The sequence below is a fragment of the Juglans regia genome, chromosome 2, assembly GCF_001411555.2.
Source record: "Juglans regia cultivar Chandler chromosome 2, Walnut 2.0, whole genome shotgun sequence".
NCBI classification, from domain to species: domain Eukaryota; kingdom Viridiplantae; phylum Streptophyta; class Magnoliopsida; order Fagales; family Juglandaceae; genus Juglans; species Juglans regia.
This window is the reverse complement of record NC_049902.1, coordinates 27,348,867-27,420,011: the sequence shown is the minus strand read 5'-3', so window position 1 is coordinate 27,420,011 and position 71,145 is coordinate 27,348,867. Positions and strand designations below refer to the sequence as shown.

Genomic DNA, 71,145 nt, shown 5'->3' with positions numbered 1-71,145 from the left:
CTATTGCCGTCGCTGATTCAACCTCCCAGTGCAGTCATCGACCACCACCACCGAGCCCGTCCTCCTTCCCCAGCACGAGGCCCATAGCTCTTTTGCACGCATGCCCGTAGCCCAACCCCACGCACCCACGTCGCGGCTCACATTCTGCCACCTACAGCCTTGTGTCACCGCGCTTAAGCACGCCGAACGTCCACCCCTCAGCCATACCCTCCTTCCTTAGCCCACACCGACCGTTTCTCTCTCCCTCACATGCCCTCTCTCTCATGGGTCATCTCTCCCTCACAGCCAAATCTACACCACCGGACGACTGATTGATTGTCGCCATCTCGACAGTCGACGCCCGAGGATGGGCGAGGGGCAAGAGGCCTTGGGTGAGGCGGGGAGGCCTTGGACGACACGGGTGGTGGGGAGAGGAAGTAAAAATGAAATTTGAAATGAGAGGGAAGTGAGTTTTGTTGTGAGAGTTTTTGATCATTTACTATGATGTGTTTTGGATTATCCCAAACAATAGGATCATGCCAATACTTTTTAAAAGGGATAATACCCATTTATTTTACCCTAAATACATATTATATATCTATTTCACTTTAAGCGCAGAGGATTCTTGTTCATAGAAAAGAGAGAAGGAAGAGTAGGCATTTAAAGTAGGGGTGTAAACTCAAACCGGAAAATCGAAAAATCAGACCGGACCGAACCGGACCGGTTTTACAAGTTTTGAACAGGTCCAGTTCGGAACCGGTTTTTAAAATCTAAAAACCGGGCAGTTCCGGTCCGGTTCCTGTTCCGGGATTTTTTGGACCGGACCGGACCGGTTGATTAAAAAAAATAAAAAATAATATTTTTATATATAAGTTTTATACAAAATATTTTATATATATTAAATATTAATATATATATATATATAAGTTTTATATATAATGTATAATTATAAATTTTTATGTGAAATTTTATATATAACATATATATTCATATATGAAATAATTTCTTATTATAATTTATAAATTATTACATAAAATGTTAATACTAAATCACTAAAAATTTATAACTAATTCTAATATATAATTTATAACTATACCAATAGTCTAATATTAATACTATTATATAATCTAATATATTAATAAAAGTATAAAATAGTTTTTTTTAAATCAATTTTTTTTTATATAAACAAATTTTTAATGACAAATTGTGAAATTTACATTTAAAAAAAATCGAAAAACCGGACCGGACTGGAAACCGGTAAAACCGAAAGTACCGGTTTAGGAGGGTAACCGGTGCATAATCGGTTTTGAAAAATATAAAACCGATACATATCGGTTCGGTCCTAAATTTTATCCAAAACCAGACCGGACCGAACCGATTACACCCCTAATTTAAAGCATGTGCATGCGGTGTACAGGATGCGTGCGATCTCAATCTCCTTCAATTTTCCAACAAGACTATCCTCTATGTCTAATCAATGGAGGGTTATGGGGGAGGTGCAGGCATATTATGTTAATACGAAAGTGTTAATCAATCATATATCATCTATTTTTTTTTCTTTAATATTTAAAAGGTTGACCAGCAATGCCCAATAAGTATAATAAATAGAGAATGTAGTATGTAGTTTGAATTTATTTTTGTGAGTGATAGTATTTGGTGGAAATTGAGTAATGCTAGGTAGAGTTACCTATTTTTTTTTTAAAAAAAGTGAGATTTATTATTAAAATATATTTTTTTTATATATGTCTCGTATTTATTTTTTTTTTTCGAATAAATTGCGCGACTCTTATACACTACACGACGACTGTAAATATCATTTTTTATTTTAGAAATTTTAAATTCTTCAAAAAACTGTGGGCTTTTGGTCCATATTGGGCTGCCGGCGCATGATTTCCAGTAAAATGATTGAAGTCTGCTGGAATTCATGGTCCAGTCGAAGGTTGGGTTCGGGCCTGTGAGAGCCCAACTGCCCACTCGACTACTCGATTTTTGAAAGCGCCAGAGGACGATGTCGGGCACAGACGAGCAGGTACCGGAAGAGGTCAGTGGAGGATGTCTTACTCCTCGTCCTGTTTGTTACCCATTCCGGCTCCGGCCTCGGTTCGTTTCTGTAGGCATCATATTCAACTCAAATGTGGCCCTGGAGCATTAAATTGGAGTAAGAGTTGTCTACATGTCGGTTCATTCGTCTCTGCTGCGAGGTTGACCAAATCTAAATCCCGCAGCCGTAGTATCTTTCGCTGCAGTTCTCAACTGGCAGAGCTTGGTCCTGCTACCTCTGCTGCCTATGGATTTCTGCTTCTAGGCGGCGGTCTCTTTGCCTGTAAACTCCTCCATTTCTTACAAAACTTTTTTGCTTCCGAGTCAGAAGCTCTATTAATATCTAATCCTTTTCTGTTTTGCATACTGTGGCCACAGATGCAAAATCAGGAAGCAAGGGATCACTTTTCGGAGGCTTTACTGTGGCAGCTCTCATGGCTTCTGTAAGTTTGACATTCCGACTTCTGTTTTCTCCGGTTGAAACGTCGGTTTATTAGCTGTGCTAACTACACTGGCGTGCTATTTGATGGATCTTTTTCTTTTTATGAAAAAAAAGAGAGAGATGAATTGGACTTCCGAATTGAAGTCAAAATTGGCATTGAAAAAGCAATGAAAAATGTATGATGAACAAGAACGATTTTTCTCAACCTTGTTAAATCAACCTTATTTCATTAAGAACGACAGAGTCATGTAAGAATGGTTTTTTTTTTATTTTTTATTTTCAAGCAATGATTATTGCAAGTTGAAAACGATTTTTATAGCGGCGTGCGTACCCTCTCTCTTACAGCCAACTATCATATATATGTATGTTTCCCTGGAAAACCAAACCAATTTAAACTATGTTGTTTTCCCAGAAATTTGACAGAACATCCTAGAATCATTTGAGGGACCTAAACAATTTATTAGTAAAAGCAGGCTAATGAACAAGATTTAAAAGCAAAGAAACTCCCAAATTTAATATGTTTGGAATCTTTCTACCACACACACGCATTAGTAGTCTTGTTCATTAGAAGAATACTAGCTATGCGTTGTTAGGGCTCTGGGAAAACGGACACCCTCTACCTTTCCACACCAGTTGGAACTCTTGTATCATTGTAGCTCTTTGGTAGTTCAAATTGCTCTGATTTGTCAGGTTTCAAACTAACTTTTTCTCCCTGGAAGTTAACACAAAAGTCTACGTATTGCTCCAAAATTAAGTATTAAACTTTCATAATTATATGGACTCCCAAATAAGCCTTGGATTAGCTCTTGCGCACCTGATCTGGCTGGAAGCCTGTACCAGCTATTGTCCATATGACTGAGGAGGCCTCTGCACTGATAGCACCAGTAAAATAACACAATCTCTAAACAACTCCATTAAAGGCCCTTCAGAGTGCTAGTTCTAACTTATCTAAATACACATATGTATGTTTTCCCATCCCAATATAGTCCATTAGGTAAAGTCTAGCCATCTCCCTCAAGTCCAAGATGTTTCTCCAGCCCCAAGTACACCAAATAGGCTTCTCTGCTATCCAGTAACCCTTTACATATTCATGGATAAGTTGAGTGATCCAAATCTAAAACTGTTTGAAGAGAGGAAATTTGGCGATTTGCAAGTTTGATGTTTGGAGTGAAGCTGCTTCTGGGCCTTATATTGTTCCCATTAGTGGGTGCTGAGCCATATCAGCTTATACATGTCTGATTTGTCAGACTTAAAAATTGGATTTTTTACTATTACTTCCTAGGTGTTGCTCTTGTATATGACCTGTGAACTTGGGCTTTTGCCTATTCCTAAGATCAATAAAATCTTATTTACCTATCAAAAAAAATTATTAGTTTGCTCTGTAAATTGATATGATGAACTTTGCCTATCAGCCCTGACACGCTTCTAAAATTTCGCATGTAAATTCTGTGAAACAAGTGACAAATTTGGTGATGGACCCACAACTCTCTGTTTTGGTCCATTGGTCTTTTGTTTTTTGTGATTATCTGAACTCCATTGCTGAACCTCTATATTACTTTTTTAAAGGTTTGACTGCTGTGATTTTGCGCTGATCCTCTATTCCAGTGCTTATGCGATAATGCAGGACTGGTAGACACTTTTTTTAGGACTGCTTTTTAATGGGAACTGTTAGATCTATGAAGGGATCTTACAAAAGTAAACTTGCAAACTGATATGGCTCAATGTGAGATGTCATATCTACTTTACAATAAAAGGAGCTTCACAATCTGATGTACCGCATCAAGCCATATCAGCTTGTAAGTTTACTTTTGTAGGTTTGTAAACCAAACATTTCTCTTTCCTTTTTATAGGTAACTTTTTTTAGGGACTGTTAGACACTTGGCATGGTGGAGATTTCCATTTTGAAAAAACTGGAGTCGGGAGTACTGCTCATGCCAGCTCAACAATTGTGTTTTAAGGATATGTTTGATGTGGAAAGGCTCAGGGTTAATCAGGTTTAGTGGGGTAGAGTTTATAGGATGAAACTAGAGAATTTATGACTAAGCATGGTTGATTCCAGTTCTGTTTTCCGGCCTGCAGTGATGTAAAGAAGATAGGAGATAATGCTTTTCAAGGAAGAAAAAAAATATAATCTTTGAAGTGCTGCATTATCTGTTTTGGGGTGTGTCCAGTGAGATCATCAGGGTTAGTTTTATTCCTGAAGAATCAGAATGCAAAAACCGTCTGAGTGCTGCCAAATTAGAAATTTCCTTTATGCAAGGTCAGTATTGCCCCAACCGTCCACCAAAACTGTTTGGCTTTTAATGCAGAATATTTTTCTATCTCCTCTAGGCTTACTTTCTTATGCAAGGACCAGATACTAAAGCTATTGGTGATGCGGTCGGGTTTGGATCTGCATTCCTTTTCTCTTCTGTATTTGGTAAGCAGCTTCAATGTTGTTTAAGTTTTTCGTTGCATACATTTATTACAGCTTTCCTGTGCAGTCTAACTTGAGGCCTTCTCTCTTTTCCTTTGTCTTCTCTTTCTTTTGATCTTTTTTCGCTTTCAGCAATCCGATTGGCAGCTACCCGAAAGCTCATTCCATCGGGCCCTTTGTTAGGCCTTTCTATCGGTGCGTTGGCTGTGTTTATCTCAGCATATCTACAAGATAGTCACTGATCATTGAGTTGTGTCGAAGATGATTAAATAATGTTCAGAAGTCACCTATCTCCCATTACTTAATAAGGTGCTTTGAAGTTTTTTTGGAACTCTGACTTAGACCAGACGTTTTCACACTCAATCAAGGCTTTGCTTGCTTGTTGATAGGTATATTTTATTGTTGGTGGTGATACCGTGTATTTAATGGTGTAATTTACAAAAGGAAAGTGTTACACAATGACTAATATAAATGCCACTAAACAAGATGCCTTACACGCTGTGCATATTTTTATTGAAAAATGCTACTCGCAACCGCCCTTGGGAAATCCCCGCGGCATCGTGTCTGATGTGGCATATCAACGTCGTCGTTTCACATTTTACCCATCCCACGAAAAACTATTTTTCACACTATCTTCATATCTTTTTCTTCTACATCTACGAAGCCCCATCGTCCTCCACGAAGTCGCCGCCCCACGAAGTCGAGCCCGCTGCAGCCCAGTCTTCGTCTTCCCCACAATCAATCTTCGTGGTCTCCAACCACGAACCCACAGTTCTGCTAAGTCATTGTCTTCGTCTTCTCCGCGAAGCCACTGTCTTCGTCTTCTCCGCGAAGCCACTGAGCCATGGTTTTGCGAAGTCACAGTTTTGCGATTCCCCTCATTTCTTCCAATCATTTACGAGTTCTTCCGTTTTCCAAAACCCACAAAGCAAACAATAGCTCATACCCAAAAATTAGAGAAGAAATTAGCAAATAGAAGAAATAAAGAGGAATAAAAATCAAGAAAAACCGAGAGTAACATAGAGGGAGAGGAGGTAGGGTGCGACGACAGCAGCTAACTTGAGGGAGTGGGTGCAACGGCCGGCGTTTTCTGGGCAGGTAATGACTACGCGGAGAGAGAGAGCTGGCGCCATGGCTGGCTGCTGTGGCTCACGAAAATCCTCTGTTTTTTGGGGGCTGAAACAGGGGCTCACCGTGATGAGTTTGTGAGGGAAGTTTCAGAGGGTGGCAAACGATGGTGGCGTTGGTGGCTTCTGCCGTGTGAGGGAAGTTTCTTCACGTTGCTTGGTTGTTGTGCCGTGAGGTGGAGGCCGTATGTGTGTGTTGATGGTGCAGGAGTGACGGCGTGGAGGTGCTTGGTTCACAATTTGCTGGGTTCATGTGCAGCGGTGAGAACGCGGCCTGGAGGTGGGACTGGCTGAGCTGCCGTGCATGGGGTTCCATGGGCTTCGGCTTGAAGCTTGCCAATGGTGACGACGTGGAGGTGCAGCATGAATGCCTCGGACGTGGGCCTACAGTTTGCATGTTTTACGTGAGGCTTGGCTTCGGCAAGGTGGTGCAGGTTGTACATGTGGAGGATGTGCAGTGTGGAATTGCCGTGGTGCTTGCATGGTTGTTTACATGGTCTGGTGCAAGGTGCTGCATGAGTTGGGCAGTGGCGAGATTGCTGGTCTACGGAGGAGTGGTGGTGCTACGTTGAAACTTGTTTTCGTTGGACTTGCGGGATGCAGGGGAAAGATTTATAGACAAAGTAAAAAGAGCAGTTTTCGTGGGGATGGCAAAATGGGAAAGGAGGCCAACTGACTCCTTTTGTCTTCTAGCGAAATGCAAACGATGACGTTGATATGCCACATCGGACACGATGCCGCGAGGGTTCCTCTAGGCGGTTGTCTATAGAAGGACTGATTTTTATTTTACAAATTTGAATGTGCAAGTATAATTTCATATGTAGTTTATATAATTTTTTTTAGGTAAATACTGTTGAAATCAATAGTTCAGGTTTACAGCATGAGTAAATCAAGGGATTGATTGTTAGAAGTAAATCATAGGACTGGAAAAAACAATCAATTTCTTTATTCACTTTTCATAATATGAAAAGTGAATTACTTTCCAATCTTTTAAAAGATTATAGATGTTTCATTTGGAGAAAATCTTCATTTATTAGTAAAATCTAAAAGAAACTGTGAACTAGGTGCTAAAAACAACAAAATATAATACTTGCATGAAATTACCTGGTTAAAAGACAACATATGATATCTACATTCAATCACGTCATGACTTAGCACAAATTATATTATGACATGGGCTCAAGACCAACTTGAGTTAGTTTATCAAGTATAAAGGCTTATTAATTCCTTTATACTTCCTTGGATTTATCAATAGAAATCTTAATAGGAGCAAGTATAAAGGATTACTGAAAATTTTGAAAGATTCCCTTCTATAATCTCAAACCTTTAACTTGAAATCAAATTGTTGACATTAACCTTCTTTCTACCCCCTGACTAGTTAGAGGTCTCTATGTCACATTAATTCTTTTGACAACAAAGTTATGCCACCGTGAGTTCAGAAACAAGTTGACATAAAAAATCCCCAAAACAAGAAATCAATTCTATTTCAAACATGAGCAATGAGCAGGGAGCAATGGCGAATGACCAGTGTATGTTTGTTTAAGGATTTGTTCCCTTTGTCAAATTTGATGCTTCCAGGTCAGGAGAGGTAGGATGTTGGTACTGCATGGGAGGATCCTAACCCATTATTCTTTGCAAGAAAACATCCTGTGTGTGCGCGCGTGTGGCTATCCATATTTCTTTTCATAAATAAATGTAAGCCAACTCAGTGGATGGCCAAAACTTATAGTGACCTACTGTAGTTGTTGCTTGGTTCATCATATGATTGATTGTGGTTGGCATTGTGCATAAAGTTGATAGGGCCATGTTCACCGTCTTAAAAGAATGGTGAGAAAGAAAAATGGGCAAAAAGAGAACTGAAAAATGCATACCTTCTTTGTCGAGAATCATGTGGTGTATCTTCTACTCAACAAGCACGTCCCAAAATTTATGCCACAAACAATTCTATATATGATGTAGCCTTTCTTGTTTTTTGTTTTTTGTTTTTTGTTTTTTAAGGATGGAATGAGTGCTGTGAAGGTCAAAACACTTGTGTTTTCTCACTTGCAATGATTATGGTTCAATCTAAAGCTATTCCAAAGTTATAATGAATGGTGCACCTTTCAATTTGATTCTGATTTTGTTGTGGTGCGTGGGACATCATCGTTAGAAAGAACTTTTTTCTTTTAGTTGCTTACCAACAACTATATGAAAAACTAAAAGAGAATGTGGATTCTGCAATTAGGATTTTTCATTGTTTCTGGGGACGGGGGGATGTGATTTTTGTTTGCTTGCTTATATACATAGGTTCCCAATGAAAAGGGCTTATTCCCACCACTGGTGAACAGAAATGAAGCCAAGGGAAGCTCCCCCATCTTCAGTCTCTTAGTTTCAACTTTCATCATTGAAGGTCTCTCAAAAAGGACTTCCACTAGGTATTGTCCCTCAGTGCTCGAATAATGAAACATCCATTTCTCACTTCTTGCTGGTTACTATATATATACAGTTTTTGAGCTAGACTTTTTATTTGCCGTAGAGATTCTTTGTTACTTGTCATTGGGTTACTCGAGTTCTGCTACTTACAAACTGGTATGTAGACACGCCACTTGTTACCTAGATGCGGTTCGGATAGTGAGATGAGATGAGATAGTTTTAGATAAAAATTAAAAATTAAATAAAATATTATTTTTTAATATTATTATTATTTTAAAATTTTTTTCTCGAATTACTGGAGGCATGCTTGAAAGAGAAAAACAAATAGAAAAAAAAATGGGATTAAAATTCTTTTAAAACAACTGATTCACATTTGCCGGAGCATTCAATCCAAATACTTAAAAGTACGTGTACATATATAATTATGAAAGAAACGCATACAAATTCCTTAACATAATGCACGTACCGAAGCCTGTGGGAAATACATTAATTGTTTGAAGCAGCCGAGTACTTGACAAATACAGTAATCAAGGAAGGAGATATTGCCACTTATTGGAGAAGCTTTGGCAGTACTGAAATATTCTCTGATGATGATGATGAGGCATTAGGCATTAGATAATTAATTTAAGTACAGAATGTATAAAGAATCATGTAATTGAGTGGCAGAGGAATCTTCAAACAGCATAGAACTTAATTATGCACTTTAAAGTGGCATTAACTCCATTCAAATTATGTTAATACGTTCCTTATAATTGACCACACTCATGATTTATATTATTTTATTAACGTTGATGATTAATGCTTTTGCATCTGTCTCAAGACCATTTATTGGTAGAGGTGTCAAATCAATTGTGTTAGCAGGTCGTGTTTGTGTCGTGTCAAAACATATATATTATATTATATGGATAAATCCGAACACGATCCATTAAGTTTATCATGTCAAAATCTGAAACTCTAACACGACTCATTAACATAACGGATTGTGTCGTATCAACCCGTTTTAATTCATTAGTAAATACTATGAAATAGGTTAATACAACACGACTCGACTCGTTTGAACCCGTTTAAAAAATGTTAAAATCACAATATCTATAAAAAATATAAAACTAACTACAAGTCTAAAATTACAATCCAAACAATAAAAATATCGAAATTAAAATCCTAACAATTTTACTTTTAAGTATAAGGGTATAATTTTAACTTTAACTTTCTTAATGGGTCAAAACGAGTTAACCCGTTATCAACCAGTAAACAATCGTATCTTAACGGGTCAACTCGTTAAGACTAAATCCAAACTCGTTATTATCGTGTCGTGGGTTAACTGATCGTGTCATATATTGCCACCCCCTATTTATTGGTATTATTTATTTAATTTACAGGACTACCCCAAAATTCCCGAGAAAAAAGATTTTCAGACTCTTTTGTTTGATTATTTTTGCATTAATGAAAAAAAATCAGGGAAACAACATATGGGTACTCTATTCAACCTCCAATACTTTAAGCCTAAGTTCGTCCATGTTTGCAACATTATGTAGAAGATAATTTAATAAACTGTGGACAGATTGTATGCTAATTTATAAAGCGATGGCTAGAAATTTAATAGCTCTAGAGCTATATATTACCGCAACTGATGGGAGTCATTCATCGCCAAGTCCAGCCTCCAGGCCTTGTTTTAGTTTTTAAAAATTTGAGAGCCAACTAAGAGGTGGGGGTGGTTGGGGCCTCCTCAAAATGCTCATCAGTCTTACCATTTTTAGCTGTCCCAAAGTATTCTTAATTAGGATAAAGTAGTATTAAAGTGCTATCTTAATTGGAGTACGCATTCAGCCATGTTCTTTATATATAAACACATTCACACTGTTCTTGATCTAATTCCTTTCATGTTTTTGGGTCTTTTTTTTCAGGCCAGGTGAGATGGAAAGCCAGGCTGAATAACAACAATATATATCTAGGATTTTCATGATCCTTTAAAACTCAAACTAGATAGATGGAAGCTGCTTGATCACATGGACTACGAACTGATCATCAATGAATTAATGATCAAAGTGGTGATCTTGAGTCTTTAATTTCAAACACGCGAATGAATGATCGATCCAGCTTTGTTTTTCGTATGTTTTCTTATGAATTATCATGGGTTTTACGTGTTGAGAGCTTATACATTTATTATTCATTGAGTTGATTGGTATCAAACACCAATTGTCTCAACTTGCACCAGTTGACTATTTTCCCCGTTCTAACACCTCAAACGCAAGGAATATAACATGTACAAGTGGGGATTTATCTGATCTAGTTAATGATCTGTACTTATATAATTGCCTAGCTGCAGCAAGTCGTCTTCTTTTTTTTTTTTTTTTTCCGGGAAGAAAGTCGGTGCATATATATGGTCAACTAATTAAGCATGTGATCATCAACTCCACATCGCCAAGATGCATGCTGCAGTAGCTAGTTCAATATAAGAGATTCACACCCAAAACATGATATACACTTATCAAGCACTTGTGTTTTTACCACTTTCTCCCATAAATCTTATAAAAAGAAAGAAAGAAAGAAATGGGGCCGGTGCGGGTCGCCTAAGATCGCATGTTGAACTAATGATCATGATAGATTGTTTTAGAAAAAATGTTAGACACAATCTTAGAATATGCAAAGTTGTTAAGCCTCATGCACTCGATTTATTTGTGTTTTATAATTACAAATTATAAAGAATGTCACGCTTTTACACCATTGTAAAAAAAAACTTACATGACTTTTACACTTTTAATAATAAGTACTCATGTTAACATAAATAAAGACTAATTCATATATAATCAATAGGAGTGCAAAATATATAATCAGAAATGCTAAATGTCCCGAATATGTGTCTCGAAGATGTGTCCCGAAATTTTTTTTTTTTTGTTTTTTTTTTGACTTAGTGATTAAGGAAGTGTTTTTTAATGATGTTGTGAATTTTTTATTTTTTTTAATAAATATTTATGATGATTAAAAAAATACATCAAATAAAAAAAATAAAAAAATAAAAATTCTTTTTGCCTGTTCGGTGGACTTTCAGGCTACATTTCTCGGGAGATGTAGCACTGCTCATATATAATTTAAGAGTAGTACTATAACATGTCACTTATGATACTTTAAGATGCAATATTTAATAGTCTAAAGTGTAATTATATATCCTCAAACAAATAAATAAAGAAAAGAAAAAACATTGGGATAAAGTAAAGTAAAATAATACTAGGATTCTTTTTGAGGTGCTTTAGAACTTAGATTGGTTTACATATAAGGAGAGAAACAAAAAAAAAAAAGAATATTTCCAAAAATAAAATAAAAAAGAGATTAAAGATGTTGGAGGAGATGCTGAGTTTATTTTGTATGGTATGTTTAATTGCACATAATTGGGTGGGTGGTGGAATTATTTATCAAGTGAAATGTAAGCATCAAGAGGCTGGCATGATCAGCCACATAAGTATGATTTGGTTTGGCCGACGCAAAATCAAAGGGCAGAGTGGATGGCTGTGATCATGGCCATCGTCATGGATTCAGTGACTCTTGCCTTATCATGTGTAAAGGAGCCTTTGCTTGCTTAGGTGATGGGATGTGTATTGACTTTTTCTAAATAATATGAATTGGCCGTGAGACTCCTTGGCCTCCTTTTTTTTCTTGTATATATACGGCCATGCATTTGTGCATTAACTCTGGAACTGAACTGCCTCTTCTAATCCTCGTTTTGTGTACCTCTCTCTCTCTCTCTCTCTCTCTCTCTCTCTATCCATTGCCTTGTCTGCATTCATGTCTTCCTCTTCTTCTTCTGCTGCATGCTGAATTGATCGAGTTTCTTTCAGGTTTTCTTTTCATCTCCAGTACTAGCTGCATATATGCAGCTGTAACTTTGTTGGTGAATTTGAGTTTGAAGCTGGATCCCACAGTTTTCAGCATCCTTCCTTGAACGTACATCCATAAAAACCTTTCCAGCATGTAAAGTCTGCCTTCCCTACTCGATCCCAGAATATATTCATCCAAAAAACCAAAAAAAAAAAGGTGTTTTTTTCTGTATGTTTGAAGAATTAAAGTTATCTTTCTTTCAGTGATATATAGTAGTTCTGTATATCCTGGATCGCTTCAGTCGGCCTATTCCTTAGCAGTACATTTACAAAAGCCTCAAAAGCATGTAATTTTCTTCCCACTCATCCCAAAAAACCCAGAAAGAAAAAAAAAAATTCAATAGTGTTATCCAGTTTCATCGAGTTCATAATGCTGCCGTAGTCAAATATCTTATCTTTATTCTTTTGGGTTACCTATCCTGGCTAAGATTATAATCCTCGTGTAGCGACAATTTTATAAAAATCACCGAATCATGTAATTTACATCTATCTCGTTTTCCCAGTATCCAATCAACAAAAAACAAAAAAAAAAAGATCTTCTTGTTTCTTATTCATTAAGGTTGCAGAAATTAAGAAATGCCGGAACCAGAGACAGGTACGCCACCGGAGTCAGCTCCGGCTACGCCAGGGACGCCGGGTGGCCCGCTCTTCACATCTCTGCGAGTGGACTCGCTGTCGTATGATCGGAAGTCAATGCCGCGATGCAAGTGCTTGCCCGTGAATGCTCCAACGTGGGGTCAGCCTCACACGTGCTTCACCGACTTCCCTGCACCTGATATCTCTCTCACTCGCAAGGTAACTCCTCGGATCTCTCTCCCTCTCTCGGTTTATTGCTCAGTACCCACGTACACATCACTCATGATAAATATATATATATATATATATATAGGCAAGATTAATCTTCTTCGAGTTTAGATAGATGGGGCAATGGCTGTCCTCCATTTGTACACACAACGTTGGTGTTCTTACGATTATTTGTCTATTTCATGACTCTTAATATATAGTTACGTACGCATGTACGTACGTAGTTGGTATAGTTGGTATAGTTGGTCTATATATTTATATATATATATATATATATATATTTATATAAATCTTATTTTTTACACGCACAACACACTGCTGAGTTATACCAAAAAATATTGGTATTTTCATTTTTTTTTTTAATTATAATAGATCCCACAATAAGTTATGCATAACACACCGCATATATATAGCAAAATAAATCTCTGTATATATTTAAATTAAATATAGAATTCCTCTTAAAAAACAGTAGCTACATAAATAAATAAATGAAAAGTGGGGAATTATTAGACAAATAAAAAACAAAAAAAATAGCATGTGTATATGTTGAGTAACATAAATTATTCTCCATTTCTTAATTCAACGTACGATCAGACATAAATTATTATTAGTAATAATTATAATAATAGCAAATATAATAGCAATAATAATATTTCTTTTAGACAATTTTGCAGCAATATATTATAAGAATGAATTTATAATTTTCCAGTTTTTTTCTGTCGGTACGTTACTATCTATATATATATATATAGTAATATTATTGCTGATATCATTCCGTTGGAAGGTTTCACCTGTTCTTCATGTCCTTATCGTTATTGCCTAATTTTTCTTCATCAGTCCCCGGGGAAACCTCCATAAATTATTTTAAGATGACTTTTCTTTTTTCCTATCTTCCAAAATAGAATATCAAATATAAATTAGTCAACTTTGAGGAAGAGTGTTGATCACATACTACACATGAGCTATTTCATATATATTATATTATATTAGAGATATCTTTTTCTTTCGTATAATACTTATCCAATAATGTTTCAAGCGAACCCTATCTCATTACAAAAAAATAAAAATAAAAACAATTATTTATGATAAATTATTTATGATAAAAATAATTATTTACAATTAGAATGAATTATTTAAATAAAAAATAATTATTTTTATCTTAAATAACTCGTGGGTAGTTTTATGATTTATCATGCATTTTAATAGTGAATAATTGAGCCTTGTATACATGTATATTAATTACAAGAAAAATTATTTTTATCAATTTTTATTAAATATTTTTATATTTTATAAAATTAATTATAAATATAGAACGTGAAAATGAATAGTAATTTACGAGCACAATTCTTCTAACTACAGTAGGGCAAATTCTCCTGATTGGTTTGGGAAGTCAAGCCTCCATTTTTTTGTACGAGTTAGATGGGGTTGTTCTTTTTAGTTAATTGTCATTGGGAATTGAAGCATAGCTTTATAGCATCATATATAATAATAATATGAGCAAAATTTAAGGGAATTATACCCAAATAATTAATGAGGTTTGTTTATTTTAGCAGATCCTCCCTTAGATTAATTTATGTTTATAAGGTCGTTTTCTTGATTAATAGATGTTTTATAAATTCCTCTTGATTGATAGATCGATGTCATTAGGTCACGTCTACGCATAGAGTTCTTAAGATTGGTGACCTTTTTCCTCAAATCATTTTTAATAAAAAACAATAATGGAATTATAATTATTTTTTGAGAAATTGTTAGTAATTTGGTGGAAAAATTAATATCCTTCATCCCATATATTTTTTTAAGAAGAATTAGAAATTAATAATATCCAAAATAATGTTCTGTTTGATTATTGTTTCAACGATAATACACTAGAAGTGGTAGACGAGTTACATAAATTAAATATTTGTGTATTAATAACATTATTTTAAATACCATACCGGCCAGCTGGTAAGGTCGAAATATGTCGTATCGATTATTGGTCTGATAAAGTATTGTATATATTTCATACAGATCCAAATATTGGTCGTATCGATTTATATTTCGATCCGTACCGATTTGTATTTAAGCCCGTACTAATCGAGATTTTAATTTTTAATTTTAATTTTTATTTTTTTAAATTACAAACTTTTTTTTTTACTCTAATTTAAATTAAATTATTTATAATTTATATATATGTATTTATATATAATTTATTATTTAAAGATATAATTTATATATATAATTTATGATATCGAAACGGTATACACAATCAATAACAAAATAGTACGTTAATCGATATTGCGTCGGTATTGAAAATTTTGATTAATAGAGTATTTTATTTATTTATGTTTTTTTGTGGATTTGCAGCTTGGAGCAGAGTTCGTGGGGACTTTCATCCTGATATTTGTAGCGACGGCAGGACCCATTGTAAACCAGAAGTACAATGGAGCAGAGACACTGATCGGGAATGCAGCTTGTGCAGGGCTGGCAGTGATGGTCGTGATTCTGTCCACGGGACACATCTCCGGTGCACACCTCAACCCATCTCTAACCATTGCTTTCGCAGCACTGCGCCACTTCCCTTGGGCTCAAGTCCCAGCCTATATTGCGGCACAGGTTTCAGCCTCCATTTGTGCTTCCTTCGCTCTCAAGGGTGCTTTCCATCCGTTCTTGTCCGGTGGAGTCACGGTTCCTTCCGTAAGCACCAGCCAGGCTTTCGCCATCGAGCTCATTATCACTTTCATTCTCCTGTTCGTTGTCACCGCCGTTGCCACTGACACCCGAGCGGTACGTATGAAGAAGGAAAACCAATCCAATTCACATGTATTCAGATCATCATCTCTTGTTTTTCTCATTTTGATGTTGCTTACAGGTGGGAGAGTTGGCGGGCATTGCTGTTGGAGCTACTGTTATGCTGAACATTCTCGTGGCCGGGTGAGTATTCACATGATGCTGTTTTTGTATGGTTTGAGGTCAAAAGTTTAGAGCACGAAAAGTAAGATTGATTTATTGAGTTCAACATCAAATAATTGAAACTAAGAAAATAAGGAAAATAAATGGTAGAGAAACCAATATATCGAGAAAAGACAGGGTCACAGAGTAAGGGTCACCCACTACTATAATTGGGAGGAATGCACTTAGGTATGTTGACAACCACATCATTATAATTAAGATCATAGAAAGAGTCTGGAAGTTTTGTTCTTACCTCCAACATTGAAAAGGAAAACAAAAAGGATTCCAAAGGAGGATGTAATAATAATCTTTAGGTTTTAACGGTGCTGCAGGCCATCAACCGGAGGTTCAATGAATCCGGTACGAACTCTGGGTCCGGCAGTTGCAGCAGGAAATTACAAGGTACTGTGGTTATACCTGGTGGCGCCCACACTTGGGGCCCTTCTCGGTGCAGGTACATACACGTTAGTCAAGCTCCGAGACGACGAGATCACTGATCCGCCGCGCCAGGTCAGGAGCTTCCGCCGCTAGGCATGCAGCACTCGAACCTAGCTATATATGGTTGCCTTTCACGCCGATCCTGATGCCGCTGTTGGCAGTTGCTGCAATATCATACACTACTTTTTGGCGGTGCTTGGACTACTTTGAAGTACCATGATATGATAGCTTGAAAGTAAAATATAATAATAAGAAGAAGAAGAAGGATAAAGGTGTGGTTGGCATCTGAGGATGTGACCAAAAGTCTACTCTCTACAGTTGAGTTGAATAAAAAGGACATTATTTCCTTTTTCTGGTGCTTGTCATCTCATGGGGGACTCTCTCCTTGGATGGACGGCTGTGTTACGTTGGATTTGCCTTTGTCTTTGGTTGTCTTGTCTCTTTCGCAAGAAGACCCAACCTGTAACAATTACGTGTGTTATGTCGTGTGTGCCTTTGGTTTTGTTTCCTTTGTGAAAATACTATGCGTTTGTTGCTTGGTTTGATGCTTATTTGGTGCTGAAATATTAATGTGTATTAGTAAGAATGCATGGTTTGTTCATACAATACTTCTCCTTTGTTATTTTGTTTGTGTAATATTTTATGATCAGTAATCACTAATCAGTCAGGAAATAACTAGCTTTTTAAACCCAGTCTTTCGAAAGCCAAACCCAAAAAAGGGAGACATCAAGAAGTGATCTCTTTCTCATAATGCGGTTTATTTTCTTATTTTTCATTCTAATGCAGAGGATCCAAGTCTAATGATGCTAAATTAGTAGATTCTATATTGATAATGCTGAATTATTTTGAGAATGCATGTGAACATTAGTACGAAAATGTTGAGATTGTGTGAAATTGGACAATATTGCGGACGTGTTGGCCAAAATATTGATACGTGTGCAATATTATCTAAATTCTCTCAATCTTCATATTTTTCTGTTATATTATGTTGATCTTCTTTTTTGAGATAGTCGAGTGCTATTAATGTGGGATTTGCATGTCAACTAAGCATTATCAAACTCAGATTCTCTTGCAGCAATCTCTCCGAATTGAAAAAAACTTTCCCTTGAGTTCACATAAGCATCGACAAAACATGGACTAAGGTGTTTAGTCTCAATTCCTAGTTTCTATTAATTAACTAGCCATGGTAATAGTTATTTTTCAGTCTCCATCATATTTGTTCTCCGAAATACCTTTCTCTTCCCTTTTTTTTTTCCTCCCTTTGCCCCAGATCTCCATGTCCCTAAAGGGGATGTCAATATCCCCATTATCACGGCTCATTTTATTGGGGCTGTTGTGAAGTTGCAACCATTAATCTATACCTATGCTAGAAAAAAGGAGCGAGGATGTGGTTTTCTCCACCATGGTACGTACAATCCGATAGTTTGGCCATCTTTGGGAATGAACTTTTTTGATAGGGTGTGACCTTGAGGGACCCGCGTTCATTGCGCCAAGCTGCATTATTGGAGTATTTGGTGCCTTATATAACCCCTAATAAAAATAAACTTAAGCACATACAGACTTCAAGTACTCACACATACATGGAAACATGCATTCTCAATTTCTCCCACAAAAGGTCTTCTATTTTGTAGCATTCTCTCTCCCTTGAGGTTGCCCTTGTCTCTAAGGACAAATATGAAATACCTCATGCTTCCCTTTTGCTTATAGGAGGATTAATATAAATTGAATGTGTTCTTGTTTCCTTTCTTGTATCTAAGCAGTCACTGAAATTTTTGGTGTTCTCGTCTCAAATGATTGTTTTCGTTGTAAATATCTAGTCATAAATAAACATTTTTATAGTAAATTACACATAGTAAGACACGTTCTACAAGCTAAGCAATAATCGTGCATTCTTTGAAGTTTTCTTAAATCGAAACTGGATCAGCAGCTTGTTCCACCACCAAAGATAAAATGATTATCATGATCAAGTGGAGTGTACTATTGTAATTCCTCAACAAACAAAGCATGAGAGTACCACTAATTTTATTGAATATCAAAACTTATTTCAGCATGTCCATCATTATCTTCCAAAATACAATGTTCTTGCTTATATTCAACATCAATAAGCCTTGTGTATTCATGAAGGATGGTTCTCCTAGTCAATTTTCGTCCTTAGCAAAAGAAATGTCGAGTTCAACATCTAACTCCTCTAGTTTCTCTTCTATTTACCCATACACACATGATATATAAATACACTTGAAGTCATTAATTGGCTCCAAATATTCCAAGTCATACTATCCATATATATGTATGTGATCAGCTTGAAATTATTAGTTCTAATACTAATTGTTACGAGCGTGGAGAATTAGGCCCCGTTTGAATATAAAAATACTTTCAACCCATTTCATCTAATCTTATCTCATTATTACAACTTTCTCATATTATCATACAAAATATAACAAATAATTCAACATTTTCTTATCTCAAAACAATAATAATATTATAATAATATTTTATTCAACTCATCTAAAATCATTTCATCTTATCTTACTATCCAAGCGAGCCCTAATCTTATAACAAAAGTTTTTTTAATCATAAATTATGTTATTAGAGAAATTAAGAAACTTCTCCAAATAATTACTTGAAATATAAATCAACTTATGGCTCGTTTGGATATTCAGAATATATGTGAATAATAGTGAAATAGTTTGTAAAAATTAGTTAAATATTTCAAGAATATCTTAAAACAGTTATGTTCCCAAACACGCCCTTAATCATGTCATTGATGTTCAAATGGTTATTTCAAAAGACTTGCAAACATGTATGCCTAGAGAAGTATAATTCCTAACACAAATAGACTTAGTCTTCAACACACACACTAGACACTTGACTAAAACTAATTGACTCAACAAAAACACAAATTCACTTGGTTCCTTATATTCTACACATTTACGTACGAGATAGGAGTGGAAGTTTGAAAAACTGTCTGCTCATAGTTTAGGAAATAATGGTTAGGCCTGTTCAACCGGGCCGGAAAAATCCGGCCCAGTTCAAAACCTGAATAGCGAAACTCGGATATATTCGAGCCGGGTACCGGAACTTGAATTTTATACCCAGTACCCTAGTGTTTTAAAAAAAAAAAACCTGGTGTTTAAGCAACTAGGTAAAAACCCAAACCTTAGTCTCATTCCTGTCCCCCCCTCTCTCTCTCTCTCTCTCTCTCTCTCACACACACACACACACACAAGCGAAACCCTAGCCACCATCGTGTGTCGTTCTTCACTCCCCACCAGTGACCATAGGTACACGATCTGTCTCGTTGCCGGCCTTTCAACAAATATTTTCCTGATTGGTCTCCTAGATGTGTTTTCTAAGACCCTCTTGGATAAATGTTCGTGTTTGCAAGAGGGTCCCAAACCAGTGGAATCTGGTGGCTATCGGGGAGATCTAACACTTGTTAGGTGCTCTGTCTGGGTTTGTTGTGTCGTCTTGTGCTGTCGACTTCATCCTTGGGTATGCTTTCATCTCTCTTTGTTGATTTTGAGTTTGTTTGATGAGAATGTTTGAATGCTTGAGAAGTATTTTTATGGGTTAGATTTGTTTAGTTGAACAAAGGAAAAATAAATAAATTTTTTTCTACGCACTTGAAGATTGGGTTTGTTGCCATGTACATAAAAGGAAAAATAAATAAAAAATCTGTTTAACTACAAAATGCTAGAGCCGTGGGTATCGAATCCAAGAAGTTTTAAGGCCATTGAGAGGTGGGTTGGCTTCAGAAATATGTTGAGTATGTTTCAGAAGTATGGCTTCTATCCATTATAAAACATATTTGTGTTGTTTGTATAGAAGCATCAAGCAAAATTGATTTTGTTCTCATCTTAATCTTTAATTTAGTAAGTGGAATTTGTCTTAATCCTAGTATATAATCCTTGTTCAAAACTATTTGTGTTTTGTAGGATCTCTTTCAGTCAAATTACTCAAAATTGTTATTTGGTGTGCAGATTAAATCATTGATGGACATGCTATTGATTTTGTAATTCATATATTGTAATTTTGTATTTTATAATGTAATGTATAAATAACAAATAATTTAATATATAGTGGATTGCATTGTAATACATGCATCGATGAATTTATGCATTTAGTATTTAGAACGCAAATATTATGTGTTCCAACTTGACTTCTTAGAATTTTTTTTAATAATATAAAGGCTTTTATATAAAAAATAATTATGGTTTGAAATTTTTTAAATAACTATAGGCTTTTGCATAAAAAGAATTATGTTTTCATACGGATTTTTCTTGAAAAAACTTTAACAAAATATAGGTTTTTACTTGAAAAAGAGTTTATGTTTTTAAAGTTAATTAAATATGAACCTTTAGTAAAAAAAAAAAAAAAAAAATTTGAGTTCCGGCCCAAGTCTTACCCAGGCTAACTTGGTCTGAGTTTTTTTTTGAGTTCCGGCCCAAGTCTTACCCAGGCTAACTTGGTCTGAGTTTCGGCCCGAATTTAAAATCCGGGTTCCAGTCCTTGTATACCCAGGTTCTTGGGCAGAACTTGGATGAACAATCTTGATCCATGGTCCGGTTTGGGCCTAGAACCAGACATAATGTGCTGTGCATCCTATGATCCAATTTATATGGACATGTCTATGGGCCTTTCAAGGTACTGCGAGTGTCCCATACGAAAATAGATCCCCTTGCTTCTTGTCATATTTTTTTAATTTTTTTTTTAGTTGATTGGATAAATCTCTAGTCAAAATTGAAAAGCCAACTAACTATCCAAGAAAAGGTCCAAAAGGAATGACATTATAGTAACCATTCCAATAACTAACCTTTTACTTTATCTGTAACGTTTTTTTAATAGTTTGAAACTGTATGCACTTTATTGGTTTAAAACCATTTGTTTGATTACAAGAAATCTCTCAACTCATTTTATCTAATTATTATAATTTTTTTAAATTTATACATAAAATATAATAAATAATTCAATTTTTTCAGATCTCAAAATAAAAATAATATTCTAACAATATTTTATTCAACTTTTAACTTTTAATTTTCATCTCATCTTAACTCACTATCCAAACCTCACATTTCAAATTACATCCAAACCATCAAAGTGTTAGTTTGTAATCCCAAATTACTATTTTTTTAATAATTTATATCATTGATTTAGAATTTATTATTAAGATCGATGAAATCATATGACTGTTGGATCTATATTAAAGGTGAAGATTATTAAAATATTAATTTAGTATTTTTTTTTTAAAAAAAAAAGACGATACCTTAATTTTATTGATAATCCTTACTTGTGACAAAAAATAATTATGATTATAATTTCAGATGCCTGGAATGTACAAATAAGCAAAATAAAAACAACTCCCAGACATCAATACAACATACAACATATACTAAATGTTTAGAAAGACAAGACCAATACACAAACTAAATCAAAGCTAAAATCAAAACCTGCAAGAAGAAAAAAACTACTCATGCAAATAATGATAGAAAAAACAGTTGAACTAAAAACAAAAAAATTTTAAAAATTAATAGTTAATTAGATAGTTGTTTAAAAATTTTATAATAGTAGCATCTTTATATTTTTGTGATAGGATGAATTATCTATTGAATTATTTGCTGGGCGGTTGGTTGACCCACCCGACCCCACACAAAAGCCCCAATCTTCTGAGACTGGAAAAAGGCACCAATAGTGTGGAGGTCACGTGCCATTCAGTTGACACGTCAGAAGACAGAAGGAGAAAGTGGCTGTTTTTTTAACCTTCGAGTCTCTCTACCCGTCAGTTTTCTTTGGTTTGCTGTCTATGAGCGACAGTTTTTTCAGCCCTACCCCGCAATCGTTAACGTTTTATAATGCCTCTCTGTCTGTCTCTGTCTCTGTCTCTCCCTTTCTCTCTCCGCGTTCCCTGTAGAAGCCAAACCAAAGAGAAAGCTCTAGCTCTAGCTCTCGCTCTAGCTCTCCCTCTCCCTCGCTCTTGCTCTCCGAAGAATTGAGGCTTCTCCGATCAATATATGGAGAGTATACGGAGGCAAGCGAGCAAGCTCAGGGAGCAAGTTGCCAAGCAACAGCAGGTGATCATCCTGGACTTCTTCTCTTCCTTTCAATCTTTAGAGTTAACTGTTTCCGCTTGTTCTCCGATTGTATACTCTGCTAATTGAGCTTCTCTTTACAGAATTCAATGTTTTTCAGCTTCTTTTGCGTTACAAATCCATGGATCATGTATCAAAAAAGAAAATATATATATATATATATATAATATTGTTGTGAATCGGTGAAAATAGTCTAACTAAATCATATATATAGGGTATTTCAAGTTAAGAATCCGTAGAAAAATACTTTAGACATGGACTCAATGAAGATGGTATTGAATTCGGCCCACTGCGCTAAATATATATGCCTTCAGTGGCGATTGATTTTGAGCTGTGAAGGGCAGAGTTTAATTTTGTTAATCCTTCATGAAAATACCTAAGCATTCTATAATACTCAAGTATTTAACATAATTTATGTCTCTAAAGTCTACCTTCCCCGGTAAAATAAGAAAGAAGAGATATTCATAAAGTTCAGTGATGCCAAAGCTGTCGGACTGTTCACTTGTTGGCTTTTTTGAGGGCAAAAAGCAATTACGCCCTTTAAAATGTTATTTCACAAGCACTCGAAGATTAGAAAGAAGTGACTTTGGCGTGCAAAGATCGTTTCTTGCAACTAAGCTGGATTTATTTCTCTCATGAAGCTTCATTAGGTTATAATTTTGAAATTGACCTCTCTACATTGCTCGGTTGCTGTGGATCTTTGACCATTCAATGTTCTCTTTTTTGGGGGTTTAGTGGTAGTGCGCAACACAGCAGTTGACTTGTTAGTGTTGGATGACAAGTTTTCCATCAAACCATTTGTTGGGATATAATCCACTTGTCACACCTAACTTATCCTGAAATACAGCTTTGACAAAAACATTTGTTGGGATATAATCCACTTGTCTTATGTCTGAAAATCTAGACAATTCAAACAGTAATTCCATATATATATATATATATATGTCCGCATAATTGTTTGAAAATCTAGGTCAAACAATTATGTTGAAAATGTTATTAATGTTGAAAATGTGTTCTGAGACTTATCCAATATTTATACCCAAGTATTGGGCAAATTATTTTCATTTCTGAAACTTAAACAAAACTTTTTGAGCACGCTGAAGGATAGCTGATACACACAGGAAGCTATGATATGATCTCTTTAAGTATGGAAATTGAATATTAATTGAAAATGAAAACATAGGAAGTACTGAGATATGTTTTGATAAGATACACACTCACACAAATACATGTCATTATTTGCAAAACCCAGTAGTTTTGTTCTGCTTTTTGAAAAGATTTGCATCCATAATGGCTCTCTCTCATCGTCACATTTTAAGATTCAGATGGTCATTACGTTGCAGATAGTGTTGAGACAATTGGGACATTTCAGTCATGAAGCAGTCATGGTTGACGAAGCCGAGCTTCAATGTCACCAACAACTTCAGAATTTGTACAATTCTACTAAGGCAGCTAAGGTACAATCATGAAGACTTCGCCTATTGATATCAGGATTTACTTAATTGGCCTGGCGGATCTGATAAATGAATCCCATGATGCAACATCAGCTAATCTTCAATGATGGTTTAATCTGAGAAATCTTAATATATATTATGTTGCACAGAATTTTCAGCGGAATATTATTCGTGGAATTGAAGCCTTTGTTTCTTTGAGCTTAAAGCAAATGGGGATAGGTGAGTATTGTTTTCCTTCTTTTGTTTGGTTCCTTTACAACGTGGATACCTGAAAATATGAACTCAATATTATAGTAAGGAAGTTGGCTCAAGATTGTTGTAAATATGGAGATGAGAATCAAAGCACTAGTTCTCCTCTTGCGAGAGCTTCACTTCAGTTTGGTACATCACATATATCAATTGAGGAGGAAAGGGAGACTTTGCTTGGGATCCTTCGTGATCAGGTAATTGTTCACTTATTTTCTTTGTATTACGAGTATTTTGTCTAATCTTACAAGGTATAGTTCTCAAGAAGCCATCTCATGGATTGAGATTTTTCTAGAAAATTCTTTACAGGACATACCTACGTAACAGAATAGCGGAATATATTCATCACATAGACCTAAGGTATCATTTAGTTAGCAATTTGGAACTGCTCCTGACTTTCAAAAGCAACATAAAATACTCCCAAATTGTTGAAAACAATTCCATGAATATGTTGGCCAGGCGTGTGATTGTACATGTAAGCAATTGAGAAGTTTGGACAAACCTTATGAAGTTAATACTCAACATCTGTATTTGACATAGTTTGGTTCTAAAGGCACTCCAATTTTTTAGTTGTGTAACTAACCAGAGTTTTTCCATCTTGAACAGTCTACCTCATATTGTAAGATGTATATTTCCAAGCAACAAAGAATATCTTAGGTTATATTCAACCATTTTCTAACAAACTTTCTTTATTCAACCATTTTCTAACAAACTTTCTTTGGAGCTTCATCCGTTTTTCTTTTTACTTTCTACTTTTATGTTTCTGATTGTGTAACAGGTTATGAATATTTAGGTGTCTGAGCCACTACATGCACAAATAACAGGAGCTCCTCTGGAAGATGCTCGCCACTTGACACGCCGTTATGATAAATCGTGGCAAGGAGTTGAAACCCAGGTAATCATTTATATCATATCTGGGTGTAAATAGTGCTCTAGGATTTATAGAATATCATTTAAATATCTTCTCATCAGGCAGCTGAAGTATTGAGACGTCAATTGAAGTCTACGGATTCCTCAATTTCTGGTGAGAGCTTGATGAGGCTTGAGCATGCAGAAGCAAGACTGACTGAGCTAAAATCTATAATGATGGCACTTGGGAAAGAAGCAACTGCTGCCATGTTGTCAGTTGAGGGCCAGCAACAACAACTAACTTTTCAGAAGCTTCTTACCATGGTACTAAACTTGTTACCACTGCGCATGTCCAAACCTAGCTGTTCAAATTTAATTTATTCTGGCATAAAATATAGAATCTGTAATACATTCTAAACCAACTCTCTCGGCAGCTATGATTAAAAATTTGTAAATATTAGAAATTTGTAACAGTAGTTATGATGGCCTTTCTACTCATGGTTCTTGAATTGCTTTTGAGCTTCAAAAGATATCATTTTGCAGGTGGATGCTGAGAGAACCTATCATCAAAAGGCTCTTGCTATTTTGGAGAAGCTGAATGCTGAGGTTTGTAACTGTGCACCCTTGCAATTTTTTTTCCTTTTCCATCGACCATCATATATTTTGTTGTTTGTGGAAGAGTTGCCTTTACTAGTTTGTAATTTACTGCATGCTTATTATTGGATTTAGATGATACTGGAGAAGCCACCAAAAGAGTTCTCATTACCATCAGAGAGAATGCAGAGAGATGTGTATGATCAGCATGTGCGTGAACGTATCAAATCAACTGGATCTAGTAATCATGGACCGATTGTTCAAAATGAAAAGTTCTTTAATGCAAAGGTTAGACCCCTGAACTCTTAGATTTCATTCTCCCCAAAAAAAAAAAAACAAAAAAACAAAAAAAACAGCCCCATTAAAAAATGAATGAAATGTCTATAGAGATTTATTGTTGCACATAATTTGCCCCTTATTAAAATGTTGTATTTTTGTCACCGTGAAATATCTTCTCATCATATTTGCATGGCACGTTGATTTTTTATTGGTTATAGATTGGTTCATTTCATATATCATTAATTTTCACTCCAGTCAAATTAAGTCATTGCACTAAAAGAATGCTAGCTTCTGATATGTAAAAATAAAGAAAGAAAGGAATAAAACGAAAATGAAGCTTCTCTGGTTACTTTCTAATGGTGAAATACAAGAGGTTAAGGGAATTTCCTGTCCTTTAAAGGTTTTGACCAGCACATAAAGGGCGTAGGCCCCTAGCTAGGTGTTTTCTCTCGTATACATTCAGTGTACTTGGCTATGCCTATTGATATTAATAGATTTTTACTTATAAAAAAAAAATAAAGGGCATATGCAACTATGCAGTCAGTATCTGAATAATGGTGATGCAACTATGCAGGGGATTTGATTGAGCTTACACCTTTTGTTTCACGGTGTCAATGGTTTGTAAGTCCAAATTATATGCCACAGGGGATTTGCTTTGGCTTTGTAAACATTGCTAATTTTTCAGATCTTACTGTTTTCAGCTTTTGTGGTGTAAGGGATTAAGAAGTGAACTAGTTATGTGGATGAACCATTTATGACCTACAATGACCAAGCATCATTTGACATGGTAATCATTAAAACAATGGCTAATTGTCTAAAACCATTACTAGGCTTAGGTTCTGGTCAACTTTTGGATCTCCCAATTTGGGCTTTTTTTTGGGGTGATCGAAGCTGTTGATCAAATCAGTTCCTGTTAAATTAGCCCGACTGGTAAGTCTGGTCTAGTCTTGAAAGAAATAATAGTCATAATAGCAATTAAGGCACTTCTAACCTTGCGTCTCTTGTTGCAAGCATGGTGTTACAATAAGAATGAAGAAAACTCAAAATACTTGGTCATTTGGTATATACAGATACTAAAAAAGTTAAACCAGGAAGAGAGAAGAAAACAATTTGCTCCTTTCCAGTTTATACCTCACATGCCATTGCATCTCAAGTGTCCAATCTCTGTAGACTCTCCAATCACCTAAGCATTAGGCTATGGTTCCTCTTCTTCTTGTAGCTCTTAACCTGATTTGACATTTGCCTTTCTACGCTAGAGACCATGAGAATGCTAGATGAAACATGCATATAATGTAACTGTAGCTAACTTGTAAGTATGTTTAGCTTCACAATCCAATTTTCCAGTCGCAAACATGAGATTCCTGGGTGAAACATGCATGTAAATTGGTACATTAGCTTACGTGTTAATATGTTATAATTGAAGTTGGCGTCAGAATCCTAGTCCCAGTGGCATTCCATATACCAATCAGCATTATTTGGCCTTTAATAGTGGCATTTCTAATTTATTTTGCAGTTCTTACTATCTAAATTGACATTAAATATTTCTGCCAATATTTGAGATTTTTCTGCACTTGGTTGTCTTTACCTTTGCTGCTTTTAACATCTCAAGCCTTGTTCTTTCTTTATAACCTATCCTTCATCTTTTAGGCTATACATTCCTTTGATGCTCAAGCAGATGGGGAGTTAAGCCTGTCAGTGAATGATTATGTTGTTGTTCACCAGGTACTTCCTCCATTGCTAATTCCAATATGGGTCATTCATTTGATAGTTAATTTTTTAATTTTTAGATCATGTATGTTCTGTGTAGAATTTTTGTTCAAGTAGGGCCGTTATCGAGCCAAGTTTGACTGAGTCATGGTTGCTCTAGTTCACTCAATTACACTGAAACTATGCTCGAGCATGAGTCAAAACGCAACTCAAGTTTTTTGGGTTGTCTGAACTTACTAAATTATACTAAAACCAAGCTCAATCTTTGGCTTGAGGCTAGATTAAAACTTGAGCTAAGTGCTCTTGACTCGACTCGTTTGTCATTTTTTGTTTACATTTTTTATATGAAGAAATAAAAACTAAAATAAAGTTTTAAGAAAATTGTTTTACAAAAATGCAAAAATTTATACGAACATTTTTTTTCTTATAATTACAATTATAATTTACAAATTTAATCAAATAAACTTTCTCACGTAGACAATAGACAACAACTAATCAGTTGAAGGCCTTGATAAATAAAAACTTATATTTCTAAAAGAGTATATCTAACATTCTAACTAGTTAATATATTGAAATTCATATAGTAACTATATAGTTAGTATCTTAATGCTTACACACTACGATCTTATACTCGTATAAGATATTGGCATTCATGCTTACATATCTATAACCTTTATAAATTGTGTGTGCATGTACCTATATCTAAAAGTTATTAACAGAAGATACAGAATCAATATGGTTTAACACCCCCCTGGAACTCCAGAACTTGAAGAACTGGCCTTGGAAGGAAATCTTTTTTTTTTAACTGCTTTCATCAGAGATAGAAGCGTTGGGGATAACATTCTTCTGGCTCAGGAATTCTTCAGAAACTATCATTAGTAACAAGGGTTCCCCCTTGGTGTGCCCTCAAAGTTGACATCATGAAAATGCATTTATAATTTATATATCATATATACATATAATATGCATTGTTAATATCTACTGTATATAACGAGTATGTATTGTTTTCTAATGTACGAGCAAATGGGTATAGTTGAGTTTTATACAAGCTTGTTTACAAACAATAGTTGAGTGGAGCGAGTTCTATTTGAATTTGTATAATTTAATCATCGAGCCTAATTTTGTGTTCGTGAATGGTTATTTAATAAGCAAGTTGAGTCAAGTTAAGCATAGCCGAGATAAGTTCAAGTTGTATATCAAGTATCCTTGTGTATTTATACCCCTATGGCTGAAGATTTGTTGGGTATACATGGCCTTTCCCAAGCTCCAATACCCTTTAGAAGTACAACAATTCAGGATATCTACGACCAATTTTTGCATGAAATCCACCTAGTTACTTCAGTATATAATGGACTTATGTAATACAAAAAAAGGCATAAATTGGAATGTAATTGCAACTGGCTACATGATTTGCAGCCAAATCTTGAGCTTTTGAAAGAGAAGAAAAAAATAAGGGGGAAGGGGGGAGGAATGCTGAATCTTGAGTCTACAGGAAAATTAGAAGATAATCCAATAATAAGGCTACTGGATAAAATCTCATTTTGAGTTTTCACACGAGCTATCCACAACACTCTCCGAATAAAGTGGGGCGGGGTTAAATAGCTTGGTGTTCATGTTATACATTTTTCCTGCTCTGCCAGTGACTTCAGTTGCTTGAGATGTGACTACTTCCCATTATACGTCTAGGTGTTATACCTGCACCACCTACAAAAAGTACATGCTCTATGTTGGATTACCCCCCGATGTTATTTATAGACTAATAGAAATGTCCATCATCGACCTAGCATTTGACACCACTCGGTGTCAATTTGTCTACCATTTTGTATTCCCATTGGCATAAAAAATAATAATAATAACTGGAAGTGAAGTGTATATGGCATCAATTTTGGTTTCCAGCCATCAAGTGTGAGAAAATTTATTTATCAATAGCAAGCACACGCAAATAAGATGAACTCATTTCAAAGTGAATCGTTTTATCTTGTTTTTTTCATTTGTCATATCTCACACACTCGCAATATCACCAGGTGGCCCCTAATGGATGGTCCGAAGGAGAATGCAACGGCAAGGTGGGATGGTTTCCCTCTGCTTATGTAGAAAGGCAAGAGAAAGCACCAGCTAGCAAGGTAATGGAAGCAAGCTCAAAATCATCATAAGGTTACTCTTGATATATAAATAAAGAGTACAACAACTGTACATTCTTTTCTTCTGTATTAAAGTTCCATTTTGATGCAAGACTTAGCCGGAATGTTTGTAATTATTTCTAATGTTTCTAGGAAGCTAAGTTTCAATATTTGGATCTATATGCAGTAAATCTGGTTTCCACTGCTTACATAGTTATCATCTTTCTCTCTATTTGTTCTCTAGCAGCAGGGATCAACAAAGTTGTACTTGCTGAATTTTGGACAGTTCAGTATAGTTAAGGTTTTGGATATGCAGTAAATCTATGCTTATATAGGTCACCTTGGTCTTGAGCACCATCCAAGTTTTCCTTTCCTCAATCACCAAACAAATGTTATGTACTACAGATTCATTTCAATTATCTATTAGTATTTGAATATACTTTTATTTTTAAAAAAATAAAAGCCGATCTAATAGTTTGTAGCTATGTCAGAGCTATATAGTATGACATAACTAAAAAATAAATGTAGTGTCGATTAAATGAAAGCATCGTTGGTAATGGCCCAACAATTGGATGAGGATTCCTTCAAGAATGGATAGACATAACATATTAACATGTGAACTTCACGATATTAAATATTGTTTAAACTAGACTCAAAGAACTACTAAGATGTTTTTGTATACTTCCTGTGTACTTGGGCTTCACCTATTATATTGTGTTTAATAAAAATTTTAACTTATATAAAAAAAAAAAGGAACTACTAAGATGTTACATATAGTGATCATGCATTCGTGGTTACAATGTTGAATTGCAGGACCGACTAGGGATGTGGGTTGAGGGAGGCTCCAGCTCCTCTTGATCTGCTTAGTTTGGGTAACAAAGTATTTTGAAGTATTCTCATATATTTTCATATATTTTTTTTCCAAACATCACTAAAAAACAAAATACTTTTTAATTTCAAATAGTTAATATTTTCATCTAATCGTTACAACTTTTCCAAACTTCTAAACAAAACACAAACACAATACAATTTTTTCAAATTTCAAAATAAAAATAATATTAAAAAAGTATATATTTATAGTATTTTTATTCAACTTTTTTTCACCAATTTCTTAAAAACCAGGAAAACATCTTAACTAAAACTATTTCATTAATATTCACAAATTATTTCATTATTATTTATACATATTTTGTAATATTTTAAATGTCCAAACAAGTTAAGATTCTTTAATTTTTGGTTACTTGCTAAGTTGCCACAACTCCCGAGCATGGAAATTTAACCACAAGGTTAATTGCCTACACATGAATAACCTATTATTCCATAAGCATGACAGAGGGAACTATAGATAAGATGAGCTGGAGCCCCTTCAAGGAAGGTAAATTCACGGTTAGATAATTTTACCAAGTTCTAATAAGCCTTAGAATGGTCATGCTCCCATGGAAGAGTATATGACAGACGAAAGTTCCTTCAAAAATAGTTTATTTCATATGGACAACATCTTTAAACAAAGTCCCCACCAGAGATAATTTAAAGAAATGTCAAGTAATGGTGTTGGATTGGTGTTATATGTGTAAGAAGAATAATGAATGATAAATCATTTGTTTTTACACTACGAAGTAGTTAGGATCATATGAGATATTTTTTTGCGATGATTGGATTGTTATGGGTCATGCCTTTTGGACCGATAGACTTCCTTGCAAGCTAACAAGGCCTTCGTGGCAACTTGCAAGTGGTAGCAATTTGGATAATGGTTACTATATATATGTGTTAGTGCATTTGACATGAGAGAAATGATAGAAGCTTCGAAGGCCGTGAAGTAATGATGGATAATTTAAAGTTTTATTTTTTAAAACTTTATTCTTATGGGCATGGCCTATTGTTTGTAATAGGCTAAATGTTCATGATCTTTGTACTTTCTAGTATAAACTCTAATTAGATTATTCTCATGTATATTCTATGTATACTTGAATTTTATCTATTTTTATGAATAAAACTTCTTGATTACCCCTCTTCTCTCTCTCTATATATATAGAAGAATAGCCCAGTAACCAAGTAAAGAAGTGCCTCGATTTCATTTTAACCATCATCTTCACATCATTTAATATTAAATAGTTATAAAATAATTTATTATTATTTATTTAAATTTTAGTCATTTAATACAACGATGATGAGATAATAAGTTTTAAAAGAATGATATATAATATTTTTTTAATAAGAAATCAATAATAAAAATTAAAAAATAATTAGTATAAATTTTAAATAGATAAGCTTCAAACAGTTTTTTTTTGTAAAAAAATAGATCCTACTATAAAAATTATAAAAAAGATATTTTATTTTTTAGTAGAATTTAATTTATTTTTTTATAAAAAACGAACTTATCTATTTGAGACTAACAATTAATATTATTCATAAAACTTATATAAAAACAATTATTTTGCTATTTGTTTGCAATTTTTCAATCATAATAATAATATTTTTTTTGAATTTATTTAAAATATGTTTAACTATTGGTTTGAATTGAAAAAATAATAATATTTATGATAAAAATGTGCAAAAATTATAAAATAGTTATGACTAATCGTTTCTATATATAATTAAAATTTGAATATATATTTCCCTGACAGCCGTCCTTCCTCGTCTCCGACTTCTCAATGGCGGTCTTGCTGCCCTCACACACGCATTCATTCACCCACCTCTCCCTGAACTCACTGCCCTTTTGGTCTCAACGTTCCCGTAACCCCTTCTCAAACCCTAACCCCAGTGTCCACCCTAGCCCCACAAATCCCCACAACATTTCCACCGCTCTCACTCTCTCTCTCAGTCGTCGTACCCGCAATCTCTGTACAACTTTTGTATCATTTGGGGAAGCAGAAGAGACGGAGGCTCCCAATCCCAAACTGTTGCTTCGATTCTCCGTCTCCGCCGTAATAGTCTTCCTTGGTTTCTTCGGCTTCGGTTGGGCTCGACGCCCCCAGCTCCCCCTGCCTGCTCTCGCCGCAACTCCGCTGCAAGAGGAAATTCAAGGTTACCATCCACACCCGTTGCATTATTATATTTTTTAACTAAAGTCTCTTTCTTTTCGTATACTATAAAGTACAGAATAGTATGTATACAGATCAGTCTGAATTGAGAACGGCATTCGAAGCTTGGAAGTCTAAAACTTATGCTCTCACTGTCCCTCTCACAATTGTTGCTCTACGTGGCTCTCTACCTCCTTCCTGGGCTAAGGTCTTTCTTTATAGTTCTCTTGTTTATCTTTTTCATTGGTGGAGAGTGAGTTTTTGTCGCTGAATATTGAACAATTTGTTAAAATTTATGTATTTATACTGATGTAGGACTTCATTCAATCACAAGGAAAGAGATTAAAGCTTCGCTTAAAGTACAATGCAAATCTTGAGGGCATATTTTCTGATCTATGTATGACCTCTCGGAAAGGTCATATCTCCCCATCCTCTACTTTGGCAGCTGATGTTGTGAGTGTTGGTGACTCCTGGCTCAATTTTGCTATTAATAAGGGCATAATTGAGCCCATACAAGGGGTGGAAGACCAGGAATGGTTTAAAGGCTTAAGTGACAAATGGAAGGTAAGAATCAATTAATCTCTCGTCCTTCTCTCCCCAACGTTTTCTCTGCCTCAAACTTATTCTACACCGTTAGTGATTTTAGGAGCACCCTTATCGTTAGTGTTCTACCCTTTATTCTACTGGACTTTTGTTATAGATTTTAGACGTATGAACTAACTTGAATCTATTGTATCACTAAATCATCAAGCATAGGTGATGATCTTGTATATGTCCTGTGTACTCGGGTTATTGCCTATCCTTATTATCAATAAAATTTTGTGTACTGATCAAAAAGCAAATATTGGTGATGATCTAAACTCAGATCTTAAGATTTTTACAGCACTCCTACCGAAATTGTTCATTAGCTTGAAAATGTTAGTTAAAAGGTGTATTGATGACAATGGGATGATAAATTGGTCAAAGTAGTTGGGGAATGGCTCCCCCCCGGCCGGTAAAAAGAAAAAGAAAGACAAGGAAGGAGATGTGTCCAAAGAGTATGGGTATTTAAGTTATATTTATCTGGCAAAAAGTAAAAGCAAAATTCTCCTATATGTAGTGTGGTTTGAGACGTGTGGATGGTTTTTTCTTTCCATTATGGTAAATGTAACGGGAAAAGGAATCTTTCACCCATGTCCTAGGCTTGCATCCTTCCCCATTTTAAGTAATTTTTACCACTCACTGGAAGGAAATCTCTGTCTCTCCCTGATGTGAACAAGGATATAGCTACTACATATGTCTTAAGACAGCCTTTCTTGGTCCAGAAATTTGTCATGCCTCCAAATTATTGCTTTCAGTCACTGAGCTACCTCTCGAGGAAGACAGGAATTAACCTGTTTGGTCCATAACTGTAAAATGAGAGAAATGGCTCTTCAGCCTTGCGAAACTGGACTGCAAATTTCTTCCCATCCCTTTCCCTCAAAACCTCTCAGAATGATGATGAAACCTCTTTGAACCGTCCCCCATAATCCACAATTGCTAATTACAGCCGTGAGCATCAATCACATCTGGGAAATATATGCTCTGTTTTTTACACAGGAGGATTTCACAAACCCCAGCTCTCTCTGCCGGTAGCACCACTTCCACTGCTGCCGTCAGCCATCCAACATTAACTCTGCCTGTTGACACCAACCTCACCGCCCCTCTACTTCTCCCAATGATGTCCAAAACAGAAGCCCATGCCTCCAATGAAAACTTGAAGATCAAAGACTCCACACAATAACAACTTAACAGACCATTCTTAAGTTGGAGTTACCCCTTTTGCACTGGCATAGTTGTTAAGGAAAAAATAATAGGTACGATGCCTAATATTTATTCCACCATACTGATATGCTATTTATAATGATTCTCAAATGAAGGACTTTCTCAAGACAATTATTAATTCGCTTGAGATCTTGATAATTGGTTCATTGAACTTGAAAAATCAATAGGTACAATACCTAATATATTCTCACATGCTAATATGCTATAGACCCGTTTTATGCATGCCACATATGTTTCATTATGTATGTACCAAAAACATTTCATTATGTAAGACATTATTTTAGAATATGGTGCAACATTTAGGTCTCGTTTGGATGTTGAGATGAGATGAAAAATCTGTGAATAGTAGTGAAATGGTTTGTGAATAATAGTGAAATGATTTGAGTTACGATGTTTTATGGAGTTTTGGGAAGGGGAGAGAAAAAATTGAATAAAAATATTATAAAGTTAAAATATTGTTATAATATTATTTTTGTTTTGAGATTTGAAAAAGTTGAATTGTTTTTTGTGTTTTGTTTGGAAGTTTGGTAGAGTTGTAATGACTATATAATGATTAGATGAAAAAATTGAAGATTTGAAATTGAAAAGTTTTTGTGTTTGAGTGATATTTGGATGTTGAGATAACATCTCATCTCAACATCCAAACCAGCCCTTATACTCGGTGTAAAATCAGCAGTAAAATTTGATAAATTATACGTGTATATTTCAATCTAGATGTGCTAATTATTCCTTTCACTTGTATGCTCTTGTTATTTGGAGGTATCTTGGATTGACTTGCACTGTAACTATCATTTTTTATAGTTAATACTACTGTTCAGTTCTTTCTGGCTATTGTACTTTCTTTAAAAGAGTCTCAGGTATATCTACGCAGGAACTCTGCCGGGGAAATAGATTCTGAGGGTAAAATATGGGCTGCACCATACCGATGGGGTTGCATGGTGATAGCATACAAGAAAAGTAAATTTCAGAAGCATAAATTGGCTCCTATAGAGGTATCTTTTCAAGAGATTCGTTTATATTTACATCTTTTGATCAAAGCCCAAAAATGTAATGGCAGTGAGAATTACTAAGTCCAAGAGCATCCATAATTATGAAGTCATCTTAGCTCTGATTGCTACCAACTTTTAATAGTATTTATTCACTCTGAATTGCTCCCTATGTCATGTAACCAATTCTCTTAACTTTCTTTTCTACTCGGCCCTTTTTCTCCAGTGTCCTTTGATTGCATGATAATGTAGTTCAACATGGTGGACCGGATATTGCTTGTCATGTACTGCTCCTTGATTTGTACCGCACAATTTGAAAATTTGTTTACATCTGATATAAAACTGAAATTTAGCATCCACATTCTGGTGTTTTTCTCTTCTGATGGGAAATTCAAAAATTAATTAATTAATGAGATCAAATTTAGAGATGATATGGACTCAGCTGCACATAATGCATCAAGAGTTGGGTATAAAAAAAAAAAAAACAGTCTTGCACAAATAGATATTCTATACTTCTATGTTTCTAACTTTTAATGAGACATAGGGTACCTACATAAGTTCATCCTTTTTGTAGCAAATCCCAGATAAGTTTTACTTACATGTCTTTACGATTGTTTTATTTTTTCCTCTAGGGTTTATTCACTGTTTGATTTGATGATATAGGGGAGAGTGGGGAGCAGGGGGGAGAGCAAGGTTTTGACATAGCTCTAACCCTTTAGAGAAACTGAATGAAGTTCCTATTTGTTCTAGTTCATTTTTTAAACATGATTAGTCTGGCAATTGGATTTGGAATTTTTTTTAGCCGATCAGGTTGGTTTAGTTTTGGATTTACCTCAAATCCAATCCAAACTGACATCTTTTTTATTTTATTTTTATTGGTAAACAAAGTTTTATTAATCATAAGAATAGGCGTAAGCCGAAGTATATGGGACATATACAAGAGCATCTCTTGAGCGTGCTAGTTTAGTGATACAAGAAATTCATGAAAACTCAAATTGTGGGGCCAGACATGATTATATTCAAGCCTTGAGGGCTATTCTTCTTTGCTTTGAAGCTGCTTCGGGATTGAAGGTGAACTTGACCAAATCAGAAGTGGTTCCAGTGGGAGATGTCTCTAATGTGGTGAACATGGCTTCCATCTTGGGATGCAAGATATCTCATTTGCCGATGGAATATCTTGGCCTCCCCTTGGGTGCCCCACTTCCTACCAAGGTGGCTCAATGCTTGGAGAAAATTCAGCAAGATTTCTTATTGGGGGAGGATGAATGATGATTTTAAGTTCCACTTGGTAAAATGGGCCACAATATGCTGCCCTATACCAGAAGGAGGCCTTGATACAAGGAATTTGCAGGTTTTTAACAAGGCCTTGTTGGGCAAATGGTTGTGGAGATATCATCAAGAACAGGGGACCTTGTGGAGAAATATCATAGAATCGAAGTACGGTGAAGCATGGGGAGGTTGGTGTTCAAATGAGGTAAGTGGGCCATATGGGGTTGGGCTTTGGAAGCACATAAGAAGAGGATGGGATATATAATTTAGAAACACCTACTTTGAAGTGGGTGACGGACTCAATCAAATTTTGGCATGGCATATGGAGTGGCGACAAGACACTCAAGGAAGCTTATCCAGAAATCTATGGCATAGCAAGAATGAAAGAAGCCTCAATTGCGGACCTGTTGGTTACATCAAATGGTGCTTCTCAAGGGAATGTCGGTTTCATTAGAAATGCACAACATTGGGTAGTCGACACAAAATTGGAGTTTTATAGTCTCATATACTCGACTCGCATGAGAGGGGAAACTGATGCCATACCAATGGCACATATTCCAGATTTTCAACAAGAAAGGTAGCTTGCTTCTCTCTTGGACGGATGGCAGCTTATGTAGTGACAAGATTTTCTGGCATCACTCTAAGAAAGGAAAGTTCGCTGCCCGCTCCTTGTATCAAGTCATGCAAACACATACAATAAATCCGTTCCCTTGGAAGTGTATTCGAAGACAAAGGCACTATTAAAGACACTCTTTTGTATGGACAACTTCTTTGGGGAAGATACACTTGATAATTTAAGAAAGCGCCAATTCATTGTCATGGAGTGGTATTGCATGTGCAAAAAGAGTGGGGAGTTTAGTGGGGAGTTTGTTGATTATGTAATACTTCGTTGTGAGATTGTCACGACCCTATGAAATGATTTCTTCACTCCGGTGGGACTACCTTGGGTGATGCCCAGAAAAGTGATTGATCTCCTAGCTTCTTGGAGAAGCCTTTGGGAGAACTCTTATATTGTAGCAATATGAAAGATGGTCCCACTTTGTTTATGGTGGTGCATTTGGAGGGAAAGGAATGAGTCGAATGACAGAAGTTTCGAAGATCGAGAGTGGTTCATGGAATAGCTTAGGAATTTTTTTTTCAATAATTTACTTCATTGGTCAGTGTAATTTCTTGTAATCAGAGGGATTAATTGAGAGAGTCTGACAGTGGTGGTCTTCATACCAATTTCGTGGCAATCCAAGTTATGTCATGGCAAGAAAATTGAAGGCGTGGAATGAACATGCATTTGGCAATGTGGAAGGCCAAAAGCATACTCTAGTTGAAGAAAACAAGGGATTAGAGGGCGTGGAGGAGGTTAAGGAACTATTTGAAGAGGAGAGAACTCGTATAGTCCAAGTGCCTGCAGAACTTGAAAGGGTTTCTTTATTGGAGGAAATATCTTGGAGACAAAAATTGAGAGCCTTATGGTTGAAGAGGACAAGTGCACCAAGTTTTTTCACTAGGTGGCAAATTCACATAGGGAGGAGCAATGCCACTAAGACATTGTTGGTGGATTGGGTGGCAACTTCAAATCAACCACCGATCATGGACCAAGACCCAAATTAGAAGGACTTAACTTTGATGTTCGAGTTGCAAGAAGTAGAATGGCTTAAGCGACCCTTTGAAGAGATGGAGATTCAGAAAGTGGTAAGAAGGATGGTGGGTGACAAAGCTCTAGCCTCCAGGTTCGGATGGCTTTTCTATGGTTTTTTTACAAACTTGTTGGGAAGTGAGTAAAGATGACATTATGAGAGTCTTTCATGAATTTCATGAAAGTGGAAGGTTTAAAAAAAGCCTCAATGCAACTTTAATTGCTCTCATTCCCAAAAAACCCAGTGCGGTAGAGGTAAAAGATTATCGTCGACCCATTAGCTTAGTGAGTGGGATGTACAAGATTGTGTTGAAGGTTTTGGCTAATAGATTGAGCTTGGTGGTGGAGAAGTTAATATCCAAGCCTCAACATGCCTTTGTTAGAGGTAGGCAAATTCTTGACTCGGCATTTATTGCCAACGAATGCTTGGATAGTAGAATTAAGTCGGGAGAACTAGGAATTGTGCAAACTAGACATGGAAAAGGCTTATGACTGTGTCAATTGGAGCTTTTTGCTGTACATGCTCGAGCGATGTGGCTTGGTTTGAAATGGTGTTCATGGATCAATCATTGTATCTCAACTGCTTGTTTCTCTATCTTGGTGAACTTCACACCCATGGGATTTTTTAAAAGCTCCTAGGGCTTAAGACAGGTGACCCTCTCTCTCCACTACTATTTTGTTTTTGTAATGGAAGCCTTTAGCAAGATGATTTCAGGTGTTGTGGAGGGTGCTTTCATTTGTGGATTTTCGATGGGGGAGGCAAGTATATCTCACCAAACTGACATCTTGAACTTCCCTACCTACTACTTGGATGAATCATTGGCTAATATTGGGGGAAAGTTTAAGGTTTTAATGTTATGAGTTTTGGAGCTAGCTAGTGGATTAAGAGCTGTCTTATGTTTGATATGAGGAGCTTTTGGAATGAGGGAAAAGGTGGAGCTTTAGAGGCTTTGGGACTTCATTGATTTAGGAAGGCATAAATATTGCCTTTATGGTTGTCATTTTCTTGGTTATAGGTTCATCTGAACTCTGTTTCTTGTTGTCTTTTAGATTTTATGGACATTCTTAAACTCAGCATTAAAAAATTAAAAGAAATAGTTAGGGGCCTTGTATGGTTCCCATGTACATTGGTTGTGCCCTTTTTCTTTTAGTTAGTATATTTAATGAATTGAAAAACTTGATATTTAGGTCATTGTGTAAAACTTTTTTGTGAAGAGAATTTGATAATAATGGATAATGCTATTAGGTCTTCAAATGTTTGTTGTAGGCATATGAAACAAGGTTACTCATGAGTTGAGTTTTCTCATTGCATGTAGCGGCCTCCTTTGGGTTTACATGCTGACCCCCCTCCCATTTTATTTCGTGTTACATATTAGCTCGTTGGATGTGTTGACAGGGCATGGCCACCACACCATATGTTGATCCACGTGGTTATAGAATTTTTTCAATTTAACAAATTATTTTATATAGCACACTAAGTGTCGGTAAACTGCCATTGCAGGACTGGGCAGATTTATGGCGGCCCGAACTTGAAGGGAGGATTTCAATGGTTGATTCTCCTAGAGAGGTTGTTGGTGCAGTTTTGAAGTACATGGGGGCATCCTACAACACAAACAACCTTGACTTGCAAGTTGCTGGTGGGAGAATTGCTGTCCAGAAAAATCTACAATTACTCGAAAGACAGGTATTTGAGTTAAAGATTGCATCTGAGTTATTATAGCATATGATTCTCTCGACTAGTATAATGTTACACTGTAAACATTTTAGCCAGAGTTACCATAGTTCATTACCTTCCTAGCAGGCTATGACCTGGGATAGCGTGATTACAAACATGGATTGTTCCAAAATGCTAATTTCAGCAATCTTGTATTTTCGCTTTTTTCTAGTTTTTCTTGGCACACCAAGGTCGGTCCTGTTTTCGTTACACGTGCCACAGCAATTAACATGATGGTGGCTCTAAAAGGTTGACACTAGGAGTGCCAAAGTAAGATTTCATTTCCATCCCAGATTTCTTTTGAAATAGCAATCAATAGTGAAAGGAGAATCTAAAGTTCTTCATCACGGGCACAAGTATTGAATGACAAGTTCAACTTTGTGATGATTAGATTAAGTAATTACGTAAACTGTGATTATTAGATTACCCATTCTGAAAACAAAGGTCCTTCCCACCATCGGTGAGTTGGGCATGATTACATGACGTATTAGTCTAGGCTTATGTTTGTTTGAGCGAAAGGATAGGGAATGGTTTTTTCCTTTTGCTACCCCAAGTGTTCAAAACTTTAAGTTGATCTTATGACTGTAGTACAACTAATATCTTAAATGGGATCCACAAAATTTAAAGTGGGGGATGGGGCAAATATTTATCCTAATTTATTTAGGATTGCTAGAGATTAAGGGGCTGCAGTGGCTGAGTCTTATAAGATTTTTAATAACATGCTTCAGTGGAATGTGGATTTCAACAGAGATGTGCAGGACTGGGAAGTGGGTGAGGTATCTGATTTTTTGGGAAGATTATATGATATGAAAATTGATCACAGAATAGAGAGGACAGCCTGCTGTGGTTGCAAACAAATAACTCCAGATTTACTGTAAAATCTTTTTATAAGGCATTAATTAGTCAGGGAGTTAACGAAATGTATTTGGAGGGCAAAGGTGCCTAGCAAAGTTGCTTTTTTCTGTTGGTTGGTGTCTCTTGGGAAAATATTAACCATGGATAATTTGAGGAAGAGAGGTTTATTTGTGGTTGATTGGTGTCTTATGTGTAAGAAGGATGCTGAATCTGTTAATCATCTTTTTCTTCTCTGTGAGGTGGCGACAATATTGTGGAATGAGAATTTAGCAAGGGTAGGCATTGCTTAGGTGATGCCTATGTGCATGTGGTGGATCTTTTGGCTTGCTGGCAAGGTTCAGTGGGATGTAGAGGCATTGCAGCAGTGTGGAGGATGATTCCCTTATGTTTGTTTTGGTGCTTATGGCTAGAAAGAAATGGGAAGTGTTTTGAAGATTGTGAACGTTTTATGGGGGAGTTTAGGGATTTTTTCTTTAGCACTTTTAAGTTTTTGGGTGAAGAATCTTGTAAGGGTTGGGAATATTTGTAATGTTTTATTTTAGTACTGTTTTGCTGTAGCTAGTTTTTAGGTGTACTCACTTGTATACATCCTGTATACTTGGAATAAAATCTCTTATTAACTATAAAAAACAAAAAAAAAAAATGGTTTCTATATCTCAACGTTATGCTAGATCTGGTTTGTGCAGTATTTTTTTTTTTAAAGAAAAAAAAAAGAAAGAAAGAAAGAAGAAAAGATTATATAGACTGAGCTGTTGGTTTCTAATGGTATCCTATGTTAGCAGAATCGTTTTATGTTACAATATCTGATTTTTTATTTTTTTTTTCTTTTTTTCATTTTAAATTCAACTTCTATGGTTTTACAGGTTCGACTATTTGACAGTGTCAACTACCTTAAAGCATTTGGAGTGGGAGATGTTTGGGTGGCTGTTGGGTGGAGTACTGATGTTATTCCTTTAGCAAAACGATCATCCAATGTTGCAGTAATTGTTCCCAAGTCAGGGGCTAGCTTATGGGCCGATCTATGGGTATGCTTTCTATAACTTCATAATCCTTTGGCATTTACTTCTCTCAGTAGTATTGGAGATCCTCAGCGCACATTTATGTTTGGTAGAAAATTGTTTTTTCAAAAAAAAAAAAAAAAAAGATTTAGCTACAAAGAAATTTTATAAAAGTAAACTTACAAACTGACGTAGCTTGACGTGGTATATTAGATTATAAAGCTACTTTTATTATAAAGTAGATTTAACGTATCATTGAAGCCATATTAGTTTGTAGATTTACATTTGTGTGATCTTTTTGTTTTGTACCTGTAACACTTCTCTTATAACTCATTTTGAATCACAGTTTCCTGTTTCAGAATTCTGATATCTTTTATTGTAGGCAATCCCAGCTGCATCCGGAATTGATTCAAACCGAATAGGGGGTAGAGTAAGAGGAGCATCTCCGCTGATCCATCAGTGGATAGAGTTTTGCTTGCAAGCTGCAAGAGCACTACCTTTTAAGCAGGAGGTAATCCCCGGTGCCTCTCCCGCTGCCCTCGAAAGTACACAAATGGAGATGCCAACAGAGCTCACCAAAGGCAAGCCGAGGCTGGACACAAACCTCATTGCTGGTGTACCGCCAACTGAAATTCTGGCTAGGTGCGAGTTTCTGGAGCCATTATCAGATTCTACATTGTCAGATTATCGATGGTTGATCTCCAGTATGCAGAAATCTGGCCACGGCTTCATCCACAGAATGCAGGATCGCATCTCAATGATGATTCAGAACTTTTGGCTGAAAAGAAACATGCATTAACAAACAACCCAAACAAGAAATATTTTGACGGTCTCGTGTTCCCCTCTTTTGAAACAATTACGTTCCACGATGACAGCTGAATCGTGAGAATACATAATTTGTTATCACAACACTGAAAAAGAAGAAGAAAACGTTTCTATGCTGCCATGCAGCTGTCATAGACCCAAAGTGCATAGATAAACGACCTGAGTGTTGTATTGGAAACATATTTTACAAAACCAATAATTCGCAACGTGAAAACAATTTCAATTTATACAAATGTGATTTACACTTAATTTAGAATAACAAATGGTGTAGATTACAACATAGGTAATGGGGGAAGGGGGGAGGGGATGGATAAATCATGATGAGATACAGTCAAGTTAAGACAAAAAGTCAAAAACTACGATTATGTAAAATGAGGACAGTGCAAGTAGCAAAATGCGCCCTGATTTACCATTGATGACTAACAAAATGCTCTGAAAGACATCGACAGGACACAGACGATGTAGCACACCTTGTAATCGTCAAAATCTGCAGAAAGAATGAACACATAATGGCCAACTGAAGCTTTACAGATTTTGAGCCCCTTTCAACTGCTGCATTACTTCTCCAACTCCAAGAAATACAAAGGAAACAAACTCCACCCCTCCATCTTTGCAAAAGGCCTTTTCATTCAGAGTTGGAATCGTAGAAGTCACTTGGGCATGGGGTCATGACCTCTGATTCAAGCAACTGCACCACCCTGTGCATTGTGGGTCTATCCTCTGGACTAGATGAAACACACTGGATTGCAACAGAGAGCAATGCATCAAGGCTTTCTAACTGCACCCCCTCGCACTGCGTATCAACGATCTCCCTTTGCCTACTCTCTGTGACCAGATAATTTAACTGCATAAAAGGAACTGGCGGATTAGCAGAACTAATTGACAAGAAGGATAGTGCAAATGCTCAAGTTTATGGCAATCACGTAGATGGGTATGTGGTGGGAAGAGGCTGTCAGCTGATAGGCTATCGCTTGAACAGCTCCATTAAAAAATGAGATTCATTGCCAGAGACCCAACAAATAATGCTTAAATCCAAAATTAGATATTTCCAAATCAAAAGGTACAGATCACTCCATTTATTTCAAGAGATTTTTTGCATAACCAAAAGGCTGGAAGTCATATCTACAGAAGATCGTTCCAAGTGGTTCTGGGAGCATTGAAACTGGTTCTGAGTGGGGTTAGTATTCCAGTCTTGAGCAAAGTTGCCCTACCCGGACTCTTCCATCATTATGGAGCTCTCGGAATTATGCACTACATGAACAAAGGAACCGTGCAAAGTGGAAAATCAAATGTCACAAAGGGCCAACTAGATTAGCTCTTACTTGTTATCTGTCGCTGGGAAAACATCTCACAAGAAAAGGAAAAAAAAACAAAAAGGAGGGAGACTTGTGGACACAGAATGACAATGACGAAGATCGAAAGCAAATAAACAAAAAAGAAAAAGAATTACAATTCTTGTTTTTCTTTTATTTATTCTGTACAGAGGATTACAATTCTTATAAGATAATGGAAGCTTCAGAAACCATATTAGCTACCATTCTTAAAAAGAAGTTTCGTTTTCCAATTTATTCAAAGATTTTGTTAGACAATAAGAAAGATGTAGCCCAAAAAGTAGTTTATCTTACTAATACTGACAAAAAGCAATTAATGGAGTAGAGCACCTACAGGAGAATTTTTGAACAAGGGCCCACAGGATTCGATTGAATTTTCTTTTATCTCAAAGAATCTTCTTATAATACTTTGTACCATAATGAGCACAGGTCTTTCATCAGTTATATTTTATATCTGATGTGATGCGAAACTAATACCCAGCTTATCAATGGCAGGCACTCTCTGCCTCCGTTTCATGCATGGGCAATGCACGAACTCCATTCCTAAGGATTAATCAGGAAAAACTAAACAATCGCTACGTACAATGAGGATTATTTCTATTTTGTTTTCTCTATTATAAAACTTGATCTCCAGGGAGAATCTCAGCAAAAGAATGTAATAACCTTTATTAAGGTTCATTCTTGGTGGTATTTGCATGTTACATAAATACCAAGTTCCATAAAAGAGAAAAATTCAGCACAGCAACCATTCCAATTCCAAATTATATCTATTAACTGAAGATAATCCAGATTTCAAAGAATTTCACAATGTTCATGTATATGATCAGTTTAGCTTTTCATGTTCAACCCAGTTTCTTATCTGTTGAAAACTCAGCTTAATTGAGACTTTCAATGGTGGAAAGTGAACAATGAAAGAGAGTATTCACTATTCTCAGGAGATATTTTCAAAGAATCGATAAAATTTGTAGACAATAACCCAAGTACAAGGACCTTAAGATGTTTTCTCCCACGCAACACAAGTAGTTCGCAAGGCTTTGTTCGACAACTTAATGAGGACAATGCAGATATTCCACTTTTTTTTTTTTTTTTTATTGGCACCGGGTGTCTAGGAACAGCATCCCAACTAATCCTAGGGCTGTACAGGCCCTCGGCAAGGAGTTTCCCGCAAGTGCACCTCAGGTAATTCAAGGAAAAAATCCCCCAGTCCAATAGCCCCTAGAGATTGTTTGAACCCAAGGGATTTGAACCTTAGACCTGGGGGGCGCATACCCCCAAGCCCAAGGCCTTTACCACTTGAGCTAACCCCTAAGGGTTAATGCATATATTTCACTTGAATGCTGTTTTTTAAGAATTTCTAACTTCAATTGGAACTGAGTGTTCATCATGCTCACAAAGACCAACACTGAAAATTAGGGCAAGTCATAACTTAAATCGCAGAAATAGTTTTATCATACTTCTGCAATCCAGAGAAATTGGCTATGCTGGAGGCCATCGAAAGGGAATGGGGTTTTATTTCTAGACTAGTGTCGATGAAAAGCGCAAGAAAGATCGCAGGGTATAGAGGAGCTTAAAGTAATGGAATTCCCAAACAAAGGACATTTAAAAAGTAATTCCCAATATGGTTTGAAAATAAAGTATTTTGATTGCTAGTATAAGCGTAGGAAAGAGACATACCCAGCCAACAATGTTCAGGCCCTTCTCAATAAACGAAGCATCTGTTGGTCGCTTTCCACTCAAGACTTCAAGCACCAGAACCCCAAAACTATAAACATCAGTCTTTTCCGTTGCTCTACCACTTTGCATATATTCTGCCAGTTGAGCAATATATAGAATTAAAGATAGATCACCATGCTATTTGTAAGTGAAAACAACATATGATCCATATTTGTTCTTTAGAAAAGAGAACAGGCCAGCATATGCATGCTAGGAACCTCTCCTCTCCTTCCTTAGATCATCATATAATAAATATCAACAAAGAGAACTTAGGCTATGTTTGAGTTAGGAGTTTCTTATAAAATATCTTTTTCATCTAAGTCAATTGCCTCGGTTATTGGGACAAAAAACACAAGAACCAAAACAAATTTCACAAAAGCCAATACAAAACACATCTAAAGTTTTTTTTTTTATCCAAACAACTTTTTATTCTACATACCCACTTTTACAAAACCCAATACGAAACACACTTCAAAATTTTTATTCAAACAACTTATTTTTCATACCCACTTTCAATAAAACCTAATATCATCCACATCTCAAAACGTTTTTCAAGAATTCTCAGAAACTAGAAAGACTTCACTTACCAAACATACCCTTACCCTAGGCAACTGATTTAAGCACCCTCCATATTTACAGGACACCTTGTATGCAAGGAGTAGCAAATCAAATTTACCAGTATTTACAGAGAACCTCTTATGCAAGGAGTAGAAACTCAAATTTACCAATCTTTTTCTAGTTCATTGTACCAGACATCAAGCCAATAATATGCTACAAAACCTTGTACTCCCATTGAGCCACGCCATCCCTTCACGTGTTTAATGACCCTAATTTTAAAATAATTTGAAAAGTCATGGAATTTTAAAGGTTAGGAACACTTCCTCTTCTTTCATCTATATCTCTAGTCTTTTTTCTTTTATATAATTTTCAAAGTAATAGCTTTGCTCCTGCTGGGCCATGCATCCATTTTTGTATTAACTTACCATAAATTTAAAAAATTTAAAAGGCCATGGAATACTAAAGGTCAAGAATACCATGCCATCTTTCATCTCCTTTGCTCTATATATAATTCATTAAAATTAGTAATTGAAGCAAACCATATTCAAACAACTTCATGACAAGGTTATAAACAAAACTGAAAATATAATAGAATTAAAAAACAATAATTCCAGTGCATCATGCAGGTGAGCAACTACTTACACAATCTCTTAATGAATTCTTTAAGAAATGGTTGTATTTTATCTTCATTTCTCTCTTGAAGCAAATTATGTACTAGAGAAAAAAATAAAGGGAATGAACAAAGTCAATATCCACACCCATTTTACAGGCTACGCTATTATATGAAGTTTTTTTGGTAGCATGTGACCAACATAGGTAAACAGAAAACCAATTATTTTCCAACTGGTTTGGCCTCTCTTCATGGGTACAAACCTATAAAGAGCCATTTTCTTATCTATCTTAAAATTGAAGTTCAAGTGATAATTGCAGTTGACATTGCATACCTGGGGCTAGATAACCAAATGTTCCAGCGACGATGGTCGTTATGTGTGATTCTTCATCCTCCAAAAGTTTGGCAAGTCCAAAATCAGACACTCGAGCCTCGAGATTGCCATCAAGCAAAATATTACTTGACTTTATGTCTCGATGAATGATCCTAGGAGAACAATCATGATGCAAGTATGCCAGTCCTTTTGCAGCTCCTAGAATGATATTCAATCTTGCATCCCAGTCAAGCTGCTCGGATCTTTCTATAAAATGCATTAGGAGCCATTATTGTTTTGCAGGCTAAGGAACTTAGTTCCATGCAATAAATCAATATACTTTAGAAATATAACCTCATGAATATTAAACCCAAAGAAAAGACCGTATGGTAAATGAGAATAATGTCACAAAAATCTACATGATTGCTCCCATGATGTTGCTTGAAGTAGATTTGACGGACAACGATAACATTATTTTTTGGGCTATTCTGACTGGTCAAAAAAAAATTTTTTGGGCTATTCTGAAATCTTAGGAACACATAACATCCACTTATAAGTTGCATACAAACCTATACAGCTTCCTTCACATCTATGTGCAGTTGCAATAATTTCACAAATAACTCATCTCTTTTTCTTTACATTGGGTTGAAAATTTAACTAAAAGACTACCAGCCAACATATGAATGTGGTTGTCCAGGACAAGCGACATAAAGAACGCTCCACAGAAGCAAATCAAGCAACAATGTAATTCTAATATCATGTCTGGAATGGACTTAATCTAATGTCCTCCAGATGCCTCCTATTTTTTTTTTTATTGGCACCGGGTGTCTAGGAACAGCGTCCCGACTAATCCCGGGGGTGCACAGGCCCTTGGCAAGGAGTTTCCCACAAGTACACCTCGGATAATTCAAGGGGAAAATCTCCCAGTCTGATGGCCCCTAGAGATTATTTGCACCCAAGGGGATTTAAACCTTAGACCTGGGGGGAGCATACCCCCAAGCCCAAGGCCTTTACCACTTGAGCCAACCCCTAGGGGCTCAGATGCCTCCCAATTACAGACATGTTGTGTCATTTCTTGGCAGGCACGTTATGTTACTCTACAAGTCATATGTCCTCATTGTCCAGCCAGATCAACAATTTTATGACATGGGTTCACCTATTCAATTTATAAAGTCATAGAAACAAAGAAGATAACATCACAGAAAAAAAAATACGTACCATGAAGAGCTTCATCAAGGGTACCACCAGGAAGGAAATCGTAAATTAACAATTTTGATGTAGGAGAATTGCAATAACCTCTCAAATTCACTAGGTATCGGTGTTTAATGCTTCCAAGAATTTCCAGCTCTCTCTCAAAAAAACGATCAAAGCCCTCATTCATTTTTACAATTCTTTTCAAAGCAAATACATTGCCATCATCCATGGCAAGCTTGTACACTTTTCCAAAGCCCCCACAACCTATTATGTGCTCCTCATTCAAAGCCTCCAATTTCTTTATGATGTCTTTTGAAGAGTATGGCAAATCTCCGTGAAACATTACTATTGAAGCACCTGACAAATAAATACTCATTAAATAGAGATCTTGAGTTCTACAATCTCTAGTAGGCATGGATCCCAATGAAAAACAGCTCAAAAAGATTTAATAGAACAGACATTAGCCAATAAAAGGTACCTCCACTGACATCCATTGCAAGACTTTTACCATCATTTTTACCAAACTTCTTGTACAGAAAGCAACCCCAGAAGCACATAAGTGCGACCAGAAGTAGTGCACCCACTGTTGCAGATGCACTAATAAGCAGCCGCCCAGAGTACTTCTTTCTTGCACCCTGATTTTGGGCTACAAAAGGGAATTCTAGATTCCGTAAGTCACCAAAACTAATCCAGTGTCGAATACAATGGCGTCAAAAATAATCTTTGAACATAAAAAATATTCAATCCCATCAGGACTTTTTTACCATCTATGTACATCAGTACAACAACCACACAAATAGTGTTCATAAATGGAAGTGGAGTTTCTATAATCCAGTTTCCAGCAAAATAAAATACAAGTTCCTAAGCATAATAATTTACCTGAAGTTGGAGATTGAGAATTGGTTCCAGGTCCTCCACCATCATCCTTGCATGTCACGCTGATTTGCTTACCACACAAGCCACGATTGCCAACAAAGCTGCCAGGTAATTTATTGAAAAAAAAAAAACTATATAAGTACCCTAACAGCCTTGATACAGCTGATCAGTGACTGTGGCAGGTTACAGATCATAAGGAAAGTTGTTTTCAAGAGTAAAGTAGCAATGAAATCCATTGCCCTCCCTTTTATCAACAGTATTCAGTAATATATAATTCAAAATACTTGTTTCTTTCCAGCAAATAAAACAAATAGAAGAAAATAAACTTAGCATAGAGAAGACCTCCCTAGAATCTCTCCTGCATTATTAACCAGAGAGCTGCTTGATGATCAAAAACACATTGTAAAGGTATTAGATCAGAAGTTGTACTTACGAGCTTTCTGGGAAGTTGATTAGCACACCATCAGATGGTATTGATCCAATCAGAAAATTTGTTGACACGTTGCTTCAGAATTTCCAAAAATACAACAATAATTATTAGTTCCAATAAAGCATATTCCAAATGCCATTCTAGGGGAAAAAGAAAAACATTATGAAGCTTTAATAATACTAGGTGGACAGAATAATCTTGTAAACCCCATTTATAAGGCTAATAGGACAGAAATCGTTAACATCCACCCCCCCCCCCCAATCTTTTTAGGGATGAGTGCAAGAAAAGTCGTACTAAGACATCTCTCAAACTTTTTATAGGAAAAGAATTCATGAAAAACACTCATTATGTCTCCCTTTACAACCTCCCAACACTCTTGAAAGAATGCCACGCATAGAGAAACCATCTGGCCTTGGGGCTTTGTCCCTTGCCATCCCTTTAACCACAAGGTGTACCTCCTCCTCCTCAAATAGTCTCTCCAACCAATTTGAACTCAGAATATCTATAGACTCAAAAGCAAGCCCATTTAGTCTTGGCATGACTTATGGTGTGGTGATTCAGCTCTTAAGACCACATTTCCCTCTCTTTTTAGGATGGCCCTTAATCAGGAGGCTTCAGTGTCTGAGTTGTTAGATCATTCTAGTGGGTTCCCTTTGTGGAATGTTTATTTTAGTAGAGGTGTTCATGATTGGGAAATTGGAATCATTTCTGATTTTTATAATTTATTGTATTCCTTGCAATTTGGTAATTATGAGGTGGACAGAATGCTGTGGATGAAGACTGGGAATCGGAAGTTTTCTGTTCGGTCATTGTATAAGGCTTTGCCAAGCCAAAATCATACTTTGTTCCCTTGGAAACCTATTTGGAAAACTAAGATTGCCTTCTTTGGTGGACAGCAGCTCCTGGGAAAGTTTTGACATTGGATAATTTGAGAAAGAGGGGTCTTGTAGTAACGGAATGGTGTTATATGTGTCAGAAGAATGGAGAATCGGTTGACTGTCTTTTACTTCATTGCAAGGTGGCCTGAATGTCATGGGTGGAAATCTTTCATAGAACGGGCATTGCTTGGGTAATGCCCAAGAGGGTGGTTGATTTATTTGCTCGTTGGCAACGATGTAGGGCCAATTCACATCTTGAGGATGTATGGAGGATGATTCCTCCATGGATCATTTGGTGCTTATGGATTGAAAGGAATGGTAGAAGTTTTGAAAACAAGGAACGTTCTCCGGATGAGCTAAGAAGTTTCTTCTTCCATTCTTGATTTCTTTGGGCATCTTCTTGTGTTCTTAATGGACCTTACTTCAATGACTTTCTTGTATCCCTTTCTAGCTCCTTTTTATGTAACTAGGTGTATGCTGTTTGTATACCTCCTGTGTACTTGGGCTATGCCTATTTACTTCTATTAATAAAATGTTATCTTACTTATAAAAAAATAATACCAGAGGAGACACTCACAAAGTATTAAGCTTATCCAACTTCCCAAGTGACCGAGGGATATATCCACTCAGAGAGTTGCTTGAAATATCCCTGTAATTTCAGAAGACACAATTTTAACTGAAATTCACTTATAAAACAAGATATTCTTTTGATAAGTAATTGTAAAATACGATATTAGAAATTGGATTTGAGCTTAGTGCTACTAAGTTTCAGTACAAGTTGCATATGGTTTTCTTACGAGGTGGAATGATGAACATGAAAAAAAACTTACAAAGTTTCAAGCTCTGAAAGCTCTCCCAATTCACTGGGAATAGATCCACTCAAATAGTTACCCTGCAAGTATCTGTAGAAGACATCAGCATTTCCTCTCATTAGTGAACAAATAGGACCTTCCAGTTATAAAATAAAAGATAATGATGTAACCACCAAGATGTGATTAGATCACCAAGTCGATATACCACTCTAAAATAAAATTTTACTCATGCACAAAGTTAATCAACAAGTGCCATGAGCCCCACTAGAAAGATTTAATAGAATGTGCAAGCTAACATGAATAATACTATCTAAATAGCTGAAAGCAAATGAACTTTGGTCTAGGCAAATCTATAAAATATTAGCATGGGTCCTTATCCTATGGAGGACTGCTCAGACAAGCTTCTCAATGGAATCTTCTCAGTGGTATCCAAGGGCATTGGTATCAGTAAGCTATAGAAGCAATTGTAAGAAATATCAAGGACTTCTCTTCAGTGATAATCAATCCATGTAGAGTGACAAAACTCAATACATAGAATTCCTCTCTTAATGATCATATTTTTTTTAGAGAACTGCTACAGACACAAAGAGATTACACAAAAGTAAACTCACAAACTGACGTGGCTTCACGTGATTCGTTAGATCTACTTTACATTAAAAGTAATTTTACAGTCTGACGTACTGCATCAAGCTACGTCAGTTTGGGGATTTACTTTTGTGTAATTCCTTTGTGGATTTACATTAAATGTAGTGTAATTCCTTTAAGGGGGCCGTTCCCAAAACCCTTAGATTGTGTATTAGTTTTCTGCCAACCATAGGAAGCACTTGAATAAAAGCAGCATTGCTAAGTCTCTTCATTATTCAATGAAGAAAATTAGAAAGTAACTGCAAAATAAAAAAGAAATCATAATCAACACAAGACAAAGACACGTCCATTTACTTTCTTGAGGCTTGAGGACATGAAGTTCCAGGCAAGATTCTTCATTATCATTGGCAAATAAATATACAAGACTCGGTGGGCCAATTCATCATTAAGTCACTATGATAATCAAGGCTAATAAACGACAAATTACAATACTGACCATATCCGTTTATATGCTAAAGACATGAAGGATAAACCAAGGACAGACTGAATATTTTAAACCTCACTCAAGCTTCTAATCATTCCCTTAACTACTTATATTAGATCTTAACACTACATTTTCATATGTGAAATAATTCCTATAATTAATAGAAGAATGATTGCAGAGGAGATGGGCAAGAATACTTCAAAAGAAACAACTAATTATATTTAAGAAACATGTATACAAAGAAAGTCAGAAAGGTTAAATCGTTTAAGATGGACAAAAATGTCCAGCAGAAGTCCTAGATCCTCCATTGGCAAGGCAATTCGCTTACATGCATCATTTAATGACAACGATATATAAGTTAATGAGCACAAATTATCCCTAGACGGAGGGCACCTTTGCTATTCTTTATTCTTGGTTGGCATGGAGCAGATAGACTGAGCCTAAGCATCCAGAAGATTACTTTTCAAAATTCATGCCATGGATGCGGCACATATATGCTTTATCATGTATTTACAATGCACGAGAGATGCAATTTCCACAGCAAGAAGCATGGAATTTGCATGTATTGAGGTACTTCAATTCATGGTCTTTAACAACTAACCATCGTTTCTCAAACTGGAAGGGAGAAAAAAAGGGAAGCAATAAATGTACAAACATCAGTTGTAAGAGAAACCATGGTGGTACTTACATTCCCTGTAATTGTGAGCAATTTCCCAACTCTGAAGGAATTGTCCCATAGAAGTTGTTGTTATGAAGAGCTCTACAACATGATTTATAACAATAGCATCAGCAGAAGTATCACACATTTTGATGCAGCACGCATATTAGACAAGAAAAAAAAAGGACCAGCAAAAACATACAAAATCTTCAAGTGTTCCAGCTTCCCAAGATCAGGGGATAGAGATCCACTCAATTTGTGATAAGGAATACTCCTGGAAGATAATTAAGAAAAGTAAATTTAGTATCATAATTCAGCGACAATACATTTAATTACAGTTGCTAAACTATGTCCTAGAAGGTGTCCATTACACATTCTCTATCTCATGCATCATAATTTATCATGCATTACTTAATCCACTAAAGTTGTCGAAAAGAGGTTTATGAAGGATATCTGCTCCTTAACGAAAAAACCTCCATCTTCAGGAAAATTGAAATATCCTGTCTTATCCTCAATGAAACTTAGATCCCATTTATGAAGCATAAGCACAAGAAAACTTCAATATTATAGTTTCTTCATGAAACTGAGTTAGAAACCTTAAAGATAATGACCCATTGAAAAGACCATCTTAAAGGACTTTATTCGCATCCAATGTTTGAAAGAATTAATTATGCCTTCCTCGGATGAATTAGCATGAAAAAATACAACTGAATGACATCTAAGGTTTGGCATGGAAAAGACCAAACTTGGTTCACTTTGGATGATCTAGTCACTCTCAAAATAGCGTTCAAAGAAATATGACACAACAAAAATAGGGACAAAATTTGTTCCTTTTTAAAAGAAAACATAAGAGCATGGTAAAGGAGTATTTTTATTGAAAAACATATTAAAACTACAAGCACCACTTCCATCAGTCATTATCTGCTTCCCATGATTATCAAGAGCAAAATCTTAAGAAGTTTTGTTTGTATTTATTGTACATGCACTTACGAAGTAATGGCCATATCTAGAATGGGCCACGGTATGCTTCCTAATTTCAAAAGGTCGATTGGGTATCCGGAATTTGCAGATTTTTAACAAGGCTTTATTGGAAAAATGGCTATGGAGATACCAAGAAGGACAGGGGGCTTTGTGGAGGATTGTCATTAAATCAAATATGGTGGAGAATGGAGAGGATGGGGTTCAAACGAGTTGAGCGGGCCACATGAGGTGGAGCTTTGAAAGCACATAAGAAGAGGATGGGATACATGTTTTAGATATACTCGCTTTGAGGTGGATGACAGATCCAAAATTAAATTTGGCATGGCATATAGTGAAGTGATGGGGCACTCAAAGAAGCTTATCCAAAAATCTTTGGTATAGCAAGAATGCAGGGAGCCTCCCTTGATTGAGGAACTTCTAGTCTTATCCAATGGTGTTCCCCAATGGAATATTACATTCTTAGAGATGCTCAAGATTGGGAAGTTGATACATTTTTCGAGTTCTACAATCTTGTGTATTCTACTCGAATGAAAGGAGGGAGATGAAGAAAAGATTTCTTAGCACCCCTCTAAGAAAGGGGAGTTCATCTTCTGGTCATTCTTCTAATTCCTTAATACACATGATGCAAGTCCATTCCTGTGGAAGAGAGTATGGAAGACAAAGCCTTCCCTAAAGGCAATTGTCTTTGCATGGATGGGTTCCTTGGGGAAGATCCTCACTTTAGACAACTTAAGGAGGTGTTGAATCATTGTCACGGATTGGTGTTGCATGTGAAAAAAGAGTGGGGAGTCCATTGATCATCTAATACTTCATTGTGAGAATGCCATGACCTTATGGAATGAAATCTTTGCTAGGATGGGTTTAGCTTGGGTGATACTGAGAAGGGTGATTGATCTTCTAACTTCTTGAAGAAGGCCTTCAGGGAATTCATATCTGAAAGATAGTTCCGATATGCCTATGGTGGTGTCTTTGGAGGGAGAGGAACAATAGAAGCTTTGAAGATCATGAACGGTCAATGGATGACCTTAGAACTTTCTTTTTTAATACTCTATTCCATTGGAAAATAATTGATTTTAAAGGCATGGACTTTCATGAATTTCTTGTATCACTAGATTGTCATGCATAGGTGACGCTCTTGTATATTTCCCGTGTACTTGGGGCTATTGCCTATCTTAAAAAATTTGTTTCCCGATAAAAAGAAATAAATTGTTATATCCAAAGGACAACATAGATTCATTAAACAATGCTTTAAGGCCATATACTTCAGGAATAGAACTAGAAGAAACAAATAAGCAGTCACTAAGTAATGGAAAGAGAAACAAAGAAAAAAAAAGATAGAATACATATTTATAGGTTATTCAGAAAACTCACAAGTATATTACTCTCTTTGTTTTTGAATCACATTTCACACCCTTCCAATTACATGGGTCAGGATCTTCTGGTCTCCATTGAAGGACTCCGTCTGAACTAACAACTGCTGTCCTGAAGCTTAGAAGTGCCTCACCTATAAATCACAAAGCAAAGTTGATACATACAACTGAGAGAGAGACAGAGAGGAATGTGAACAAAGTCCACCAAGAAATTCAACTTATGCTCAACATCCTGTGTGTGTGTTTCCACCAAACTCAACCAGTGGCAAATACAAGAATAAGTAGCAATCTCAAAGAGAACTGTTCCCAGTACAAGAAACATGGTTTTGATTAAAATGTACACAATAATGATGATAAATAAATCATCAGGGCGTTACTACTTTGAGATATCAAGAATCAAGTGGGTAGTTACTTATAAAAAAAGAAGTGGGTAGTTTACAAAAAAAAAAAAAAAATACAAATCAATAAACACCACACCATCAGGACTGATGGCTCCAATTTCGTTCATTGCGATAAGAATCAGTAGAATGCAAAGAAGCCGCAGCCCTTGCCACTCCTTCAGACAGACGCCCATAGTGGCACTGATCAAGCATAATATAGCCACTATAAATCATCTGACACACCAAGCTCTAGAATGCCTGCCGTGAACATATGGTTATCTGGGTGATGACAACATCTAGAAGCCGTAAAAGAAAGAAAAATATGACCTGGAAGAAAAAAACGTAACTTTAGCTACAATGGCAACAAGGAAATGTATTCAAGAATATATAAAAATATCATTGGAAGCAATATAAAATGCACAATTAGCTACAATCAGAGAACAGCTAACCATCCCACAGACACCCCGCCCCCTTCTTGGCGGTTGGACACACCACTGGTCCACTAAGTTACTAACCGCTAAAATTCAAGCATTTAAATCAAACTTCTTCCAGTTGAATTACTTAACACAAAAGTAATTCCAAAACTTACATTATTAAATCAAAGTAGTTACACAAATTACAGACAGTCAGACTTTCAAATTGTAAACTTACAGTAAAAAGAATAAAATCAAAGTACCTAACACTCCAAATTAACAGCCCTTACGAAATTAAATATTAAAAAGAAACTAATAACTGATCAAATTAGCCTAAGGGAAATTCCACAAATCTATCAGGCTTAGACACTTTACTAGAAGTTTGGAAGTCTAAACTCTAACAGAAGTTTAAAGCTTAAGCTCTAATACGCACAGATTAAATATTTTTTAGAGCTTGATGCTCTAGCCCAAAAAAACAAGGAAATTCATAATTCAAAAGGCAATTTTACAAATAAAGAAAAAACAATGCCTCAGTCAAAACACTGAAACCAGCTTCAGAAAATCCCCATTTAAAAGAAAAAGAAAAAAAGAATTTGCGAGTAGAACGACTTTAGTGAAATCTGGAGCCGGAATTGAGCTAATGTTAGGGAAAATTGAAGGATCAAAACGCACCGGCGGGTTCGATCTGAGATGCAGAGAGAGATGCAGGTTGAGCTGTAAAAAGAAGATAAAAACAAAGACCGCCCCTCACTTCTGAGTGTTAAGTATCTAAGATTTCAGTGACTCCGGATGGAGGGCAAGAGAGAGAGAGAGAGAGAGAGAGAGAGAGTGTGGGGAATAGGTGCTTGGTAATAGCAAGACTGGAGGCATCAGCACCATCAATGACGACAAAGTGGCTTCCCACGTGCCAACGCAGACCTTCCGTACGTGCGACCGACGCCCCAATTCCCCCCTCTTCTTTCAAGAACAAAACCCTGCCAGGCTGCCACCGGTTCTTGTCGTACCCAATCCACGACACGTCGGACAAATCCATTGTTTTTTGCGGTCAACGGATCGTAAATGTATTTCATCGCATCATTTGTTTTTGCCTATTATAATTATAAAATGATTAAAATATAAATATATTTTTAAAACAAATTTATAAATAGATTTTTTTTTTCTATTTAAAAACATAAATAAACAAAGATTTTAAAGCAAATCTTACTATTTTGTTTCTAGTTTTTCCTAGAATTTCAGCTAGCAAATAGATTTTCAAACATTCTTTTTTACTTTTAGTGAAATAATTTCCCACTAATATCATAATTTATATATAAAAATAATTTCAATAATTAAAAGAGCTACAAATCAAATAACACCAAGGATTTCTCTCTCCCTTAATAATTATACAATATTTAAAACGTATATTTTAATTTTTGAATTTAATTGAACATATTAATCTTATAGAAAATATATTTCCAAACCGGCGTGTAAAACATACCTAATAAAATATTTATAGAGTATAATTTGATTTTGAAAGATAAATTTTAAAATTTGAGTCTTACAAATCAAATTTTTACCATTTAAGTGATATGAATGGTATGTTTTACACAACTTAAAAATAAATAAATAAACTCTTAAGTTAGATTTAGATAGTGAACTGAAATGAAATGAGTTGAAATGAAAGATAAAAATAAAATAAAATATTGTTAAGAAATTATTTTTGAATATTATTATTATTTTAGAATTTAAAAAAATTAAAATTTTTATTATATTTTATGTAAATATTTGTAAAAATTATAATAATGAGATAAAATAAGATGAATTAAAAGTATTTCTCAATCCAAACTTGAATAATGCGATTGAAATTAATGATGAACTCGAACTAATCCATATGAAAGGTAGCCCAAAACACGTTTATTCTGTTAAACTCTCCACTCGACCCAGTCAATACTTAATTGGGCCTGGAAAGCCTCTGTCATGCCTCCCCCATGGTTACTAGCCCAACCTCAATATCTTAGCTGCTAATAAATCTTCTACTAGCCCAACACAACGCCCGCCCAACACTGCCACTTTGCAGCACTCCTTCCTTTAAAGTCATTCCACTCGTCTAGAATCATGTTCTATACTGTTATCTTCCCCCATCTATAAGCGCACTCCTTGGCTTCTAAACTTGGTGTATGGCCCCCTCTCGTTGGTCGAAGAGAAAATCATTTTGGCAACACTTGGACAAGAGCTACGATTGTTTCTATGGCACTTGGTTCTGTACACAGGACTTTAAATTAATGTTTTGAATACCGTATCGGATATCGTAGCTGTCAGGTCACTAGAACGAAATATTTTGATATCGGTACCGTTTTGTATACCGTTTTGAGATAGTCAATATATGAATAAATTATATATATAAATTATATTCCAAAATAATAATCTATATATAAATAAATTATATATAAATACATATATATAAATTATAAATAACTTAATTTGAATTTGAGGTAAAAAAAATGAAGTTATAGTTTGAAAAAAAAAAATTTGAGGCCGAAATATCGGCCGGTACCGATCGAAATATAGGCCGGTACCGGCTGGTACGGCTGGTATTTTGACCGGTACGAAATACATATAGTACCTGTACCGGCCCAGTGGCCAGTACGGAAAATACCGACCGTACCGGCCAGTATTAACAACACTGCTTTAAACTCACTCAAGATCCATCACTATCAAAAGAGTAAATTTCCACATCTTAATTTGGGGGAATGCTCATGCTTTCATTGTGTATTGGTGGCCTAAGATTTATTCAGACCAGCATTGGTTAATCGACCTTGGGTACAGACCAAGGTTTTAAATTTCTTACCGTACCAGCTAGTACGATCGATATTTAATCGTATCGAGATAGTGATTAGTACAAAAAATATATATGTTTTGTACCGAGTCAAATACCGACCATACGGGTATATTTCGATCAATACCGGCTAATTCTCATATTAGAAGACTATTTTTATAACTTTTTTTAATCCCTTTTTCTCGAAGATTGAAAATCAAATTCTTACTTCCGTTTTTGTGACGAAGATGAGTAATTATTTTTTTAAATAGTTAGATTGAGAACTTAGAAGTATTATTGAGTCTTATAAATATGTATTTTAACTTTTTAAGACTTGCATTGATATTATTTTAAAATATAATTTATACATATATATAATTAATTTATTATAAATAAACTATCCTGAAACGGTACATAAAATGATATTAGTATCGAAATATTTAATTTCAGTGCGAACAGTCACTGAAACAATATTCAAAACATTGTTATACAGACATGGTTCTGCTCATATTCAGGAACGGTTATAGGAAGCATAACTTGCACCCATCTTCCATGTTATCGCAGAAGCAAGGCATTGTAATGTCGAAGTTTAATCGGTCAAAAATGCTTTAAGAAAATGGAATCGAGAGCTAATAGCCTAAGTGGGTACTCTCTCTCCAATCCATGGCCTACTTCATTTGCCTAACTCACCCTTCGGGAAGACCAAATTTGAATAGCTCTCCAATTACTTTGGTATGAAAATCTCTCTAGAGCCAAAAATCCCGCATTACGTGGTTGACTATTACTTTAAATACCCAAGTTTTCCATATCTCTACCATGGTGAGACCTAAAGTCAGTGCTATACCATTGGAAATATATTGGTACTGTTGGGAATAACTGTATATCTAAGACTAACTCGAAGTATAGTAGCGGAAATAAACGAAAGAAATTGATGACAATCACACAGAAAGAATACCAAGATTTAAGTGGTTCGACTCAAAATGAGCCTACGTCCACTGGTGGGGTCGGTATCGAAAATTTCACTATTAACAAAGATGGAGTACAGAAGAATAATACAAAACTTCATAAAGAAGTTATCTCTCAAACTCACTCTTAACTTCTCTCTCAAGAAAACACTAAAAACTACACAAAAAAGTGATTTCTGAAGTCTAAAATAGAGGGAGGCGCCGTTTGATATTTATAGGAATAGTGAGAATTCACTTCTGTGAACATTGGCTCGAGCGAACACTCGAGCGAGTGTCGAGCGAACGTAAGTTTTGTATACTTCGCTCAAGCCAACAATTGAGCGATGTCGAGCGAAGCTCTTTGACTTGGATATCGCTCGAGTTGCATGTCGAGCGAGGGTCGAGCGAAACTCTCTGCCTGAACTCGCTCGAGCTGGGTGTCGAGCGGATATCAAGCGAAACTCTCTGTCTGAATTCACTCGAGCTGGATGTCGAGCAAATGTCGAGCGAAGCTCTCTGTCTTCATATTGCTCGAGCTGAATCTCGAGCGATGCTTGAGCGAGGCTCTCTGTCTGATTTCGCTCGAGCCGAGTGAACCTCCGCTCGAACGAACCTACGACACATGCACTGTTCTATCTGAATTCAAGCCATCTCTTAACAAATCTCCACCTTTGTGGAGCCCTCGACCCCCACGTGTTATTTTAATGGAGTTCGTGACACCGGGATGATGATCACACGGATCACGCACCCCATCGACCAGTGCTCAGAGTGTGTACCACATGCAATAAGTGTACAAAATAATATACGCAGCGGAGAAATAAAAAGTCTTTCTTCATTCAGTACCAGAATTTGTTTTAAAAAAAAACATATAACATAACTTTACAAGGATTAAACAGTCATCCGACATATAAAGTAAATACAGAAAATAACATAGGGGAAACAAATCCCATAACACTGAACAGTAACTCAGCAAGTCAACCCTCTGGCGGAGCTGATTCCTCAGGTTCATACTCAGACTCTGCGTCAGATTCTACGAAACCATAAAACGGAACCGTAGGGTAAAACACCACCATGAGATTATGACATCTCAGTACATAATTAACCGAAATAACATTCAAGAGATATAAAAAATAACACGCGTCCCCAAACGCACATAATTCACAATAATACCAAATATATATTTATTCCCAAAATACTTTTTTTAACCACTTACACCAAAAATCTCATTTTGGTCCAATCAGAATTATTAGTCATTAAGCATGCGCCACGGTCTCCCCTAGGGACCATCCGCACGACCTGGCTCTCTTCGTCACATCACGGGTAACGTCCGTGCATGAGACTTCGTAACGAGTGATGCTCGGTTCCGCGCTTAGCTCGTACGTAGCCGATCATCCTCTAACCTCGCCAGCCAAAGGTCACGGAATCGGTACGGGAGCGTTACCGTCCCGTCCGTTCCCGTTGTCGCCCTGCGACAACGCAGGGGAAGTCACGTCAGTCTGTTTCACTTCCGAGTGACCAGAGAAGCTCCACCGAGATAATGCCCCATCTCGGCTTGGGGTCGTGAAACATACCCATCCACACAACAGTATCAATATCCAACAGACTTCGTGACATCACCGCACAATTTAATAAAACGATAAATATGCTTTTCAACAGCTTATTGAAATATGCATTTAAATAATTCAATTACAAATTCTCAAATAACGTCGAAATACAGTTTGATAATTTCACGCGTAATCCCATCCTCCAATCCGGCTCAAAGCTCAATTTCCAACAAATTAATACAGTCAATAGTTCCACAAATACCACAATTTATAAAACCAATAAATGCAACAATTTATTTATAAAACTGGAAAATTACATACACACGTTGAGTGGAATAATCTGAAAGATCAATCGAATGGACAGTTGTACAAGGCAATGGTGCAACAGCAGCACACAGCAAGACAGTGCCCAAAAACTTGGGTTTTTGTTACACAGCAACAACCAATAATTTCACAACACCATACACGGCAACAGTCTCACAACACTCACCATTTACAACCCAATTTTAACAAGAAATTGAGTAGAACTAATTTTCAAAAACACAGTACAACATCCCTCTTTGAACTCTCGGATCACACCCAAAAATTCACAATTTCCGAACCAAACACACTCGAAAAAGCTTACAAAATTCACTCGGTTTTAAAACCTAAAATTCACAGATATCACCAAAATCGGAGATCCCAAAACCATGAGAAGCCGTGGCCTATTTATAGGCCAAATGCGGCGGTTCGCATGGCGTGCGTGTCGCACGGTGGAGGAAGGAAATAACGGTAGCATGCCGTGAAGAAAAAGAAGTCCTCTTGCGGACGCGTGGCACGGTGGCACTCACGGAAGCCATGCCCATCAACACCGAGGAGCTTGCGGAAGGTCAAGTGACCGCGCGATGCCGCGGGTTGACAGCAAGCTCACTGGGTGCATGCCGAACGACACGAGAGAGAGAGAGATGAAGGTGGAGGTGGCTCACGGCTGGGTTCCGTTTTCGGCAGCAGCTGCGTGCTGCGCGCAGGAAGAAGAAGAAGAAAGAAGGAGAAGAAGATGAAGAAGTGTGCGGTGCAGAAGAGAAGAGATGAAGAGATGAAGCCCTAGCTTCATTTTGACCCAAACGGCGCCGTTCAACTTAAGGGGAGGGGCTGGCTGCTCACAGGCCGCATGGGCTGGGCTGGGGCTATGGGCTGGGCCGGTCTTCGGCTGGGCTTCAGCTAACACACACAACACACACACGGCCCAACGAAATAAAACACAAATAATAAGCCCAAAAACAAACACAAGCCCAAAAAAAATAAAAACAATACAAATAATCAAAATAACATACTCTAAAATAAAATACCAAAACAAATAACAAACAACATAATTTAATTAACACATTAATTAAAATAATAATATAACACCTCAAAAATAAGGAATTAAAAATATAAGTGAAACTAGAGATCTCACAACCTTGGCTTGAACTCTGCCAATTTCAACACAAAAAACCTCTGACCACAAAACCAATCCCCACCACTAAATCCCTTACGGGAATAACAAAATGCGAACACCAATCAAGTCCAAACAAAGTTTGAACTTGAATACTGCAACTGGCTTAGTCATCATATCTGCTGGATTCTCTGTAGTAGCAATCTTCACAATCTGTATAACACCTTCTGTAACAATCTCTCTGAGAAAATGATACCTGACATCAATGTGCTTCGTTCTCTCATGATACATTTGATTTTTGGTCAAATGTATTGCACTCTGACTGTCACAGAATACTGAGATCCCATCTTGCTGTAAACCCAAATCATTGATCAAGCCTTTCAAACAAATGGCCTCCTTAACAGCCTCTGCTGCTGCCATGTACTCTGCTTCTGTAGTTGATAAAGCAACAGTGGATTGCAGTGTTGCTTTCCAACTAATAGCAGACCCACACAAAGTGAAAACATAACCTGTCAATGATCTCCTTTTATCTAAGTCTCCAGCATAATCTAAATCAACAAAACCAGTAACTTTGGAACCGAGATCAACATCTCTATCAAGTATTAAGCCAAAGTTCATGGTTCCCCTCAAATACCTGAGTATCCATTTCACAGCCTGCCAATGAGTCTTACCCGGATTAGCCATATACCTGCTAACTACGCTCACGGCTTGTGAAATGTCTGGACGAGTGCAAACCATTGCATACATGATGCTGCCAACTGCACTGGAATAAGGAACACTAGCCATGAACTGTTCCTCTTCATTTGTCTGAGGAGATAGGTTAGCTGAAAGCTTAAAGTGCGTAGCAAGTGGTGTACTTACTGGTTTGGAATCAAACATTCCAAATCTCTGAAGCACTTTCTCAATGTACTTTCCCTGGGACAAGTACAACTTTCCAGCTTTCCTATCTCTGAAGATTTCCATCTCCAAAATCTTCCTCGTAGCACCTAAGTCTTTCATTTCAAACTCATTTCTGAGTTGGGTCTTTAACAAACCAATGTCAGATATGCTTCTAGCAGCAATAAGCATATCATCAACATATAATAGCAAATAAATGAAAGACTTATCAGATAATTCCTTATGATAAACACAACTATCATAGTTACTTCTCAAATAACCATGATCAATCATAAAGGAATCAAACCGCTTATACCATTGCCTTGGCGACTGCTTCAAACCATATAATGATTTCTTCAATCTGCACACATGGTCTTCTTTACTTTCAACAATAAATCACTCTGGCTGATGCATGTAAATGGTCTCTTCAAGCTCACCATGTAGGAACGCTGTTTTAACATCAAGTTGCTGCAGCTCTAAGTCATACAATGCTACTATAGCAAGTAGCAATCTAATCGAATTGTGTTTCACCACTGGAGAGAAGACTTCATTGAAATCGATGCCTTCTCTCTGACTGAAGCCCTTAGCAACTAAGCGTGCCTTGTATCTTGCATCTGTATCACCCTGGATTCCCTCTTTTCTTTTGAAGACCCATTTGCAGCCAACAGTCTTCACCTTCTTTGGCAACAAAACCAAATCCCATGTTTGGTTTTTGTGAAGAGACTCAATCTCTTCAGTCATAGCTGCGCACCACTGTGCAGATTCTGCGCTCTTGACAGCTTTTGAATAACTGGAAGGCTCCTGACCAACAATATTCTCTGCTGTAGTAAGAGCATACATCACCATATCTGTATGAGCATATCTCTGAGGTGGTCTAATCTGCCTCCTCTGTCTACCAGTCGCTATATTGTAGTCTTGCTCACCTTGTGCGCCGCTACTCAAATCAGAATCATGTTCATCTGCAATAGCATGATCTTGGGCGCCACTGGGCAGCCCTTGTGGTGCTTCCACCTGAAACTCCACCTGTTTTCTAACATCCTATTCTTGTCTTGTAGACACAGTAATCTCCTTTCTCGGACTAAGCATGGATTTTTCATCAAAAATGACATCCCTACTGATCACAAACTTGGGTGATTTAGGATCACTACACCACAACCTAAATCCCTTCACCCCACTGGCATACCCAATGAATATGCCTTTCTTTGCCCTTGGCTCAAGTTTTCCATCATTAACATGGAAATATGCAGGACAACAAAAAATTTTCAAATTTGAATAATCAGCAGGAGTATCAGACCATACCTCATTCGAAGTCTTCAAACCAATCGCTGTGGCTGGAGAACGATTGACCAAGAAGTAGGCTGTGTTGATTGCTTCAGCCCAGAAATCCTTAGCCAAGCCTGCATTAGAAAGCATGCTGCGAGCTCTCTCCAAGAGAGTCCTGTTCATCCGTTCAGCTACCCCATTTTATTGTGGAGTATGTCTAACTGTACGATATCTGGCAATACCTTCATTTCTGTAGAATTCATCAAACTCACCTCCGCAAAACTCCATACCATTGTCAGTGCGAAGTCGCTTGATTTTCTTGCCCGTCTGATTTTCAATCAAAGCTTTCCACTGTTTGAAGTTAACAAATACATCGTTTTTCTGCTTCAGAAAGTAAACCCAAATCTTCCGTGAGAAATCATCAATGAATGTAAGCAAATACTGAGCTCCACCTTTTGACGGGACGGAAGATGGGCCCCAAAGATCATAATGAATATAGTCCACAGAACTTTTGGTTCTGTGAACCCCTGTAGAGAACTGAACTCTACACTGTTTTCCAAACACACAGTGTTCACAGAAATCCAGTTTCCCTATCTTCTGGTCACATAGCAAACCTTGCTTACTCAAAATTGACATTCCCTTCTCACTCATATGACCCAAACGCATATGCCACAAACGGGTGACATCTGAATTTGGATCATCTGAAACAGACACTGCAGCTGCACCTGTCACTGTAGAACCCTGAAGGAAATAAAGACCATTTGTCTTATCTCCTTGCATCACAACTATAGAGCTCTTACTAACTCTGATAGCTCCACCTTCACCAGTATACTTGTAGTCCAGAGAATCAAAAGTACCCAAAGAAATAAGATTCTTTTTCAACTCTGGAATGTGTCGAACATTAGACAATGTTCGGACAATTCCATCAAACATCTTAATTCTGACTGAACCAATTCCAACAATTCTACAAGCCATATCATTCCCTAACAGAATGGAGCCTCCGTTGACTGATTCATAGTTAGTGAACCAGTCCCTCTTGGGACACATATGGAAAGTGCAAGCTGAGTCCATAACCCACTTGTCACTAAAGCGACTAGTGGAGTCGCTAATGGCTAGAACAAGATCTGAGTCGTTAGACCTATCATCAGCAACACTAACGACATTAGAGGAACTAGTGCCGTCCTCTTTGTTTTTCAATTTTGGACACTCATTCTTGTAGTGACCAAACTTATGGCAGTAATGACATTTGACGTTTTTCTTACTAAGCGTTGTTTGTGAACTGCCCCTGGATTTCCCCTTATTCTTCTCTGAACCCCTGTCATGCGATCTACCCCTGCTTGAGGACCCCTTAACAAACAAACCACTAGCTTGTTCATTAGTGTTCTTCACACTCAATTTATTCCTCAATTCCTTAGAATTCAAAGCAGATTTTACATCTACCAAGGAAATTGTATTTCTACCATACAACATGGAATTCACAAAGTTCTCAAAAGATGTGGGTAATGAACATAAAATAATTAACGCTTGATCTTCTTCTTCAAGCTTAATATCTATATTCCTCAGATCCATAATGATTTTATTAAATTCATCTAGGTGTTCAGAAATAAGAGTACCTTCCTTCATTTTGAGAGTGTATAACCGTTGTTTCAAATACAAACGGTTGATGAGAGATCTCTTCATGTACAGATTCTCAAGTGCCGACTAGAGACCAGTTGCAGTCTCCTTGTCAGCAACCTCTCTTAAAACTCCATCAGATAGTGACAAAAGAATAGTACTGTGTACCTTTTCTTCTTCTTCTTTTGAAGGAGCCGGAGAATCGTCAGATATTGACACTTCTAGTACTTTTGACAAGCTCTGTTGTCGCAGTAAAGCCTTCATCTTGATGCGCCATAAATTGAAACTGTTCTGACCGTCAAATTTCTCCACTTCGAACTTAGCCATAGCCATCCCACCAGATCACTCTGATACCAGTTTGTTGGGAATAACTGTATATCTAAGACTAACTCGAAGTATAGTAGCGAAAATAAACGAAAGAAATTGATGACAATCACACAGAAAGAACACTAAGATTTAAGTGGTTCGACTCAAAATGAGCCTACGTCCACTGGTGGGGTCGGTATCGAAGATTTCACTATCAACAAAGATGGAGTACATAAGAATAATACAAAACTTCACAAAGAAGTTATCTCTCAAACTCACTCTTAAATTCTCTCTCAAGAAAACACTAAAAACTACACAAAAAAGTGATTTCTGAAATCTAAAATAGAGGGAGGCGCCGTTTTATATTTATAGGAACAGTGAGAATTCACTTATGTGAACATTGGCTCGAGCGAACACTCGAGCAAGTGTCGAGCGAACGTAGGTTTTGTATACTTCGCTCAAGCCAACAGTTGAGCGATGTCGAGCGAAGCTCTCTGACTTGGATATCGCTCGAGCTGCATGTCGAGCGAGAGTCGAGCGAAGCTCTCTGCCTGAACTTGCTCGAGCTGGGTGTCGAGCGGATATCGAGCGAAGCTCTCTGTCTGAATTCGCTCAAGCTGGATGTCGAGCGAATGTCGAGCGAAGCTCTCTGTCTTCATATTGCTCGAGCTGAATCTCGAGCAATGCTTGAGCGAGGCTCTCTGTCTGATTTCGCTCGAGCCGAGTGAACCTCCACTCGAGCGAACCTACGACACATGCACCGTTTTATTTGAATTCAAGCCACCTCTTAACAGGTACATTAAAAATGTGAAAATTGAATATTAAAGCAATATCGGTAGAATCGGGTCTGACCACAATGATCATTGGAAGACTACTTTTACTAAAAAAGAAACCGACATCAGAAGGCTCTTGATTTGATTAAAATGCAATCGTTTTGTACATCGTGGTCTCTCTCTTCTCTCGCCACGGCCCACAGCCGAAACCGCCCAACAGCTAGTGCTGATTACACGTACGTTACATGATAGCTATGCTCTCGCATACTTCTATCGCCACCATTTCCTTGAACAATATTTTTTCTATACCCATCAGGGACCATTGTTAGATGTAATTGGCTTGTACGATTTTCTTTGCTATGTATTTCCCTAAATAATCATATCCATGGAAGTACAGAGCTTCGATTTCTACTCTGTGACCATGCTGAACCATTATTTCCAGCTCTCGTCTATAGTTCTCCTGCCAAAACAAGTTTGTACTCGATCGGTTTTATACAATACCAAAAATTTTCCAATAAATGCACTCAACCTTCTTCCCCTTAGGACTTTAGGAGGAACAATGAAAGGGAGAGAGCTCTGTGATGCTAGGGGGTTTACCTGCAAGACTTCCGAGGACAACAAACTTTTAGCAATTTGCAGGTCCCTTGGCTTCAATGGAACCAGGGATTGTTCAGGTATCATCTCCAGATCATCTCCTCGAAGTCCCAACCATTTCACGTTGCAAGCTTAATCATGTATTTGGCATTGACATGTTACATTCTACGAAAGAAGAAAGTAGGGGGCAGTTTTAGCATGATAAAACAAGAAAACTACCATATCTATATGCCTCCAGGCCCATTCCTATACTCCCGAACTTGAAGGTGCAGAGAATAGCTAATCCGGCTGGATTCCTTGAAAGTTATTTCTGGAAATTGCAAGTGAGTGCAAACAAATAACTTTTGCAAGGGGAAAGAAAAAGGGTTGCCCATACCAGTCAACCAAAGCTAAAATCGGCAAGTCCGGAAAAGCACGGGCCAGTCGGTGAAGAAGAAACCTATGTTCAACCTCATAATTTAGTTTGAAATCAGCATTTAATGAAAGCATAAATAGATCCACCGTAAGTAACTCAATGATGTGTTGAAAGTTTTGATGAAGGCATGTATCTAAATGTTGGAGCTTAAACTTCAGTGGACCGAGCTATTCAAAACTTACCTTGTGGCAATATCGGGATACCCTTTGGCTGTGATAAGAATGCTTGGAATTTGATTGAACACACGGTCCTCGGCCAGCCGTTGGAATATTGCATGCTAAACAAATGCAAGTACCCAAAATGTTGTTGCATTGAAACTAGGGAGCCATCATAGGTGGTTGTTTGAAAGCTTGAGCAAAGAAGATACCTTTTCCACTACAATGATGTACCGTGCATCCGTATTCAAAATCAAAGTCTCTAACCTATTCAGGTCACCAGATATAGCATGCCCAGACAATCCACACTCGGAACAATCCACAACCTCTTGGTTTGGCTCCTATGCGCGCAGGATTTACAAAAAAGCAGGGTGAAATTACAACCAATCTCTAAACATCTGCTAATATGATCTACTACATAACCTTTCTTCTCAGAAACAGAAATCTAGATTTGACACGTTGGCTTGTGAACTTCAATTCTTATTGCAATTTAGAATCCATTTTTTTATTATGAAACTGATTTTGTAATTCGCTAAGACTCATATGAATGACAAAATGACACAAGCTGCCAATGCCCCGAGGCTTAAAGCTGGTAAGTCAATCCTGAGTACAAGTAACTGGCTGGTTTATTGCATTGATTTTGTACAATAGGGCATTGTTTGCAATTCAATTCATCGAACTAAAAGCAGTTGGATAACGTACCTGCAGCAACAGGCGCCCAGCAACAAGTCCTCGACTAGATGCCATGATTCCAAGACTGTATCGACTACACTGAAGCAATGCTACAACATCTGTTACAAGATTCCTAAAATAACTAAGAAACACTAATCTGTATTGTGACAAAATTCTAAGACAATCAGATAATCATAGCAAATAATGGAGGCGAGGCAATTAACCTTGGATCGTCCTGTTAACCTGCAATTGAGAAGTAAAGTAATCCGGAGAATCACAAAGCAACTTGTAGAAGAGCTCCCTCTGCGTGACGCGTTTTTCTTGTACCAGAACCCCAAAGCACATCTCCATCACCTTCCACACTATCAAGCAGAAAAAACAGTTGGCATGCTCGTCAACGTAGATACTCTAAGAAGCGAAACAAATTTCTTGATTAAACCAGTACCACGAATAAAGGCTTTAGCGGTATTAGCTCTCATTAAAGACCTCGTGCAGAAGGAGTGAGAGAGAAAAACACATGACACTTGAGTCAACAGTCCTTTGCTCGCTCGACTATTGCTCGACCTTCTATTGATCTATTTCAAGTTTCAACCAACCGTGTTCAGATTCTCAAATAATTGACAGAAAATTTTAACATAATATCCGTAACGAAAAGTACATTTTGAATTCGGTTTTCCGCTCTTTTCCTGAGGTTTCTCAGCAGACAAGCAAATCGATACGCTAATGAATGAGTACAATGTAATCAAAGACTGAATAATTGTAAAATACTACTCTGGATAAAAATACCAGAGGGAGATCGGAAATCGCAGGAGTAGGAGAGGCCAAAATCCTGAGGAAATTGAGCACCGCCACTTCGATTCTAGCTCGAATCTGAACAAAAAAAAAAAAAAAAGAAGAAGAAGAAGAATTGAACCAAAAGAAAAGGAATGATGAATGATGATAATATCGATGATGACGGTGTTACCTCGGAAGGAGGGAGGATATCGGCATAGCAAAGATTTTGGTCAGAGAAGAACCTCATTGAGGATTTACGTAGATCTCCCATTTTGTGGAGTGGACCGTGTTTGCGGAGGAATTAGAAACTCCGCTTGTTAGTCATTGACTCATTGGCGCGCAAGCCACTTTATATTTTGAAAGATGCCAGCCGCAGGGGCAAAAAAATGTAAAATATAGACATCAAGAGCATTCTCATTGGATGAATATCCATCTTTAAATTTTAGCTAATATCACATCAATTTATATTTATCTATATCATTTAAATTCAATCTTTATATTGAATTATTCATTTACTTTTTATATAAT

The 71,145-nt window shown here is 36.6% G+C and overlaps 6 protein-coding genes across 6 annotated transcripts; 4 read left to right on the top strand and 2 right to left on the bottom strand.

Moving 5' to 3' along the window:
• Positions 1-1,997: 1,997 nt before the first annotated feature.
• Positions 1,998-5,371, top strand: LOC109020828 (protein FATTY ACID EXPORT 4, chloroplastic). The gene is made up of 4 exons (XM_035687766.1): positions 1,998-2,302; positions 2,398-2,462; positions 4,793-4,880; positions 5,010-5,371. Exons 1-4 carry the CDS (start codon positions 2,032-2,034, stop codon positions 5,117-5,119), a joined length of 534 nt encoding a protein of 177 aa, XP_035543659.1. The 5' UTR covers positions 1,998-2,031; the 3' UTR covers positions 5,120-5,371.
• Positions 5,372-12,108: 6,737 nt separating this feature from the next.
• On the top strand, positions 12,109-17,080 carry LOC109001094 (probable aquaporin NIP5-1). The gene is made up of 4 exons (XM_018978232.2): positions 12,109-13,083; positions 15,436-15,855; positions 15,941-16,002; positions 16,353-17,080. The coding sequence occupies exons 1-4, from the start codon at positions 12,865-12,867 to the stop codon at positions 16,549-16,551; spliced, it is 900 nt and encodes a 299-aa protein (XP_018833777.2). The 5' UTR covers positions 12,109-12,864; the 3' UTR covers positions 16,552-17,080.
• Positions 17,081-22,247: 5,167 nt separating this feature from the next.
• On the top strand, positions 22,248-30,129 carry LOC109001093 (SH3 domain-containing protein 1-like). The gene is made up of 10 exons (XM_018978230.2): positions 22,248-22,526; positions 23,888-24,001; positions 24,148-24,217; positions 24,293-24,441; positions 25,038-25,139; positions 25,217-25,417; positions 25,637-25,699; positions 25,823-25,975; positions 27,614-27,688; positions 29,698-30,129. Exons 1-10 carry the CDS (start codon positions 22,467-22,469, stop codon positions 29,824-29,826), a joined length of 1,116 nt encoding a protein of 371 aa, XP_018833775.1. The 5' UTR covers positions 22,248-22,466; the 3' UTR covers positions 29,827-30,129.
• Positions 30,130-32,424: 2,295 nt separating this feature from the next.
• On the top strand, positions 32,425-43,027 carry LOC109001092. Its single transcript, XM_035685573.1, has 7 exons — positions 32,425-32,817; positions 32,909-33,021; positions 33,129-33,377; positions 35,474-35,608; positions 40,003-40,185; positions 41,934-42,095; positions 42,451-43,027. The coding sequence occupies exons 1-7, from the start codon at positions 32,445-32,447 to the stop codon at positions 42,865-42,867; spliced, it is 1,632 nt and encodes a 543-aa protein (XP_035541466.1). The 5' UTR covers positions 32,425-32,444; the 3' UTR covers positions 42,868-43,027.
• Positions 43,028-43,089: 62 nt separating this feature from the next.
• On the bottom strand, positions 43,090-57,336 carry LOC109001091 (LRR receptor-like serine/threonine-protein kinase FEI 1). Its single transcript, XM_018978226.2, has 14 exons — positions 57,152-57,336; positions 56,164-56,393; positions 55,688-55,820; positions 53,538-53,609; positions 53,366-53,437; positions 51,627-51,698; positions 51,374-51,445; positions 49,922-49,993; positions 49,492-49,589; positions 49,091-49,258; positions 48,637-48,969; positions 47,440-47,685; positions 45,899-46,032; positions 43,090-43,737 (listed from the first exon to the last, which is right to left on the bottom strand). The coding sequence occupies exons 2-14, from the start codon at positions 56,258-56,260 to the stop codon at positions 43,519-43,521; spliced, it is 1,788 nt and encodes a 595-aa protein (XP_018833771.1). The 5' UTR covers positions 56,261-56,393; positions 57,152-57,336; the 3' UTR covers positions 43,090-43,518.
• Positions 57,337-68,158: 10,822 nt separating this feature from the next.
• On the bottom strand, positions 68,159-70,907 carry LOC109001059 (meiotic recombination protein SPO11-2). Its single transcript, XM_018978175.2, has 11 exons — positions 70,808-70,907; positions 70,630-70,713; positions 70,289-70,418; positions 70,068-70,205; positions 69,874-69,962; positions 69,384-69,512; positions 69,199-69,293; positions 68,978-69,040; positions 68,821-68,897; positions 68,605-68,732; positions 68,159-68,467 (listed from the first exon to the last, which is right to left on the bottom strand). Exons 1-11 carry the CDS (start codon positions 70,886-70,888, stop codon positions 68,333-68,335), a joined length of 1,149 nt encoding a protein of 382 aa, XP_018833720.1. The 5' UTR covers positions 70,889-70,907; the 3' UTR covers positions 68,159-68,332.
• Positions 70,908-71,145: the final 238 nt, after the last annotated feature.

Bases quoted from the DNA above. Each gene is read 5' to 3' on its own strand.
- LOC109001094 (XM_018978232.2), top strand. From the start codon at position 12,865: ATGCCGGAACCAGAGACAGGTACGCCACCGGAGTCAGCTCCGGCTACG. The intron at 15,856-15,940 runs GTACGTATGAAG...TGTTGCTTACAG, and splicing joins TTGCCACTGACACCCGAGCG to GTGGGAGAGTTGGCGGGCAT. The intron at 16,003-16,352 runs GTGAGTATTCAC...ACGGTGCTGCAG, and splicing joins CTGAACATTCTCGTGGCCGG to GCCATCAACCGGAGGTTCAA.
- LOC109001093 (XM_018978230.2), top strand. From the start codon at position 22,467: ATGGAGAGTATACGGAGGCAAGCGAGCAAGCTCAGGGAGCAAGTTGCC. The intron at 25,418-25,636 runs GTACTAAACTTG...ATCATTTTGCAG, and splicing joins TTCAGAAGCTTCTTACCATG to GTGGATGCTGAGAGAACCTA. The intron at 25,976-27,613 runs GTTAGACCCCTG...TTCATCTTTTAG, and splicing joins AAAAGTTCTTTAATGCAAAG to GCTATACATTCCTTTGATGC.
- LOC109020828 (XM_035687766.1), top strand. From the start codon at position 2,032: ATGTCTTACTCCTCGTCCTGTTTGTTACCCATTCCGGCTCCGGCCTCG. The intron at 2,303-2,397 runs GTAAACTCCTCC...CTGTGGCCACAG, and splicing joins AGGCGGCGGTCTCTTTGCCT to ATGCAAAATCAGGAAGCAAG. The intron at 4,881-5,009 runs GTAAGCAGCTTC...TTTCGCTTTCAG, and splicing joins CCTTTTCTCTTCTGTATTTG to CAATCCGATTGGCAGCTACC.
- LOC109001059 (XM_018978175.2), bottom strand. From the start codon at position 70,888: ATGGGAGATCTACGTAAATCCTCAATGAGGTTCTTCTCTGACCAAAAT. The intron at 70,206-70,288 runs GTACTGGTTTAA...TCTGCTTGATAG, and splicing joins CGCTAAAGCCTTTATTCGTG to TGTGGAAGGTGATGGAGATG. The intron at 69,294-69,383 runs GTATCTTCTTTG...GCATTTGTTTAG, and splicing joins ACATCATTGTAGTGGAAAAG to CATGCAATATTCCAACGGCT.
- LOC109001091 (XM_018978226.2), bottom strand. From the start codon at position 56,260: ATGGGCGTCTGTCTGAAGGAGTGGCAAGGGCTGCGGCTTCTTTGCATT. The intron at 49,259-49,491 runs GTAAATTATTAT...TCCCTTTTGTAG, and splicing joins TTCTCAATCTCCAACTTCAG to CCCAAAATCAGGGTGCAAGA. The intron at 48,970-49,090 runs GTACCTTTTATT...TTTATTTGTCAG, and splicing joins TGCAATGGATGTCAGTGGAG to GTGCTTCAATAGTAATGTTT.
- LOC109001092 (XM_035685573.1), top strand. From the start codon at position 32,445: ATGGCGGTCTTGCTGCCCTCACACACGCATTCATTCACCCACCTCTCC. The intron at 32,818-32,908 runs GTTACCATCCAC...GTATGTATACAG, and splicing joins GCTGCAAGAGGAAATTCAAG to ATCAGTCTGAATTGAGAACG. The intron at 40,186-41,933 runs GTATTTGAGTTA...ATGGTTTTACAG, and splicing joins TACAATTACTCGAAAGACAG to GTTCGACTATTTGACAGTGT.